At 31.6% G+C, this 63949-nt stretch overlaps 10 protein-coding genes across 14 annotated transcripts in view; 1 reads left to right on the top strand and 9 right to left on the bottom strand.

The window, feature by feature from the left end:
* Positions 1-74: 74 nt before the first annotated feature.
* On the bottom strand, positions 75-2762 carry LOC106777371 (2-oxoglutarate-Fe(II) type oxidoreductase). Of its 2 annotated transcripts, none has more exons than XM_014664952.2 (11): positions 2647-2762; positions 2376-2550; positions 2205-2279; positions 2058-2109; positions 1447-1568; positions 1185-1276; positions 962-1020; positions 788-823; positions 637-682; positions 403-482; positions 75-237 (listed from the first exon to the last, which is right to left on the bottom strand). In XM_014664952.2, exons 1-11 carry the CDS (start codon positions 2710-2712, stop codon positions 177-179), a joined length of 864 nt encoding a protein of 287 aa, XP_014520438.1. In that variant the 5' UTR covers positions 2713-2762; the 3' UTR covers positions 75-176. The 2 variants fall into 2 exon arrangements, with proteins under 2 accessions (XP_014520438.1, XP_014520437.1); XM_014664951.2 differs by having other exon boundaries at positions 767-823.
* A 3073-nt stretch (positions 2763-5835) lies between these two features.
* LOC106777810 (E3 ubiquitin-protein ligase HOS1) lies at positions 5836-12589 on the bottom strand. 2 transcript variants are annotated; one of them, XM_014665571.2, is made up of 10 exons: positions 12273-12589; positions 10899-11289; positions 10502-10636; positions 10227-10402; positions 9365-9766; positions 9099-9257; positions 8184-8672; positions 7295-7432; positions 6454-7166; positions 5836-6283 (listed from the first exon to the last, which is right to left on the bottom strand). In XM_014665571.2, the coding sequence occupies exons 1-10, from the start codon at positions 12384-12386 to the stop codon at positions 6109-6111; spliced, it is 2892 nt and encodes a 963-aa protein (XP_014521057.1). In that variant the 5' UTR covers positions 12387-12589; the 3' UTR covers positions 5836-6108. The 2 variants fall into 2 exon arrangements, with proteins under 2 accessions (XP_014521057.1, XP_022631758.1); XM_022776037.1 differs by lacking the exon at positions 5836-6283 and having other exon boundaries at positions 6595-6734; positions 6815-7166.
* A 2138-nt stretch (positions 12590-14727) lies between these two features.
* Positions 14728-16779, bottom strand: LOC106776417 (homeobox-leucine zipper protein HAT4). Its single transcript, XM_014663871.2, has 4 exons — positions 16346-16779; positions 15740-16029; positions 15537-15616; positions 14728-15434 (listed from the first exon to the last, which is right to left on the bottom strand). Exons 1-4 carry the CDS (start codon positions 16509-16511, stop codon positions 15098-15100), a joined length of 873 nt encoding a protein of 290 aa, XP_014519357.1. The 5' UTR covers positions 16512-16779; the 3' UTR covers positions 14728-15097.
* Positions 16780-26129: 9350 nt separating this feature from the next.
* Positions 26130-30609, bottom strand: LOC106778007 (palmitoyl-protein thioesterase 1). The gene is made up of 12 exons (XM_014665882.2): positions 30404-30609; positions 29866-29950; positions 29673-29724; positions 29576-29596; positions 29436-29489; positions 29023-29073; positions 28279-28341; positions 27651-27716; positions 27527-27565; positions 27135-27257; positions 26937-27029; positions 26130-26736 (listed from the first exon to the last, which is right to left on the bottom strand). The coding sequence occupies exons 1-12, from the start codon at positions 30489-30491 to the stop codon at positions 26410-26412; spliced, it is 1062 nt and encodes a 353-aa protein (XP_014521368.1). The 5' UTR covers positions 30492-30609; the 3' UTR covers positions 26130-26409.
* A 2218-nt stretch (positions 30610-32827) lies between these two features.
* LOC106777300 (LEAF RUST 10 DISEASE-RESISTANCE LOCUS RECEPTOR-LIKE PROTEIN KINASE-like 1.2) lies at positions 32828-34725 on the bottom strand. Its single transcript, XM_014664872.2, has 2 exons — positions 33270-34725; positions 32828-33130 (listed from the first exon to the last, which is right to left on the bottom strand). Exons 1-2 carry the CDS (start codon positions 33898-33900, stop codon positions 33015-33017), a joined length of 747 nt encoding a protein of 248 aa, XP_014520358.1. The 5' UTR covers positions 33901-34725; the 3' UTR covers positions 32828-33014.
* A 125-nt stretch (positions 34726-34850) lies between these two features.
* On the bottom strand, positions 34851-38999 carry LOC106776321 (deSI-like protein At4g17486). The gene is made up of 5 exons (XM_014663735.2): positions 38845-38999; positions 38465-38693; positions 36971-37258; positions 36601-36681; positions 34851-35324 (listed from the first exon to the last, which is right to left on the bottom strand). The coding sequence occupies exons 2-5, from the start codon at positions 38625-38627 to the stop codon at positions 35179-35181; spliced, it is 678 nt and encodes a 225-aa protein (XP_014519221.1). The 5' UTR covers positions 38628-38693; positions 38845-38999; the 3' UTR covers positions 34851-35178.
* A 966-nt stretch (positions 39000-39965) lies between these two features.
* On the bottom strand, positions 39966-43831 carry LOC106777406 (nudix hydrolase 8). Of its 3 annotated transcripts, none has more exons than XM_022775740.1 (11): positions 43489-43831; positions 43264-43388; positions 42822-43102; positions 42531-42596; positions 42272-42409; positions 41948-42025; positions 41815-41865; positions 41662-41696; positions 41286-41394; positions 40837-40978; positions 39966-39994 (listed from the first exon to the last, which is right to left on the bottom strand). In XM_022775740.1, the coding sequence occupies exons 1-11, from the start codon at positions 43533-43535 to the stop codon at positions 39981-39983; spliced, it is 1086 nt and encodes a 361-aa protein (XP_022631461.1). In that variant the 5' UTR covers positions 43536-43831; the 3' UTR covers positions 39966-39980. The 3 variants fall into 3 exon arrangements, with proteins under 3 accessions (XP_022631461.1, XP_022631462.1, XP_014520477.1); XM_022775741.1 differs by lacking the exon at positions 39966-39994 and adding an exon at positions 40397-40545; XM_014664991.2 differs by lacking the exon at positions 39966-39994 and having other exon boundaries at positions 40618-40978; positions 43489-43828.
* Positions 43832-47256: 3425 nt separating this feature from the next.
* On the bottom strand, positions 47257-48710 carry LOC106776921 (ethylene-responsive transcription factor 6). The gene has a single exon (XM_014664396.2). It carries the CDS (start codon positions 48342-48344, stop codon positions 47427-47429), a length of 918 nt encoding a protein of 305 aa, XP_014519882.1. The 5' UTR covers positions 48345-48710; the 3' UTR covers positions 47257-47426.
* Positions 48711-59079: 10369 nt separating this feature from the next.
* LOC106776965 (ethylene-responsive transcription factor 2-like) lies at positions 59080-60631 on the top strand. Its single transcript, XM_014664448.2, is given in 2 exon segments — positions 59080-60229; positions 60232-60631. Coding segments are annotated over 2 exon segments (807 nt in total). The 5' UTR covers positions 59080-59469; the 3' UTR covers positions 60279-60631.
* Positions 60632-63625: 2994 nt separating this feature from the next.
* LOC106776611 (G-type lectin S-receptor-like serine/threonine-protein kinase LECRK2) overlaps positions 63626-63949 on the bottom strand; it is a 2358-nt gene continuing 2034 nt past the window's right edge. Inside the window, exon 2 of the mRNA XM_014664094.1 lies at positions 63626-63942. Within this exon, the coding sequence (XP_014519580.1) occupies positions 63626-63942 (317 nt within the window). The remainder of the gene's footprint in view (positions 63943-63949) is intronic.

The following is a 63949-nucleotide window of genomic DNA, read 5'->3' on the forward strand; positions in this document are numbered from 1 at the left end:
AATGATGGTTATATCTTCTCTTTTTTCACTTTAATAATTATAAATATATTTTTTAAAATTAGTACTACTAAATGTATAAAACAACTCCCATTTTACATAGTTATCACAATCATACACAACAACTTCTCATTATTAATCGGTCTTTTGCCAATAACATCTTTCTTTTGAGATAAATTTCAGACTGGTGTGATTGCAAGACGTTCATCCATGTAGTCTCCACTGCGGATTGGAGAGAATCTGCAGTGAAACACAGAAAAAGTTTCTATCAACCAGGAACTAAAATTTAAGAAAAATGTATGAAACTAGAAACAAAAACTAAAATAATGTTGTTAGGTCATGTTTATGTTCTATGAATTGTTACGAGATATTCGAATCAGAGTAAGAGAACGAACTTATTTCTACCTTGGAGGGGACGATTGGCTACAACAAGTTTCGATGCATTCAACAACGCAGTCAGGATGAGGGTCTAAGAAAAAAGCTATCTACCAAAAACAAGTTTCAAACATATTAGCAAATCATGTTAATTAAGTGAAAAAATTCACCATAAACATGGTCAAAATTTACTAAACATAACCACAAAAATTGCAAATTTTTGGTGTGAATAAAAAACACAGTAGTTTCTGATTAGTGGATTACTGAGTAGCGTTCTTTGCCAGTTCGTTTAACCCGGTGCAGTGTTGACCTATAAAATTAATGGCAGATAATTGAAATTTATAAATATTATTTGTAAAACAAACAAGATAAGATTGATGGGTAATGAGATTACTGGTATAAACAATTTGTCCACCTCTCCATCAAGTCCCCGATGTTCACAATAAATGCCCTGAACATGCAACTCAAATCATGAACACTATAATTGTACATTTAGTGTAAATAGATAACACATTTGACCGAGATTCAAACTGTTTTCCAAGTATCAATAAATTGTGCAGAAACTTATCATATATCTTCATGAACTCACCCCTCCATGTAAGACACATCCTCCCAGACTTGTGGTTCCTTTGATTTGTCCCGACAGATCTGAAAACAGTATAATGAAATGCTCAAGTCCTTGAATATAAGAATTGATTTTGATATATAAATTAAAAATCTACAAATAGTAGAAATTAATTAGTGGATGAAATAGTAACAATAAATATGAATAAGTGTAAAGGATTATTAGGAAAAGGGACAGTGAGAAGAACCTGTAGTCCAGGGACTCCGTCAGTGATGAGAAGGGTGAGTGCCCCAACATCTGAATGTGCAGAACATATCTCTTCATGATCTCCCGTTTCACCTACCAACAATATCAACAAGTGTAACCATTTATGTTAATAGCTAAGATAGATAAATAAAGCACTACCAAATGCGCAGGTTCTTTGAAGCAAATTAACAAACATGTGTGATGCTATATGATCAGAGTAACCGGAAGAAGTTGGGAAAGAGAATTGTAGGTTAAAAATGAACCTGGATAGCGCAGAAGGCGAAGAAAAGCTGATGGCTTATCAATGGCACCAATCTTTTCAAAGAAATGTTGATCCAAATTCAAGGACAGCGCAATTAGAGAAAACAGCTTTTTTCCAGCTTCACTGTGTCACAGGAAAACAACATTAATAACTTCTAAAATACACATGCAGAGAGGATTCTTTAATATAATTCTAAGTCCAATTAAATACACATCAGAATTTCTAATTAGAAGACTAAATTTTTTGTTCTTCTTACTTTTTTCCAATCAATAAGCACTGTTATATATATATATATATATATATATATATATATATATATATATATATATATATATATATATATATATATATATATATATATTGAGAACTGTAATATTTCATGTAAATGCAAATGCTAATAATAATAATAATAATAAAATACATCAATTAAAATGCTACAGTTCAGAGAAAAGTAATAGTATTCTGATTAGATTACATGCAAAAGGGGGTAAAAAGCTGAAAAAAAAAAACAAAAAATGCTGCTATTTTTATTTCCTTGGTCATTAACAATATTCATGATATATATATATATATATATATATATATATGACTGCTAAAGCAAAAGACACTAACAAGAGTTTCCAGTAGAATGATTCCATTGATGATCTCCAATTTGCAAGTGATTCTGAGGTGTCCTTGCAAGAAGAAATATCTCAAATAAAGCTGACGTAGAAGTTAGAAACCAGAAATATATGTAAAACGAAAACAGCAGAAGTAAACCTTCAGAAGGCCATTGATTAAGCTTAGCATTTGTATCTGCAATAGGACCAATATAATAGCTTTCTTTCGAATCACCTGATCATGATGCATCAGAATATATTAGTTTACTGTCTTTGTAACTAGAAAATGAAAGATTCCTCTTTGTAAAGGAAAGGAAGAATATATATATACCATGGAGGCCTAAGGCAGGATCGAGAGGAGTGTAACCTCTGAATTCCTTGCGAGCCAACTTCATTTTGTGATCCATTGGAAGTGAGAAGAAGCTTCTACTCTGATCAAAAGCTTTGCCCAGTTCATTCTCCACTCCGTGGTTAACAAGGTAAAAGAAGCCATACTCAATGCACGCCTATTACGTTATATTAACACACTTCAAAACCATCACCAATTAATGCAATCGTAATTATGAACATTATTTGATGATTAATTAAGAGAAAGTAAGAACCTGACGAATAGCAATGGCAGTGGAAAGAGAATCACGTGAAGAGAGATCAATTACAGGGAGCTTCATGTTTCCTTCTTAGTTCTAACAATCTCAACTTCTTCAGTCTTACCAAATTAATGTGTATGTAGTTCCCTCCAATCATTATCTTTTAATATTAATGTCAATATTATTATATTGAATATGTTTCCTATTCCTTACGAAATAAGATCACGATTCCGGATTGCCTCCAATTTTCTTAATATTAATAGCAATGCGTGTCATATGGGGTTTGTTTCCTTACGAAGGAGTTTTTGGCTTTACTTAATATTGCCGATAAAAACTAAAAGTTAAAAATTTACATAACCTTATTCATTTATTTTATATATATTGAAATTGTCTTATATTTTATATAGAATTTTCAACAACAACATTGATGAGATAAATTGATTTTCACCTATTTATTATACATCTAATAGGTTTTGAGGTTTTTCAAGCTCCAACTTTTCAAATCCAGATTATATTTTGGAGTCGAGTTATTCTCAATACCTACACAATTTGTCTTCAAAGCTGTCTAATTCTCTTAGCAGTTTTCATGAACATCGTCCGATTCTTCCTTTAAATGAATTATATCCAGTCAGATACCTGTCAAAGGTCCTTTGATGTTCAAGTCAGCATAGAACAGTAATAAATGCGCAATGAATGCAGAGAAAAGAACCCCTTACCTCTTATCTTTGACCTGTATTTATAATTGTTTGACATGGATTTATGATTAACGATTTTTTAATCACCACTCACTACATTAATCATTAATTACCTTAATATTCATATGATTAAATCTCATGCCGACCGTATCGACCGAACATCCTTCATTTCTAGTGAGGATTGACGGACTGTTACTGTACGGACTCAGAACTCAGAATAATCGTCAACTTAGGTTATCATGACTTGGCATGTCTTCTGAGCCGACCGATCCTCCCTAACACCCAATACACTTCCTAATTATCCTATTACATGGATAAAAAGATGTAATTAAATTATAATATTTATTTTATATTGTATTTTCAGTTTGTCTTCTATACCTATCTTGTCATATTTGTCTTTCTTTCACTTTCTTGACTTTTACACCATGATCAAAATATCATCAGCAATATTATCATAATAATTTCTTTACAAGAACATACGAATAAATCGCACACAAGAAACGTTTTATTTTTTTATATTTATTTTTTAAACGTTGCTTGTGTATCTGTCTTGTTTTATCTAAACGCTATGAAAACCGAGATATGCGGGATTGAGCACCATTATTTCCCTATTATTAACTAAGATTTCTATTCTTAGTATACGCAGTATTTTTTTATTTCTACGTTAATAATACTTTAATATAATTATAACAGAAGAGGAAATAATGACCACTACTTCATAAAAATAATTTATCTATCTTCTACAAATAAAAATATGTTAATATATATTGTTAGAAATTAAACCATATATCTTCTGCTTTAACGCAAAATAAATTAATTTATTAAAATAAAATAATGGGGTAAAAAAATTAAAACATAAAGATGCTAAAGCAATATAAAATGCAAACACACACACATGTTTTCCTAGTTATTATGTATTACCATTAACCAACCCACGTCGGGACCCAAATATAAATTTTATATAAAAATATATAGGAGTCACAAATTTAACAATCATAATTTATTAAAGAAAACTATAAAAAAAAATCCAAATTATGATAGTAGGTGGATCGAGTTTGAGAGTTTAGTTACATATGGATGACAAAAGTATTAATATTTCCCTAGCAAGTACGAGTTAATAATAAAAATATTTTTTAAATTTTTATTTGGACTTGACAATAATTGAGTTTACCCCTGCAAATCTTTTCAGTTCAAAATAAGAAATGAGAGTTATGTAATTCTTTAAAAATTATTTGAGAAAAAATGATTTAATAAAAAAACAGCGAAGTTCTTAATTGTTTTAAAAAATAGGTTTGAAGGTTGATAATTTTGAGATTTTTATGAAGATGCTAATTATTAAGCAAATCCAAAACTTAGCATGCTAATTAATAATCTTCAAAATTATTATGAAATTTTAATTAACAAAAAGAATCCAAAACCCAACATGATAATCAATTTTTAAGTATTAAATGAATGAAAACTTTAATTATCAAAAAGTCCAAGATTTAACATGATATTTAATGTTTTTAAATAAATTTAAACGAATAAAAATTTAAAATAAAAAATAAAAAATCTAGTTATCGAATAAGTCAAAGACTCTTAACCATTGTGATTTTAATTTGTAATTTTGACTAAAAGTAAAGAAAATGGTATATGTGAAAATATGGAATGATAAATAGTAAAACCATTGTGAGTATACAAATTGAAACAAGGGCTAAAATAACATAAGTTCAGCCCAAATATTAAAGAATAGTGCAAGGATGGTAAAATGTAGGGGTGCATGTTATTAAGTCTGACATAAAAATAAGGAAAATGGGAGTGGGAATAGCAGAACAAATACTGAACACAGTCACAGACTAAAATATTTGCAGTCCAACGGCCCAAAATACACTAGAAAGTGAAAGTAGAGTAAATGAAAATTGTGGTACAAACAACAGATAGATTGTCAAAATGTTGTGGTGTATTGTGAAATCATACGGTGTACAAGAAATTTTCGAATGGATCAGCCCATATCCAAATTCGTATTCTATTGTTATTTTATTTTATCATTTTATTATTATTACTATTTTATATGTTTTTTTTATTGTATAGGTATTTTATTCATTTTTTAAAAAACCGGCAAGCTTCGCCTTCTACTTTATCCCTGCAGAACATCAACCAGATCTGTACTTTATGCGCAATTCTGATTTTCTAAACTTCTTCAAACCAATTCACTTCTTTTTCTTTTTAAATTAAACAATTTTTTTCAGCAATCTCTCTTTTCTTTTAATTCCAAAATCCTTAAATTCACACTTTTTACTCAAAACCTTCATAAACTAAACAAGCATAATATAAAAAAGTTTCCAAAAAATATCTCGATTTTTCTCCTTTAAACCCGAACTTAATAATCTATGAAATGTTAGATAAATAATAATAATAGATAGATAGATAGATACGTTAAATTTGCATGACTTTAAAATGAAAAATGAATAGGATTGAACCTAAATGATGTCATCGACACACACGTAAGGGTCGTCAACACGAAACGATATTATCTCAAATTCATTTTAACCGAACCACTCTCCCAAAATAGAAAATAAATAACGTGGATTAACATTGAAGGAATGGGATACAAAAAATGCACCTTTTGCATTAAAATATTCTTCATCGAATATTAACTGCACAACGGAAACCAGCATAAATTTATAAGTAAAAACCCGAGTTCCGAAAAAGTGAAGCTCTCATCTAAAAAACTCGCTAACATGCATTTTCTTGTTTCTTCCCAGAAAATTTAACCGAAACCTTTAACCAGAAAGTTTAGTTTTCATCTCCTGACCACTCTGCTTCGTCTTGTTGTTCGATTTAGAGGAGTTGCATAATAAGCCATGTCCATAGCTCTTCCCAGATTCACATCATATTCCTCATCACTCGCTTCATCAGATCTCCATCTAGGACCACCATTGATGTTTTCTTCAGTATTTAATTTCTTCTCCACGAGGCTAAAGATATAATAAAAGACACAATGGATTCAGTTTACGAAAATAGTACACCATTTTCGGTGAATATTAAAAAGCATTATATTAGCGCAAATATCTTCTTAGACACAAATTATTCAAAAAACGCAATATGACAAAAAATGTGAGAAAGAAATGGGTAACTAGATATTTACCCGTGAGAAACATCCATCGGATCATCAGTGGACCCCACGTTCCAACTTCTATCATCTTTATGTGATCGGACACTCCTGCCAGATACATTTGGGAGATCATTTGCAAATTCTTTAGGATAGCTAAGTGTGGATCTAGTAACAGGGTTAACTCCAGCCTTCCATGAGTACAAAGGACTACTGGTAGTTTGATTATGTCCAAAGCGTAGGTTTCTTTCAACTCCAGGAGAGACTTTATCTGACACATTGTCGTGGGAATTGCTTGGTGATGTCCTCTTAAATCCCTTGAGAGGTGAACCATTCATGAAATGGATCCTATTATTCGTTGGAGTATTATCAAATCTAAAATTTTTGGAAATTTTACCTTGATGACTTAGAACCCTCTCACTACTGGTAAAAAGCCCATCATGATGATGAGACGAGGAACCAAAATTACCAAGCTCAGGGCCAGTATTGGGGAAAGACATGCCTATTTTGGCCGAAGTTCCAAAAGTCGATGAACTCAACAAGCCAGTTGGATGGTCTCTATGCAACAAGAGGGAAGAATTTACAGATGAAGGAATCAATAAACTGGTGGACAAGGAATCCGGAATCTGAGGAATATCAAATTTGTCCGGAACTTCAACTTCTTCAGAAGAACTCACAGCACCCTCAGTCAAGTTTCCACTCCTCAGTTGCTGCTGCTCAACTTCTGGCAACAACTCCAAGCATCTATTCTGTTTTATTCAAAAGATCAAATGACAAAAAATCCAGTCTAAGAATGACATTTTCTCCGAACATGCATAAATAAAAAGTTTGCACCAGAGAACATTTTCTTAATAATTAAATAATTTAAATCACTTACAATCAAATTGCTTCTCCACTGAATAGCCTTTTCTAATTTTGGCAGAAACTCCTCACTTACAGAACCTTTTGAAATGCTGTCTTGCTCCACCTTTTCAAGTTTAATATGAACTTGATATGCCTCTGAGTATCTGTGGCGCTGAAACCCAGATAAATATATAAGGGGGAAATTCTTTCTCAGGTATGCTAAACTACGCTATAATACCTTTTAAGAAGCAAAATGAACTTCATACATATTTACAATGGAAATGATAATCGAGTAGAGAAGTGGGATATGTAGAAATTTCATATTGACATTGAGGCTAACAGAACTTTATGATTTATAGATCAAGCTTCAGAAACCAGATATCACATCTATACAAGAAAGAGGTAAAGGTCAGGCTACATCACTCATATCCATATTTTTTGCTGTGTTGTAGGTATGGATGAGCTGACCATATACAAGATTATAGACGAGGATTCTGTCAAGAAAATCCAGGCAGCAAGTTGCATGTTAAGCTAACACAATTCAAATTCAGCATAAGGATCGCATACACTTTTGGCATATGATTCTCTCTCAGCAGTGGATCAAAACAGGTCAAGGGAGTAGGAATTATATTTGCCCTTGGATGGGGGATTTGCCTAGCAAAGATAGGAAATTGGTTGATGCTAAAGATTGATGAAGGAGGAATTGTTTTGTTATAAAAGATTAAGCCATGTAAAATAGATACTCAATAGTGTTGTATCATATGCATGATATTTTACTGAACTCAACATTGGCTGGCAGAATAACACGTCAAGATTCCCAATGTAAAAACAGAAAAGACTGTAAGACAAATGCACTAACTAACAAGATCAATAAACCAGGAGCAGCAATGTTGGACAAGAAACCAGCTAATTAAATTAAGTACCTGAAAATAAAACACCACAAGTAGATTTCCAGTTGTCCTTATCGGGTCTTCAATAGCAAAATCAAAAAGACATTTATGTATGTAAACCTCTTCCTCAGAATTCCATGGCAATTCTATCATTCGATCCACCAAATTCCTCCTAATGCAGAGGCAACAAATCTCAGTCACCAAGACCTCCACCCAATTACTACATTGGCCTTTTAGTTTCTGAGAGGCATCCCCAGATGCTCTTTTATTGAAATTCTTTTCCTTCACTCTGGTGGAGAGAATTCTCTGGTGCATAAATGCTTCAGTCAGAAGCCCACACTCAACCCTCACCCGCACTGCAGTGACAGCATCCCTGAGTGAAGTCATATGTGGTCCACCATCACGCCCGGCCCACCTCAAAACCATGAGAGCTGTATCAGGGCTACCCCTTTCTAGCAGTACTTCGGCAATTTTAGGATGTGATGTTGGACCAGTTATTTCAGGAAGAAGACGACAAGCTTCCTAACAGAATAATAATATTATTAGCGTAAGTTCACTAAAAAAATCTAGAAGGAACAAGTGCCCTTCTATATCCAATACTAACATGATACAAAATACTTCCAGCAAAGTCCTAGCTTCCTTTTAACCTCCTATATGGAGAAGAGGAAACTCGCAGAGCCATTATCAAATTACACGTTTTACTTTTGAGTAAAAACAAGATAACATCCCTTATAAATAAAAGAGATGAAAGGAAGACCCAAATAAATCCTGATCACATTTTACAGCTCTAGAATCAAGGTCACGAATGAAATTCCAACGTGATTATTAATATATGGGCCCCATACATTTTCCTAATTATAATGCTATTCACATCATTAGTTAGCACTACAAGGCAAATCAGTAATGTAACATGGATACAAATAATTTCAATATTGGGTAAAATGTTACCTGTAAAGCCTCCTCTGTGTGATCATCCAAAAGATAAAAAGTCAAAGACTCAAGTAATGAGTGCCTACTAATACTAAATGTAGCTGCGAAATCCTCCAGTATGAATGTCCACTCTTCTTCAGGAATTGTCCAGTGACGATCATACAAATAATATAGAAACTACAGATGTTAAGGAATGGAAGAAGTATTGTTTTAAATAAGAACTCTAATTAGCAGAAACAAACATAGTTCTACACTAACAATAGAAGTTCCAGGTAAAAGGATACAATGGCCTGTTTAGCAATCACCATATCAGAGCCTCCATGTAAAAAGAGCAAGTCAGCAGCAGAACGTAGATTTTTGAATGGGTAGTAACCCAGCACCTGGTCAGTATTTGACCCCAAAAATGATGCACCATCCTTTTGCAAGGATGCAATTTCTAATCCTTCCACAGTTCCATTCATAAACCCCTCCTCCAGATCAAGATTATTCAATGCATCTTCAATAAATAGAGATCCATCATGTCCCGATGACTCCATAGATTGATTTATTGCATCAGGCCAGGATCGTCTTATTGCTTCTGATTTCCGCATCCGAACATCCGATGACCATGATGAATTATCAGTAAAACGTGATCTCACTCCCTCCAAAAATTCATGTCTTATACACCAAATAATAATATCCATATGCTGTGTAGAACAACATTTAAATTAATTAACAGAATTGACATTGTGATGAGATACTCTATTTTTAAGCAATATACAGATAGAAAGAGGCAGTATAAATCTAGTCAACCACTCTTTATAAGCAATATTAATAATAATGTAAGGCCAAATATCAGTCATTTCTACAAACATCCCTCTTACATACATCACAGTGAGCTGCAGCACAACAAGTTACCCATTGTGATCCACAATTTTAAAGATCGGGTATAGAACACCTTTCAACAAAAACAGGGGATATCATTTAAAGAACACAACACAAGAAACAAAAATAGCAATCCCATTTAAAAACTAGATAATAAGCACTTATCCCGATGACTTGACATCCCATCAGCCATGCAAGGAATGTGTAAAAGCTCAATTATTAAAGCTACGAGCACAACAGTTATACATAACTCCATTGAACCTAAATTCTAGCAAATTAAACCTGCTTTGTCTTTAAGATGCTCTCTTGAAGATGGTGCAAGTCATGAAGTTGTGCTGAAAGAGTACCCTTAAAAGATGAATCCAAAATGTCTAGCACATTTGATATGCCTTTCAAGTGTAATGAAAATTTCAGAAGTAAACTCAATCTCTCTTTCATGGCATAAACATCCATATTATCTAGTGAAAAATGTAAGGGACCACAAATTATACTATGGAAAAAGGTCATACTAATAATTGGCTTTAGAAATCAACAACAAAAACAAGGTTTAAGGATACAAATTCCCTGCAGTTCAGTAATGATGTTTTTGAACGTTCTCTTGCACCAGTCCTTCACTACCACTTCATCCAACAGAAACGCTATGACTGGATCACTGGAAACAGCAGTTTCATCCATACAGACATCTGTGATGTCTATAAAAGTTATGGTCAAGAAAATGCAAAAGTGGAGACAAGGGAACGCCACAGAACAGTGGGACAAATATGAAAAGGCGGAGGATAGAGGAGAAAAGTAAACTTAAATTTTCTTGGTATATAGGATTAATTGGAAAAAAAATGTATTTGTATCATTTCACCGTACTTACCAATTGATATCCATTTATATTTTAAATATTAATAAACGAATTACTAATAAAATTAAATATGCAAAGAAAAGGAGTAATGCAGAAAAGGATACAATGGCAAATTAAAGAAACCAAGTTATTCTCAAGTGCAACATCAAACAAAGAATAAAGGTGATGGACATCAGCATTTAGTTGTTTCTCCCCGTCTTCTATTTCCTGAAATCTCTCATCAAACCTTTTTGAAATAAGGCCAGCTTCAATGCACTCATAATAAAGTCGGAGATGCAGTTTAGCACCACTTTTAGATATGGGGACTCTACAAATTGGACAGATATCACACCGTTGACTACATTCCTCACATAAAGAGGCATGCCCACATGAATTCAAGACATGATGGACATAGCGACCACAACTTCTCAAGTCTCGAGTTGCCCGGCAGCGCTCAACTTTGGCTTCTTTGCACAAGTCAATCAGATCGATGGATGCCAAGTGTTCCAGTGTATCCTGAAATCAAACATCAAAAGTGATTTATTTTCTGATATTATCTCAATATGGTAGTTATATATTTCACAAATTTGAAACACTAACCTCTATATTGCACTAGTAACGTGAAAATTAACTCAATTAAAGCATAAATTCAATCTTGTAATTTTCCAGCTTCGGAAAAAGGCACAACAGGCACTCAGACTTAAACCAACCAAATGAAGCCTTTGAAATGAATAACCAGGATGCATGATTCTTAAAATCAAAATTATCAGGTTAACTCACTGGTCATCATCCCACCATAACAAGCTGTCATCTCACAAACCAAGAAGTAATCCATTTTTAAATTTTGCAGCTTAAATACAATTTTTCATTTCCCAGCATGTGAAAAGAAACGGTGAAATGCCATACAACCAAATCCATGAACATAATTAAGTAGGATGCACTACTCATTATCGTATCAAAACAAGCACTCAGGCCACAAACAATAACAATTCATCCCCTCTGGTCTTTTAAGGATGGAGAAGTAAAAACTTTATAAAATTAAGAATATGTAATTAAACGACAAATGTTCAATTATTTATTAGGTTTGGCTCCTAAATTACTACACTGTTGATCTCCATTCACAGTATACAGGTCAAGGTTGCCACCTGAGTCTAACTCAACAACTACGAATCTAAAAGCATTGCAAACAGAATAAAAAAAGCCCACTCCAACGTTAGCACGCCGACAGAAAGAGTAAAACTATAGCTGAAGCACATGATTTCAATGAAAGAAAATATAAACTGGTACGGCTAATTAGACTTGCAGAAACAGCAGCAATAGCAGAAGCCTTTCATAATTCAAACATTAACAAAACATGTGTACCAGTTGAAATGAGAAAGGAAAAGGTAGGAATACAAAACTCCCAGCCAAACAGCATGTTGGTGACAGACAGCTAGGGTTTACGAAGTAGTTCAGCAACAAGGAGCGCGGAAGTTAAAATTGAGAGAACTAGATCGTACCTGAACTAGTCGGCTACTGTAGTTCGGTTGCAGCGTCGGAGATGAAGATCTTACTGCGGCGGAGCCGCCGTTGGAACTCGACGAAACGGTGAGTCCGTTGAGCCGCCTGTCCATGTCTCAGAGATAACCAAACGGTGAACTCAGATAAATTTTGCAGAACACCGAAATGAGGTGCGAGATTACGAAACGGTGCGGATTTATTTCAGTGAAGGAAGGCGTCCATGCTCCCAACAGAACTACTCTGTGTCTCGTAGAGGGAAATACAGATTGGAATTGGAGGGTTTTTGAAACACTTTTTTTGTTTTTGTTTTTTCGTTCTAACATTTCATTTCATTTTATTGGGTTCGTATATGAGTCGGGTTACGGCCCAATTTAATCGGGGCATTAAAACCACATTTCAAATTCTATTTGGGCTTAAACGTCAGTTTCTTGGGAGTTACTCCCTCCACCTCCCCGTTTGCTCCCTACACCTCTACATATTTTTTAAATTTCCAAAATTATCCTTTTTATTTTAAAAAAAAAATCCTACACCCCCATATACTCTCCTTCTCCTTCCCTGTAATATTTCAACATCTCCACTTTATAATCTCTCCTCTTTTTACACAATTGTCTTCTCCTCTTTTCTTCTTTTCCTTCTTTTTTGTTTAATCACGTTTAAACACCTTGCAATAGCCACCATGTCACATATCTACACAAAGTAAGTGCATCACTCAAAAGCATGCGCCAACCACCACTCACCACTCATCGCTGCTCTCATTTGCTTCAGCCCTCAATTGCACGACAGCATCAAGTAACCATTGTTCTTATATACCCCTGTCAACAACAACAATAAGAAAAAAAAAGAAGAAACAAATAAATCCAATATCACGTAAAACGAGAAACAAAGAGATGGAAATTAAAGAAAAAATTATCAATTAACACTAACTCTTGGGTGGGAGCACTACAGGAGTAGAAGACGACAACTTAGTGAGTGCAGATTCGTAAGTAAACACACGAAGACCACCCTTTCAAGACTCTGGGCCAGCAAACGTCACCCAACATCGTTAACTGAACGATGCAGGTCCATAGCAACACCGATGTAGTCGCACGTATCATCCACAGCTTCATCCTCACGACGATGACGACACCACCATCAAATTCCTCAACTTGTTGTTACTCTCCCCTTTGAGACCCATCATCCCAAATCACCCTTGCTTTCTTCCTCTCAATCTTATCTCCCCCACCCAACAGGACCTCCTTCATAAATGCAGCCCTCAACCAAATCGTAGACGGATGTCAAGGTGCGTTGAAGCTTAAACGGATCTCCCATATCTGTTAATCCATAGGGTAAAATGGAGACGTGGAGGTGTAGGGTGCAATACGTGGGGTGGAGGGAGTAACCCCCAGTTTCTTCTCTTTTCTATCCATATTAATCTTCTCTGGACTCATATATATGGTTGTTTCTCTGAGCACCTCTACCTATTTTTTCCTACACCTTTACATTATTTTAAAATTTCAAAATTATCTTTTACAATTAAAAAATTTTTATATCCCATTTCTTGTCCTTTCAACCAATTTTAAAATTTATTAAAGAACTTTTTAAAAAATTTAAAATCTATTAAAAAAAAATAATCCTATTATTTTTATAATGTGTGGAATTGTAAGGAGAAACCGTCCATATATATTATTTTTCATGTAAGATTTAAGGACTTTCGTAGTTTCATCCCAATAATAAAACCTTACCCGAGCTCTCAATTTACTTTAAATTAGTTTAAAACATAAATTCATACTTATTTTAAGTTTGAAAAGGTTACAAATTAAAATTCATCACGTTTGTGTTATTTATACCTTTTAATACATTATAACTTAAATGTTAATCAAATATAATTTAAAATATAAAATTTTTAAAAAAATATTAACATATCTAAATTAAGATAATTATATTTATTCATTATTCATTTAAAATTGACGATAAATATATATCGAAATTAGAGCATAACAAGTGTTGAAATTTTGATTTCTTTTTGTAGTTGTGAAGATGTTTTGGTCATAGTTGTTTATGGGAGCTAGAGTTCTTACCGATACATTAGCTTTTACGAGAAAGTATTTAAATTTAACGAGTGGAGATGAACATGATGGAGTAAATGTTGGGAACGACACCTTTCAAGACATTTTGATTAACCAATTTAACCAGACAATAGCCTGATAGGCTTACGAGGTAGAGAGAGGGAAATTTTAATAAAAACAAGTATGTAGAACTTTGAAATTGAATTGGGACCCATATCCACCAAAATTTCTTGAACCATTGTCTGGTCATTCAGGGCAAACTCCTTTTAGAGGTCTTATTCCCATTTTATTTTGTCAAATTCGTACCAAAAACACGTAGTTAGCCCCCACTGTTTCCAGCATCATCCAAATCAATTCAGGATCTTTTCAACATGCAACAATTTTGACTTTATATGAGAACAAAATCTGCTTACACAAAAACAAAGCTATATTACATATAATTAATTAATTAATTAATTAATCACGACCATTGAACTTTACAACAAAGTCTCCTCCGATAATTGGAGGGAGTTTTTTTTTTTTTTTTTTTTTAACGCAGTAAGTATCAGAGACTAAAAAAAAACCTAACTAAACTAGCTAGACCAGGTCATGCCCCAAAAGAAAAGACGAAGGGTCAAACTGGTACAAAACATTTGAGACCCACAAAATCGGTTTTCCTAACCACCATATCTTAGACCACACTTTGAACGCAGAATTCATGGCTCCGATACTATTGCAACCGTTTCCCATACTCTTTTTTTTTTTTTTTAATTTTAATTTTGTCGTTTTCTTTCCGCGAGTCAAGATCTGGGACGGAGCGCATCGAAGGGCCTGTGTGAAATAGGAGCGGCAGAGGTGGCCCATGGGCCAATGGGGAAGGCCCGAGAGTGGGTCTGGGGCACGTGATGGTGACGCGCGGCGGCATCAACGGCAGCGGAAGGGGGAACAGCGACACGCTCGCAAGAGGGACACATGGTGAGGGTGGTGGGTGGAGTCATGTGCATGTAAAACTGTGGGGAAAGTTTCAGTGCTCTGAGCTCTTGCACTTCCTTCTGCAACCTTCTGTTTTCCTCCGTTAGATTCTCGCAGCATCTCTTCAAAAACTCGCAGTCCACCTCCGTTTGTTTCAGCTTCGTCCTGAAATTAGTTTTCCATTTATTTTACTTTATTTTTCTCGTGAAAAAGACCATACAACAACACAAACTAAAACACGAACAAATATTAATGAAATGAACCCACCTTGCTCTTCTGTTCTGGAACCACACCTCCACTTGTCTTGCTCGAAGACCCAACTGTTTCGCCAGTGCCAACTTTTGTTTCTGCACGCAACACAAGCACTCACGTTAGAGAGAAAATAAAAAACAAAAACAAACCAAACATAAACATCAAACACACACATTGGACATAACATGTACGAAATTGATCGGAATCTTGTCCCTTACCGGGTTAAGAGTGCTGTGTTCTTTGAAACTCTCTTCCAGAATAATGGATTGGTCTTTGGAGAGTCTGAGTTTCTTTCTACAATTTTCACCTTCTTCTTCGTCGCTGATTCCTCTGAAACAACCTCTCTCTGTGTCGTGCTCTTCTTCTCCGTTGGCTTCCCTCTCGCTACGCTTTTCGCTCACGCTAGAAACCGTGCTGTTTGGAGACGAGACACCCGCTTCCTCTTCGCAATCAACCGCAGAAGGTAACCGGTTCACGTCGATTCCGCGGAGGAACGAGCCAGCTTCACCTGCATGCCAAAAAAAAACACCGTTTAGGAAAAACAGAAATCGATAAAGAAGAAAGTTGAGATGTTTTGGAAAATTAGGAGGCTTTGAACGAGCATGGAAAAAAGTGAAAAGGAGTGCAGAATAGTAAAAGTTGTGGAAAATGTAAAAGAAGAAAAGTCAGAAAGTATTGGGCTAAGGTGTGTTTTGTTCTTTGAGAAAGAAGCAAACTACGTGGTTAGAGTAAAAGAGGAAAGAAAGCGTGCGAGGAAATTGGAGCAGATCTAGAAACAAACAAGAGACAGAGAATCGAAGGTTGGGGAATGGATTGATACACACCTGAAGAAGCGAAAGGGTCGTTCCAAGAGGGTTTGTGAAGGTTGTGGCTTGAAGGAGAAGAAGAATAAGTTGAAGTGGAGAGAAGATTGAGATGAAGAGGAGTTGGAGCGTTGTGAGGGAAGCTCAAGCTTAGACTCAAACCCAAATCCTCCTTTTCAGCCGTCATCTCAAATAACGTGATAAGGCTTGTGAGAGAAGATGATTGGATTTTGGTGAGAGATTGGGTGAAATGAATGAGGTATTGTGAGAGAGTTAATGGGTGAGTATGAAGTGGAGAAGATGTGTGTGTGGGAGGGATTATATAGAAAGGAGTGAAAATGGGTGGGAGTGGAGAGTTCAATCATGACTTTATGTCAGGAAGCTCCAATTATCTGAATCATGGCTTTTGCCCCACAAATAATACAACTTTCATTCTCTCTCCTTATTATTTCCTACCTCCATTTCTAACCTCTTTCTTTGCCTTTTCACCATTTCCTACACACAACCTTTCATGCACTTCAAATATAGATGCTACTATTCCACATAAACACTTCTTTTTTTATATTACTATCATCACCATAATCTAAACGTGTATAACCCAGCCTGCTTTATATTTTACGAAATACTGTTGATAGGTACAAAGTATTTCAACTATCAAACAAAAAAAGAAAATATCTCCCACTCATGATATAAATCTGATGAAATTTAAATCCTGTGTAAAATACTATTAAGAAAGAAAACAGAAACAGAAATTGAAAAAACAAATTTAAGGTTTAGTTCTGACTTTTGACAGCATAGGCAAGTTGTTCGAATTTAGAATATGGAAGTTATAAAAATGATTATTTGACATGGAGTGTAGTAATAGTAAAAAGGCATTATAGGTAGGGTTGACGCTGAGTACGTTGATGAGAGTTTGAAAGTGGGAATGGGAAGACACTTAATTGTAATTTGAATGTTAGGAGAAAGCGTTGAAGTTTAGAAGAGGATGAGAAGGAAGAAGAAAGAGAGGTGTCTGGGAGAAAAATAGAAGATAAAGGTATTATTATTATTCCTTGAGCCAGAAAACACAATGAAAGGCAGTGGGTTTGTTCCATTCTGATGTCTGTCTAATCAGAAATATTATTGAGCATTTAACGAGGTGGGGCAGGTCGCACCTGAATGAAATGGAAGTTCCCCTACATCAACGGCTGAGGTCAAACGTCGATGGTAGGGACCCCATCATCGCCCTTTGTTTTACGCTTTACCGCCATGACCTGTTGTCGAAATCAAGAAACACAGCAGATGGCCATGATTAGAAGGAAATTGATAATAAGGTTTTGATTATTTACCATGTCCCTGAGTGGGTCCCGATTCTTATTATTGCTTTCATTATGTAATGCAGTTGCAATGTATCATGTGATGGATGTGATTATTTAGAGGGGGGACAAGGATGAGTCGAGTTCACGTGGGAAAGAGGGTCTACGAAAATGAAGGAAGGTGTGGAACAAAAACCTGAGCTGCCCCAACTCACGTGGACCAACATGGCTTCCTCCATCACACGTGCTCCAACCACCGTTTCCACCTCCACACCTGGCCCCACTCCTCGGACAAATTCGTGGGTGTCGCCCTCTTTTGTCCCTTCACGCACCAACACCTTCCTCATCACAATCATTTGAACTCCTTCCTTTTCATTTTCCATTATTTAGTACTTACCACCACTCACCCATTTTCTTCACTGGACCACGCCACCTCCCAACTTTCCATCTTTCCCTATTCTATTCTATTTTCTTTTCTTTCTATTCCACCTTTCCTCCCACGATTCCATTCAATTCCTCTCACAACCACAAAATATGTTCTTCTTCTCATCTCCTCACCCTAAACATTTTATAAAAAATCCATATTTTCAATTTTCAATTTATGTAATAGCGTACTAGATTATATTCAAAGATACCGACTTATTCTACAAAGCTTCGCATCTTGAATACTGGCCAATTTGCTGGTTTTGACCCGCAAGTTTTGCGATATAGATTCTTTACACGCGTGCCATTAATAGGTCTATTAATAGGCATTAAGAAAATTCTTCTGCCGAATGATGAGCTGAACTCCAGGGATGACCATCAGGTCTAATATTACAACAAAACAACGATCGTTCATTAACATTACTAAGCTTCTGTTTTATCAATCTTCTAACAGATGATATCATGACTACGACAATGGTGATGGTAATTGTTTCACTCTTAAATGCTGATTAATTTTATGTTTTCATCGCATGATAAGGGATTAACTGCGAAAATAAAATATTTATTACAATGGTATATGTGTATGTGTAAGCATGCGAACCAAGTGGTTTTTCGTAAAATGTAATGATCATTGGAACAGGAAAATAAACTGTGTTGAACATGAATAGGATTTAAGCAAACTTATGGAGCTAAAGAGAAACTGATATATACTGTACAAAAGCCATATGTTAATCAATCATGTATTTAGTTTCATGCTAAAAATTAAAATTTTCACGTTTCATAAGTGATTTCTTCATCAGAAGGAGTTTATAAACGCAATCTAAATGGTCTCCAAAAGTACGTACAACGGCGTTTTGTGGAGAGATTTACTTGTTAAGATTATCTATAATTAATTATAATAATCATAAACACTAAAAATCAATTACATAATAATACTTAAATAATATTAAAATATTATAAAAAAATATTTTCAAATATCATTATTTTACTTACTTTTATGCTGTATCACAAGTTAGATGAATATGAAACACGATGATGAAATTGAGATAGTATACAAGATCTAGAACTACTAATATAGAAAAGGTGGATAATTAATTTCAATAAATAAACTTAATCTGTATACTTTAATTGAATTAGGAACACTTTTTATTTATTCATTAATATTAATAACAAGATTAAAATTTAGGTAGCAGTTTTTGGCGGAAACTGTGGTGGTTGTGGCAGTATGATAACAATGATGAATGATGTATTTCTTTCCTTAAAAAGAGATGGGAGAAGTTTATAAAAGAAGTCAAAAAGGGGTGAAGAACTTATTCTTGCACTAAATTCATTATTCAGTGAATGAAATATATAAAAGTTGAAGGGTGAAAAAGGTTGTGTCAATTAATCATGATTGAGCACCCAATAATAGAAACTCACTCTGTTAACGACAATAGAATTATGGGGCCAATGTTTTCCCATTGGGTCCGTTCGTCACGTGATGCGCGCGTGAACTCCGGACTCTGATTCTGTGATCTTCGTTTATTCATTCATCGCCACACTGTTTGTTTTCGACTTTGGATATATATGCGATGATGGATTAAACTACCAACTTGCCCTGCTTTGTCCTTTCCGTTCCATGGCTGCGCTTTTTTTTCAAGGATTTAATCAGTAAAATCTTTTGCTATTATATTATATTATAAGAGTTTTCAACGATTTATGTTGAATATTGAACACGAGATAAACATACAATATAGTCAATTTTTTTGAATAAAATTATTATAGAAAAAATTTAAAATAATTTGTTTATTTTTTTTGAACCAGTTTTTTGGTGCTAAATAAATAGTGGTCGTTGTGGTTATGGAAAATTTCTACACGCGCGCGTACAAACCAAAATTGATTAGACTTCACACCTCACTTAGTCATGTCTTCCTTCTTAAGAATCTCGTTTCGATTTTATCTGCCCCACCAATCGTATTACGCCTGTCAGTTACTTCTCTCACAGCCATGTCATGATAAATCATGACACTCCTATTAGCAACAGTTTCATTGGTATCATTCTTGCGCCAATCTATTTATTTTAAATATAAAAAAATATTCATATAATAAAATAATTTTATCTAATTTATTTTAAAACATAATCTCATAAAATTATGATCTATTTAATTTAAATTGTTATATTTACGACCATTTCAATTGAAAAAAATAAATAAATAAAGTACCGGTTCAATTTGTCAATGTGATAAATTTTATTTGCTTGAATTCCATTTTTTAACAATTATAATCAATATCACTATTTAAAAGTATCGTCTTTTTTCTATTATAAAGGTTGCTATATATAATTCATATAATCATCAATTATAATAATAATAATAAAGTATTATTATTAATAATATTCATCTTGTATACATTAGTGAATTTTAGATTTAAATGTAAATAGTGAAATAACTTAGATTGATCTTTTCCTTTCCTTCTATGTTATCATATTAAATTTGTTGTCTTGCCTAAATTAACAAAAGATAAAATCCTTAGTTAAAGGCCACTTGAACTTTGGAACCCCAAAATCTCTTGTTTAAATAATTAAAAAAAAATAATCCAACTTTACCATGCACAAAGAAAGTGCACTTTAACATCAACTTTAGTATCATGAAGCTGTCGGTGCACAACTTTAGATCTTTTACGCTATATAACTTGATTCCAACTTATGTGACAGTAAGAACTTATTTGCAAATCATGAAGAAGAAGCAACTAAAAAGTAAAGGGGTTATTCTCATCGCTCGAAATTGGAAACAATATGCACTATACAGTTTAACCTGCACTGTAACCCTGTATCCAAATAATATATAAAGTACAATACCAATTACTGAAACAGAAACTTTCATCAGAAAGAAAACAAAAGTTATCGACATAGGTATAACACTCAACTGTTTAATTGAAAATAACATTGTGAGTATTATAATATTATATTCATGTTCTGTCCTCTGTGTTCCTATCGCGACAAAAGAGATAAGAAAACAGGAAGAAAATGGAGATAGTATAATAACAACGAATCGAACCATTTTAATAACACTACAATTTTTGTCCAAAAGAGATGTAAATTGACTTAGGCCAACCAAATTACGATAGGGAGTGTCGACTTACATTATCATCGATATATATCTCTAAGGCCAGAAATTTGGGGTGGTTCATCTTATAAAAATATCGTAATCTAGTCAGCATCTTCAACGACAACGTACGAACACCAATTACAAGGTTTTTACAAGTATGGCTTGTTTATTTAATAGTTATATTCGTTGTCAAAGATGATCGTGCTTCAACAATTAATAGATTGCACCAACGACCACTCTATTCTCTCCCCGAAAATCAAAATATGACTTATCACGTCGTTTTTGTTTTCTTTGGAAATATGAGAGTGGAATAGCTTTAAAAGTGGACTAATGGTGTTTATTTTCTCCTCCTCCCTCGGAAACAAATGATGGTGCTATTTTGTTATTGTCTCCTTCTTCCACAGTAATCTTATCCCTAATCATTATATCGCATTTTCGTACCATAAATAATGTCACCATGATCAAGTTTAAATTCGAGGTTCAAATGTATCTCGTTTTTACAGTGTTTTTTTTTTTTAATGTTTTAATAATGCTAACAAAATTCCTCTTATTTCACTCGTTTCCTTTTCCATTGTTCCAAAATTTTATTTGTTTATTTTGATTAAAATTATGAGATAACTTTAATAATATTGCCCATCAAAATTATAATTAATGATAGAGCAAAAGCAAAAGGGTTTATGACGAAGAATTAAAAAATAAAACAAAGTTAACAGTGTTGCATGGTTGCAAAAGCAATGGTGTGCATGTCCTTCACCTTGGGTTGTGAGTAACCCACATGGATCCTACTTGTCTCACCAATTTCCATGTCCAACTGCTGCCGACGGACACCGAAGCGCACGTGTAGAATGTCTATCCCACGTGTACTTTTCTTTAAAATTATTCTGTCCAATTTCATCTTATACTATATATTAACTACGTATTAAACTAATATATAACACATAAAGCATATATTAGTAAAAAATGTCTTTAAAAAAGCATACATACTGATTAAATACTTAAATGAAACTATAATGAATAAGTGTTTGCTTGATCTGGTCCACGGTCAAACCTCACTTTCGATGTAATGATGATGATTATCGTAATTATTATTATACCTAATGGCGATTTTCCCTGAAGTTACCTTCCTCACACTTTCTTAACGAACACACCGAGTTTCCCATAGTCTTAGATTGTGTGATTCTCCACACGTGCATGTGCAAGACCACTTGAAGGAACATTTGCAGAGGCAACTTGGTTTATGTTACTATGATATTGTAATGCAAGCTAGTTAGCATTTTAAAGACGTGGCCATGTGAGCGGATGAGCTGGTAATCATGTGATTAACGGTTAAACGAATGATTTAATTGGTTGGGTTATATCGTTAATCCATGATTCACTTCATGTTGCCTTGCACGTGCATTGCTTTCTTTCTCGTACTCATTGCCATGTTCTCTGAAAAACCTTCACAGGAGCATGAATTGAAGGGTATGGTCGGAAAAAAGAAAGGGATTTTGTATATGTATTTGGTTAAAGCAGGATTTGATCCTTGCGAGTGGAAAAGCTTGCATTTAAAAATGGAGGAACAGCAGAGAATATTGTGTATTATGGGACATGATGGTGCAATGATTATTTATAAATTTGATGATCTTGATTTGTTTATTGGATGCAGCATCAAGGTTGGGTCGCATTAACCCAATCATTTCGTTTGGTGATTCTTCAAATGATGAAAGGTTCGAATGTGATTAATATATGTATATATTCCGTAGGAATGGGTTTTGTTTGCAGATGGAATTGGTGTTGAAATTGAAGTAGAGTAACGATTCTTCTTTCACGCCGAGGTATAAACATCTAGAAATTGGGTGGGATTTTAAGTCTAACTTAATCCCACAAAATTAGTTTGTAAGATGAGATTTGCACCCACCTATATATTACGAATTAGTCTTATTTCTAGTCGACACGAGACTTTCAACACGACAATATCCTTATTTACTTTTTACTATCTTATTTCTTGAAATAATACAAAAATTTATTTTTATGACCATTTTACACTTATAGTCTGTGTCAAATAAATATAAAAGTGTATCATGATACTATTAATCGTTAAAATATGATGGATTATCGGAACCCAAAATAATGGAAGGCCCACATGGAATTGGTTAAGAAAGATAGTTGGTGGCTTGTTGAGAGCATGAGAGGGCCACCCTGTTAGGTTTGAATAATGCGTAAGGTACTCTATTTGCAATGTGTCCCCTACTAGGGATGTTTTAATTTTTAGTAAAACGTGGTCTACTTGCATTACCATATTATACATACATGTTGGGGCTATTCTTGCTTGTTTGCTTTACTAGAAGCCTTTCTTCCAAGTTACTATTATTGGTGTTGGGAGAATATCTATGAATTTCCAAAAGCTTTTTATATTGGTGCTAGAGAAGATTTAAGAGTTGGAGATTTTTTTTTGTCGTCCTTCTACTATTATTATTTAAAGAGCTTCAAAAATTTGGATCCTTATGAAAAATAAGATTTTCATATACACATATTTTAGTTTATTTATACCTATGAAAGGACGACAAAGTGAAAGAATATAAACTTTCTTGATACAAGGAGTCTCTCACTTATATCACATTGGATTTGGTAAGCTAGTGTATAGTGTATTATATATGATTTAGATCGTTTCGAACTAGATAAAATTATATCATGTCAGTAAGAATATATCGATCAAAGCTATCGAAGATCAAACATAATTAAAAGATTTTAAGGTGTAAAAGATATTAACAGAATCCTAAATAATTAACAAAGATAATCACGTAAATGGTCAAAACTAGTAAAAACTCATAATTCACTGTAAATAGTATTATTTACGAAATAAATAATTACATGTTTATTACCATTTGATATACATGCATGACTTGAGTGTTATAGCTATTTTGCAAACACGTATCTCGGATTGAATGAAATATAAACCTGTACATGTATCAAAATTGTTAAAAATAGAAGATAACCACATTGAAATATCTAAAAACAGAAAAAAAAATTGAATTGATAAAATAAAAAACATAAAAGAAGACTTCTAGTAAAATCTTTAGAGAGTGATTTCGACTTAGTAAAAAAATATTTAATAAGTATTAAAATAGGACAATGATATTTTAACAACTCTTTTTTAACAATATTTTTATAACAGGATATGTGTCACCATTTTATTGGTCTGTTTGAATTTATTCTAAAAAAATATTTGAAACGGACCAATCACAAACTGGCACATATGCATTGTCAAAAAGAAGTTGTTAAAGAAACTTTTTCGAGGACCCTATTCTTAAACTTTCAAGTGAAAACAATTAAAAATCAAAATAAGAAACGTAATTTTGTCGTTTAAGATTATTTTAGAATTTTGTAAAGGATAGATGCTTTCTATTATAGCAATGAGTAGAGCACTTGTTGTTGTTGGGGGTAAAGAATAAAAACAGCACAGATTGAATGGAAAATATAAACCATAAAAAAATGGTTAAAATAAAATACCAATTTGTTTAACCTGAGAAGGTGAAAACCTATTTCATTCTTCTTCTTTTTTTCATTTCTTTCATTTTCATCACTGGTAAAAGTTGGGAACTGCACACAAATGTTAAATTCGAAATATTGGTAAAAAATATTACAACTAAATATTTGTCACCTTTACCTAACGTTCTTAGGTTGCAAAACAATAATAAAAAAAAAAATCTGAGGTGACATAAAATAAGTAAGAAAGTAGAAACCCTTCTAAAAATAATGGGTTATCAAATCAAATGAATCCCATCAAAACCTAAAATCACATTAATAAGTGGTTTAATGCCCTTTTATTATGACTAACAAATTGTAATTTATATGAATTTGGTTCAAATAAAGTAAAGCAAATTTTGAATTTACATGTATAATTCTTTACAAATATTTTTTGCTTTCAACTTTTAAAATTATGCATTTGTAATACAATTGTTTGTATAACTCACTCGTTTTCAACACGCTATTAAAGAACCTAAATGTTATTGCACGAACCATATACCCTTAATTTTAAAGAACATTTTGGTTACTTTTCAGATAGTATTTTTATTATGTGTTAGTGTTAGATTGAAATAATTAAATTATATTTAAAGATATATTTAGCTAAGATATGCTTCTCTTTTATGGTGTCTTCACGCACATGAATAATTATACTTTTTTATTAACTAGAACAATTTTTGGAAGTTTTATATATATGACACATAATTTATGACATGATTTTAACATATTTTCAATTTCCCAAATTCGACTCACGTTTGTTTTTGTCTTTCAAATTTAAAATTGACTTTTTTTTAAGTCCATGTAATATTTGAAAAAGTTTGTTTTAATTTCTGTATAAACACTTCCTATCTATACGTTTTTAGAACGAATACTTAAAAAAGCGTGCAGTATAACATTTGATAATCAAAATGCAAACTAAAATGGATTATTATATAAATAATTTGTAATGATTAGTCATATTATATAAATAACTTGTAATTATTAGTCATGTAAAAATATTTACCTACATTTGTTAAAGAAAGGACTAAAACTTTATAAATTATATAACGTATGTCATAGTAACTGCTTCGAAATTTTAGTGAAGCAAATAAATCATTTAAATTAATTTGGATATGATTTGGATTATGAATGAAAGGAGTTTTTGTTTAGACTTTTAAAGAAATTAAAGACCATAACTAAAACGTTGAATATGATTTTCTACAGTCAACACATTTCTTGCGTCACTTCTATTTATTTTGAAATATTTTTTACATTAAGTAATATCAGTTCCAAATTGAATGGGAGATTATACAAAAGAAATATGTTGGGTAAACAGAAAAACACCCCAAAATGGTTCTTAGATCGAGTGTTTGGATCCATGCTAATCAAATGATAAAAGACTATTATCATTAAACCAAAAATGATTTGGGCCCAATTTCTACTATTACCCACATTTGGGCCCAATTTCTATGCTTATTATCCACATATGGGCCCGACACTAAACATAATTATGAATTGTTTAATATATATAAGTATGTATTAAAAAATAAGGTAGAAGGAAGTGAAACAAAATTAGGTGTTAACACTACAAAAGATAGAAGCTAAGCCTTCCAAGTGAAGCATTTTGATCATCATCAACTAAACTAATGTCAATATATGATGTACTCTTATGCTATATCTATCTAATATGATGCAACTAGATTCTTTTGATCAGTCACAACCCAGCACACAAAACACAATTTTGTTCAATTGAATAGATTTAGTTTAACATTGAATTGCAATGCGATTGTTTCCATCATGTAGATTCATCTACATTAATGCCAATCAATTCACCAATGAAAGCCTTGAATGGTGCAGGCCACGAATATGACAATGATCCATCAAGTAATGGAGTGGTCGATGGTTTCTGAATAACTTTCTGATTAACTCCTCGCATTCTTAACCTTGCTTTATTGATGCCATGTTCTTGGTGGGATGTTTGATCCTTCAAATATGGCACTACATATTTTTTCATATCTGCTTCGGAGATTCCAAGATGCTTTCCTGGAACACTTACGAAGTGAAGTTTACCAGCTTCATCTAGAGTTCTTAAGCCTATCCAATCCTCAATGTAGAGTTGTGTCTGTGAAGCAGATTAATACCATAAAACAAAATCAATAGGTCTATTATAGTAAAAACCTTGCACCAAAGTTTGTACTTTAGTATTTTGCACAATTGCTGTTTTTTTTTACAAAGGTGTCACCTAATTATTTTTGCTTTTTTGATTAACTATCACTTCCAAGTACATGATATAAGAAAACAAGGTTGAATTAAGAATCATACTGATTGTGGAGGTAAAACCGGGTTGAAGTAGCCATCTGGGTAATATCCAAACCAGGAAGTTTCCTTTGGTATTAAAACAGTGTCGTGCTCAAACTGTTAACGTACAACACGGGAACATAATTATGTAACTTTTCCTCATGAAGTAAATTAGCTATATTCTACTCACTATGTCTACAAAAATAACTTTAGAGGACTTACCATGATAAGTACCAAATTCTGCAAGCTACTGAATCTTTCCTTGTAGGTGGAATTTCTCTTGTCTGGTATTTCATTGTTAAGCACTGGAAGAAATCTACAGTTCTCCAAATATTCAGGTATGGCCTGAAATCAAAATTTATACCAATTTCAAGGTTTTGAGCAATGTTAAAGCAAATGAACAGCTAAGATATGAAAAGGAATTACTGTTAGTAAAAACAACAAGAAGCACAGCAGTTTATTCCATCGCAGAAAAAACATATTTGAAATTGAAAACTAAACAAAGTAACTACCAAGGATGACTTTTTATTACTCAATTTGCATTTGTTAGATAAATAGATAAGTTATTTATTAGTTATCACAACTTATAAATTATTTAGCACAGTCTAACTCACATTCGGTAATTTAAGATAGCCACTAGGAGCCAAGTGTTCCTGCAATATTTTAAAATTGAAGTAAATCAGAGACAGTAGATATCTGATAAAAGACAGAATAAAAAATGGTGGAAATGAACAATACTTGAATATAGCTACTGTAAACCTCTCCCTTGATAAGTTGGTCCGCGAGAATACAAAAGATACCTGACTGTTGAAACAGCACCACTCAGAATCATTAGAACTAGGCAAAATAGAAGTTTAATATATATCGAATTTTTCTAATTTATTCTTTTGCACATATTAGCAGCATGACCAATACTTTTCAGAGACAAGACATCAAGTTAAATGTTGTAATATGATGTAAACAACCATAACACCGGGCATTATCTAAATAGTGAATCTAAAGTACGCTGTAAAAGGAAGAAGAAGCGCATTCCATTGTCAATTTAGTGGAAAAAATTAACTAAGCTAAAGTCAAGTATTCTATGATGACTAAGGTCTAGTTCAACAAAGGTCTATTTTCTTTTTTGCTTGAGTTTTACTCTTATCTTTTTTGTAATCATCTCTGCTATTGTCCAACAAGTTCAGTAAATAATACAAATACTAAGCATTGGATTCCAATTCTAACATTTACACTAACATTCTTTATATCTCTTCTTGATGTGATGTTAAGACAAAGGAAATTGATGACATAGCTCATGGTATTTCCAAAGTCAATAGAAGACAGAAATTGTAAAGGTATCGTGCTGGAAAATGACAATGATACTCACACCACATAGGGGAACTGAAGCAGTACCAGCATGAGGTCCTCCTAAAGAGACGAAGTTTTTCACCTGTTCCAAAAATAAGAAAGAAATAAGAAATCCCATGAATAAGTTAACAAGGAGGGAATTTATAGAGACTAAATATACAGAGAAGAAGAATACTGAGAGAAAGAGAGAGAGTAGAATACTCACAATTTCACAAATATGCAAGAAAGAAGAGAAGGACAATAAGAATGAACTAAATTGATACAATTGGAAAGAACATGAAAGCATTTCCATTTCTTATTATTTTGAAACAAAGAAAGATGAATAACGTATTGAAAATAAAAGAATAGCATTTCTATTTTTCTGTCATCATAATTAGAAACAATGAAAGATTAAGCTAAAACTACATAATAAAAAGCTCCAATTGTAAATGGAAAAATGCATATGCACATGTGTAACAAACCATGAATTTGTCAGAAATAATCTCTCTTCATATTCTTGGTACCAGTCCTTTTTTTTCTTTGAACTGAATCCCCCAATTTAAAATAGAGAAGCAGTAAAATCCTACAATTTGAGTTATTGCCTCTCAATTATGGACCAGACTTCCTAATTCATTGTTCCAGGAAACCGAATAATTCTCTAGTGTATTTCTGACTATAAACATGTGTAAGCACACTTAGCAGTGGAATATGCAGAAACACAGGTAAAGCAGTAAGTTACGAGAATTAAAAAAAGAATTGCACATCTAAACTCGTAGATTCTTACGGGAGGTCCTCCTTCACAATATTCCACAACACCTCGACCAATTAAATTTCCCTGTAAGATGAGAAATTAATAAAATGAACACAGAAGATCTAATATTATATATAAAGGAATGAAGAAGAAGATTGGATATTGGTCATCTGCCCCAACAGTATATTGATCACTCTATTCAACTTCAGTTTTTACCACAATCAAACATCGTTCTCTCGATATAATTTCACCACTTTGTTGACGTCATCAAAGATTTTTTTTATTTTTTTAAAATTTTGTGATGTAATAATGATCAAATACTTTCCAATATGATAGAGCAATAATCAGCACTCTACTGCAACAACAAAAGTCTCATCCCACTATGGTCCACTTTGCATGAACATAACAAGAGAAAAATGAAGAAAATCCCAACGCTCATGCTTTACCTGGGAAAGTCCAACAATGTTGTATCCATCCTTCAATTCTTTCATTTGCTTCACCTGTACATGTGGGAAGAGGAGTAGCAAGTTTAAATTCAAAAGCCTAGAAATGTGAAGTACCACCATAGCAGAAATCCTTTTATCACCTTCTCACAAACAATATCAGCCTGCAGCCACGGAAAACCTGATAAGTTAGAAAATAATCAATTCTTAAAATATCTCAATAACCTCCAATCCTATTACCTGTTCTTTCAAAGGCAGAAACCATGAATCCCATGATCCATTGCCAATCTCGCTGAAGAAATAGGGAAACTTTATTAGTAGCGAAATCAACATTACATTACAGTGCACTTTCAGAGGATAAAAAAAGGCCAGGGAAGATAGTGGAAAGAAATTCCTTTACAAGAAATTGATACAAAAAGTTATACAAACATACACGCAATATCCTTCAACTCCAGAAAAGCTGCTCAATTCCTCAGTGAATCTTTTCAATCCTCGATTAGAGCACTGATCCCCAATTCCTGCAATCAAGAACCAGTGTAGTCTATAATTCAACTAAAAGGCATGGCATACCAAAAATAGGATTCAAGCACAACCAGGTAAATCAGAGTTATAAAAAACTCCATAACACAATGCTGCATCCATCTAAAATGAATCAGGTTACTCTAATATTTTTTGGTCAAACGTAATCTAAGACAATTGATTAACTATAAATAGAGTAGAAAAAAGAGTGTAAAATGAAAATAGTTCCTTTTTTTTTAAATATCTACTGATTCGTTAGAATCTCCAGGCGAGCAAAAGGAAGAGACTTTCATCAACCCCATCAACCAAGGACATAACCTGAAACGAAAACCTCAATAATAAAAAAAAAAAAAACAATTGGACTGCCTAGTAAGTTCAATCACGACAAAAAGCAACAACACTATGTACTGGTTATATAAACAGATTGGAAAACTGAAAAGAAAAAAACTTACCGTGAATTACAATGAAGGGTATTGAGTGTGAGACGGAGAAGATGAAGGAGGTGAAGATGAAGAGAAAAGATATTGAAGGAAGAGCCATAACGGTAGGAACAGAACGAGTGAGCGATTCTGTGAGATTAAGGAAAGGAAGGTTTTCTGTTAGTGAAGGCTACCAGCAACTGCTAACTATACTTGTTGGGTTGGGATTGGTAGCGTGCAGCACGAGACAGGAAAGGGATTTAAATATCTTTATTTTAAAAATATTAATAGTTATATTTACGTTAACGATTTTAATAATATACGACAGAATCTTAAAATAATTAAAAATATTTAATTAACATGCATTCAGACTCAACTATTTTTATGGCTTTTTTCAATATAACTGATATTATGTTTCATTCTTTGTAATTAAAAGTTGCGATATTTCCTGAAAAAATATTTTAAAATTAAAGAAAACTATTATTTTAAACGTAATGATTTTAAGAGACTTTAGAATGAAGGCAATGAAACTTTTGTTTGAAATAATAGTCACAAAATATGCATATTTTAATGTTATAAAATAGTATTATTTGAAATAAAATAAACTAGTGAAATTTCATTCATTGAAAAAAGGAAAGTTGTTTTATGAGCTGTAACGGATAGAGAACTTTTTGTTGAGTTTCATAAATGACAAAGGAGGAATTAAGTGAGTAGCACATAAATAATTGATGCTGTTTACACTTATTTCTTTGACTTATGATGAAAAAATGGGGAGAAAATTTCAATGTGAATGGATTAAATGAACACAATACGATTTAGTACCAACCAGCAGATGTTTTATTTATCTGGGTGGTTGGTCTAGTTGGCAGATATGGCATTTAACAATAAATAAATAAAACACTCGTTGGAACCAGATTGATACATAAATCCTTAAATATATTAATTTAATAGTTTTATTTATTTATTTATTTAATCCATGAATGTTTTATAAAAGAATTTGTATTAACAAAACTTTTTGAAGATCAAGGTAACACAAATAATTTGTCCAAATAATGAAAGAGTATTTTCAGTGTTAAATTTTGATATGAAAATTTTGGGTCCAAAACTTTATGTATATTTAAAGCTGTTCCCATAACAAAGTATTTTTTGTTCGGGCCTTTTATAAAAGAGTTGCTAGGGCTTGGAATTGGGCTCCAAAGCCCATTATTCAACACGATTCCCATTACCTACCTCGGTGTATTTGTCTTATTGTTAGGGATTCACAAAGGTGTCCCCTACCCTAAGTATGTATAAATTGCCTTCTATTTTCATCATTCTCATTGAGTGTACTGTAATCTCCCTGCTTTCATTTCCTCATTAGTAATCAGATAAATGGTTAATTTGATTCTTGTACTCATAGAACATTGTCAATTTTATCAAGATCCAAACAAATTTATTTAGTCCTTGACTATATAAAAAGTCATCCAATTATCTCCTGTAACTAAGTTATGTGGAATAATTTTATCATTAAAATACAAGTTTAAGAACAAATTTTGATCTTAATTAAGTTAAGGTTTTGTTATTTAAGTAATCAAATTCAATGGTTAAATGTGTTTTTAATTCTTAATCTTGAACAGAAAATTAGAGTTCGTTCTTGTCTCAAAAATTAATATATTTTAGTCTTAAAACTAAAAACAAAATAACGGATATAGTTATTTTAATTCACGGTTAATTTTATTTTATGTATTTAAACAACTCAAAAATTAGTTTTAGAAACTGTTTAACACACAAAAAATTCAAATAAACAATTATAAGAAATGTATTTATTTATTTTTTAAAATTTGAAGATTAAACTTTATCAAAATTTAAGATATGAATTCTAACTTTATATCAAAGTTTACGAATTAAAGTCAAATTTAAATTTAATATTCGAAGATTAATTTGTACAATTTTAGAAGGGTTAAATATGTTTTTAGTCCCTATACTTTGGGGCGATTTTGGTTTTAGTCCCTCTTTCAAACTATAGTACAATTTAGTCCTTCAACTTTAGAAAACTATGGTTTTAGTCATTTTTTACCAAATTTTTTAAACTTTATTTGTTGTTTCAAGTACGTCACATTATAGCATTTGGATTGTTTACACTGTTTGACACATTTTTGCTTCAATGTTAACTGAGAAACGCGTTTGAAACAACAAATAAAGTTAAAAAAATTTGGTAAAAAGGACTAAAACCAGAGTTTTTTAAAGTTGAAGGACTAAATTGTACTATAGTTTGAAAGAGAGACTAAAACCAAAATCACTCCAAAATATAGGGACTAAAAACATATTTAACCCATTTTAGAATTAAGCAAGTGAATGAATTAGTAAACACAATGTCTCTCACCTACACAAGAATCAAATTGATGATAATATATGTAAGAAGAACAATCTTTTAATTCAGATCCAAACATGAAGTAAGAAGTATCGCGGAAGAAGTGGTAAGAGGACAAAAGGATGTCATTCAATATCGTATACACTGATTGTTTGGTTTCCTCTGACGTGAGATAAGAAGAAAATATATTCAATTGGGAAATGTAACAGGTACAGCTAGAAGAGAAATATAAGAAATATCATGTAACTACAGGAATAATGTTGAAAAGTCTATTACTGTCTGCCAGAAATCTGTCTAACTATACAATAACTGCCCTTCTTTCTGATGGTTATTCCTCGCGGCAACACGAATCTTTGTGCTTATAAGCAATAACATTGCCATCACAAAAACAAACATGCCGAACCCAATACCTGCACAACACAACAACAACATCGTTAAGAAAATCGAAAACTAAAAGAGTAATAATCTAAAGAAACAGAGATGTTAGAAATATTCATTCCAAATTTTCAAACAAGAAGCAAGAAAAAAGAATAGTTTAGTTTAGTTTACCTATGTTACGCGATGTGTGGGAACCTCTAGCACCGTTTGTTGTTTCCCTGTCTTGAGGTTCACGCATGCCCCATGTTAATCTAAGACCGAGTTTACTGTCCGAGAGATAAGGGCTATATGCAAAAGGAATGGCAACGGTTTTAACTCCTGCACATGAACCTGGCACTGGTAGTGCAGGGTCAACTGTGTAGACATGATAACTAGCAGCACTTAAACATGGAATCTCCACGAAAGGAGGTAGAAGGGTGGTTGAGCAATTGAGGTATGTATAATTTTTCAGAACATAAAAATAGTGGAAGGGAGTGAGGAAGAGATTGAGGTTTAGAAAGACATGATGCACACAATTTTTGGGGTCAAGGAGGTGAATGTCTTTGGTGTCATAGGAGATAGACTTCACTTCTAAATCTCCATAAGATGGAAAGTGGATGGTGGTGAGGTTATCTTTGCAAAGAAGCTCAAAACCAGGAAGGGACTCATCGTACTGGTGCTGACCTTTTATCTGATATGGATAGTGGATGTCAGGACCTGCATCTCCACACTTTGTTGATTGGAACCTTGCATGGGTCACCTCAAGAACAGAGCTTTGCAAGATGAGAACACAGATGAGAAAGAGAGTGATGAATCCACCCATCAGTTGGGACTGCAGAGGATGATGGGTCAAGTTTACCAAGAGAATAGAATATATGAGGCGTTTTATTTTTTTATGTTGATGATGAAGTACGTGGTTGGTGAGGACGAAGACCAAGATAAAGAAATGGATCTAGACTTTGTAAAGAAACCTCAGCCGCCTAGAAGAACTTTGCAAAAAGAATTAAAAGCATTGGTTTCTTGCAGGCTTCAACAAGCTTCAGATGGGGGTAATATAAGCAATTTGTAAAGGAGCAAACAGGTAGAATAAACTTTTCAAAAGTCACATCAAGTGTCCGAACTTCAATTGTTGACCAATTCAGCGCCTTGCAGCTAGGGGCTTCCCTCCCAAGTCGTACTTCTTCCACTATTATAACTAAATTTCTCTGGCTAATTTGCTTGACTTGGAGTAGTCATCTTTGTCAATTGTTTTGGACAGCATGCAATTTAGGAATGTTTATGTTAAGTCACTTAATAATGACTACCGTATAAACCAACCAATCGGCTGAAGATAATGGTTTGGTAAAAAATTATTTAAGAATCCAGGGCACCATCAACAGACTATTTTTAGCTTCCTAGGAGGAAGATGCAAGCAAGTAAACAATCCAAAGAAGTTGAATTCCGTCAACTCACCATTCACAGTAAAACCTAAATTGTGGTAATAATTTTGAATAAAATAATTGCTTAATAGAACTGATATATTGAGGGTTATGCTCATAATGGAGGCATCTGTAAGGCAGAAAATGGAAGAACTTTGAAGAAGAAAATATGGGGAAAACCAAGACTGGTGTAAAATTAATTTAAGCACTTAACAACGTGTTTCTTACGAATGAGCAAGTCGTATGTCTACATACTTACCAGGAATCTATCTTTATAGCAGTTGTCATTGTAAAAGAAAAATAGAGCATCCAGCTTTGCGTGAAGCTTTCAACTGATGCAGGTCCAAATCACTAATTGATCAAATTTTCATTCATATAAGGAGCAAACACAAGGTTTACATTAATTAGTCATTTTGTGCGTTACAAAAAGGATGGATTGGGAAAGGAATCACTCAATCAGATTTAACAGTATACCCGAACACTTTTGTCTGTACTCCTAACCAGTCTATTTTGACACGTACAGGACATTATACAACAGATTATAGTCTTTGTTCTACAAAGCATGCATTGTGAGTCTTAAATATTCCAGTAGAGAAACTCGTTGCACTAAAGCTAGGATCATACATAGGTACAAGCCAAGAGAACAAAGAAAGAATATAAAACAAAAGGTAAACCAACTAAAATCATAGGTGCTCCCGCGCCAGCCGAACTGGTTTTTCCTTTAGGAAAGCAACATCACCATTTGGTGCAGTTAGCAAATGATGATTGGGCTCATCCTCTTCACTCTCAATGGATGCGGAATGACCATCAGATCCTGATCCATCATCATCTGCAATGGCAGAAATTTAGATCCTTCCTCACATGATTTAGTTAAAATCAAGATATGGAACAAGGAACAAGGAACCAGACTCCATTATGCTACAAGATCCAATGAACAATACAAAAGCAGAACTTATATTATACAAAACACGACAAATTGTTGCTGGACATCTCTTCGAGATATTAAAGGAACTCAAAAGCAAATTCTTCAATAATTAATCAATGTGTTTTAAAATGTCAAACATGTGTCCATGGATATATTTTTGCAAGGGAAGAAATAAAGCCCCATTTACTTCTTGGTTGATGATGAAGTGCATACTTTCTTCAACCTTTTTTACACAAGTATTAAAATGGACTTCATATAAGAATGCATACTAGGGTTACATATAGTGATGGATTAAGAAAAGAAAATAGTGAGGACAAGAGATTAATCGATAATATTTTCGTCAAATAATGCTTTTACAAAATGCATAATATAATGATAAAAAAAATCCAATATATCTAAGCTCTTAAAAATTATAATTTCCCTCTACATACTTTCATATCTTGAGAATATTGTACGATTTTATCGTCAATATTATTAAAATATTGAGAGACTAGTCTCTGTGAAAAGGAAATATGCAAAATAGAGGTGAGGAATGATAATTTTTTCCCCAAGGAATAGCAGCAAGCAGCAACAATATTATTAAGCTATAAAATTAGCATCAATTTATTCTCTTTTATTTCTTTTCATTTCTACATTTATTTAAAAAAATATATCTCATGGGAGAAACGCCTATTCTTTTATTTGGGGCAAAAAAATTATTAAATATGTTCAAGTAAAAAAGTATCTTTTCGGGGCAATTGCTCTGCAGTCCTTAAGGTTCATCGGGCCATGCTTATGCTTTCTATGCGCCCATGTGTAACAGATACTCTTTCATGGATAGCCAATAAAACAAGATGAAATGAAACATAGGGTCTATTTGGACTAGTTTCTTCATAAGTACTTCTAGCAAAACAAAATTGAAATTACCTTCTTCATAAGCTAAAATTGAAATTTACTCCAAGGAGTTTTAAATTCACCAAATAAACGAATTATTCTCTTGAATTACCTCATCCAAACACAAGGTAAGCATAAACTAATTTGTAGAAACTTTGTCATATATTTTAATTAGAAAATAAGTTAATTTATGTTCTCCCATAACTTCTCCAAGTTTTTGTTTATAACTAATATATAAGCTAACTTTAGCTTTTAGAAACCCATAAAATGCGAATCAATTTGGACCATTATAATCCTAGCATCTTACCAGAAAATGTAAGACGTTCTGGATGATGTCTAACTGCGGCAGCCTGGAGGCTTTCTGGCAGAAGACAATTGCAGAAAGAACCTAAAAGATTAAACCACACATGATTAGATGAGAACAAAACTAGTCTCCATAATCAGAAGATTCATAAAACGAAACCCAATGTAAGCATGCTTGTTTCCCTTGTCCTCTTATAACCCATTTCAGCGGTAATGTGAAATTCACATCTGTGCAACCTGGACCGTATCTTCTTAAAACAAAAAAGGAAGAAGCAAATGGAAGGTGCTATACTAACGTATGCTACACATGTGCATTATTAATGCAAACCAAATTGTGATTTACAACAAGAATAAGCAAGCGGAAAGATGCTCACCTACACGAGCCATTCGATTTACCCATCCGGGGATAGGACTTCCTGTTAGATGCTGGCAAACTTCATCTGTAAAATGGTTGCAGTTTTTTGCAATAAGATGATAAGTGTCTCCATGATATTTTGCTGAAAGGCGCTCTATGAAAGATCGAAATTCTGAATTGGACATATCAGTGCTTCCCAACAACACTGATCGTCTGAAGATGAAGCCTGGGCAGCTTCTAGGCTCCACTTCAAACACACCACTACTTGGATACTCATGTGCTCCAAAGCCATATTCAATATCATGCACTGTTCATGAAAAAAATAAGCTTAAAGTTGTTGCAAGATGGTATTTAACAACTAAAATGGAACTGAATGAAAAATAAACCAGGACAAATATTCATGTACATCCAAGCTCCCTGTCCAGAATTTTTTCAGGGCCAGCTTACTGACTAAATTCAAAATGGAACAGGTAATCAAGTTTATTCACAGTATCAAAAGGCACATTTTAGATATAAGCAATAGTAGCTGTTCTAAACAACTGAAGCAATCAACATGAGCAGAAAAAAAAGGAAGGTAAAGTCACTTAGTCTTGTCCTCCTTTAAACTGTTAAATTACACATTTGTGAAACCATCGACTACTCTATACATAACGAAGTTACGCTTTTAGCATGATGACCTGGTCGAAATGGCACATAATCAATATCCAGTAGAAAGCTTAAATTTGCATGTCAAAATTCACCCTATGGTTCATAAATTCATCACCGGGGGACTTTAAGTACGTAAAAAAATCCCAAAATAGATCAATTACGGAAAACTAGGTGTGGAGGAGAGAGAGAGAAATGGTTGAAAAATACAGAATGAGTACAAAAGACATCAATTATTCAGTAAAAAATTTTAAGGAGCCAAACTAACGGCTAGTTGTACATCACCATGCGTTCCAAATCGTAGAATAATACACACAATGCAGGCTAATAACGTATTCTCTAACACCTGCCGCGTTTCAGGTACAATGCACACAGCAAAAGTCATTTATTATATAACAACTTCGTTTAAAATTACCCTTTATTTCCCCTCTTTTAATAAGCATACATTGTTAGCAATCATAAACTGTAAATTCATGATCGGAACATCGCCAAATTTTACGTTTCTTGCCGAAGGCCTAACAGAACCCTTCTCCTTAACTGTGAAGAAAGAAGAAGGGTCACCAATAAAGACTACGAAAGAAGCCCTCAATAAAGATCTCATGCTAAATAATATTTCTCAAACTTTAGTTTTCAACTGCGCCCAATGGTGACATGTAATCTCATACGGTGGGACAAGTTCTTCGCTGTAATAAACTGTATATTAAAGTAATTCCCTCATTCATTAGTGGTAACCTTCAACCCAGCTAAAATTTGCAATATCCGGCGGCGCCCCAGAATGAGCACAGACAAGAAAAATAACAGAAAAAAGATCCATATAAAGGAAGGAAAAAAGAACAGGAAAGGAAATATAAGGAAAACAGACACAAACCTTGTATACCCGAATGAAATATTCCAAGGCCAAGCATATAAAGATAATTGTTTATGGGAGTAAGATCATATACATTGAGATACACCGAAGTACGAACAGTATTATTCTCTCTACCCCGTTCTTGTTCCGAGCTTGAAGTTGTACTCAACGGAAACCACCGCATTGTGGCCGCGTCCTCACCCCTTCTTCAATTACAAATCACAACCCCATCCCCTTCCCCGTTAAAAACCTGCAGAAGCATCAATTAATCAAAACAAAGAGATTCAATTCAATGTTCCCCGAAATTCTACAGATTTGGAATATGCAATGAAAAAACGAACATTGAAGGTGTGAAGAGCAGGATCGCTGAAAAGAAACCCAGAAAGGGAAGAGAAACTTACGTAGAAGTGGGGATTGAAATATTGAAGAGGAATTGGGAGTAAAAGTTGGATATGGAAATTTTGGTGCTTGAAATTAGGTTGATTTTGGGTTTAGTGGCTTCGCCGTCATTATTTGAGTTCACACTGCAACTGTATTATTCTCATAACAACAATCACAGTTCGGTTTGTCTGAATTTATTACTGTGGATAATAAGATTTATAATTATTAACTTTTTTTATTTTTTTTCAGACTTAGCCCAATAGTCAACAATTAGATTCTTCTGTCGTCAGATCGTTAACAAATATAATGGAATTCAATGTTCACTAATCCTTTACTTATTCATCATCTTTATATAATTATAATTTTATAATAAATAAGTACTTCTATATATAAAAAATGTACTTTTAATTTAAAAAAGAGGCACTTGCTCTATGATATGTTGTTAGTTTTTATATAAAAAAAAAAAAAAGTGAGTGGCTTCAACCATAACAATAATTGTCATTTTTACATGCTAGATCACAATGCTAATAGTTTAAAATAGGATAAAGATATTTTGACATCCAAATTTTAACAAATTTTTTATACCGGACACGTGTCATAAGTCAATTGGTCCATATACTTCAATTTTTTTAAACATTAAACACACTGACCAATTGACTTATGACACGTGTTCGGTGTCAAAAATTTGTTAAAATTTAGATGTCAAAATATCATTATCCATTTAATAATAATGTTCTAAATTGAATTAAAAGAAGGAATAATTATGTATTTAGGATGGTACATGTATGTATGATACCCGCTTCTTTAAAAAGGTTTCCTCATTACTTATTTATTGTAAAATTAAATAAATGTTATTTGTTATTAAAATATAAAAGTAAATAAAAAATTGATTGTTACATAGTTTTATTGAATGAAAAATGCAAGGCATGGAGCACCATTTTGGTTAGGAAATAATTGAAGGTTAATAATGTAGTCTTGAATTTTCTTTGTTTTCACATGATGTTGTCGTTCTCTGGTTGGGAGAAGAAGCCAACCCTCTCCAAGTTCTTCGCCATCTTGACTCCAAATTCAGTGGCAATGTCATGGCAGAACATCATGCTAAACCTTACAACTTATTCCATTTCAATTTACAAATACAGACACGTTGCAGTCCAAGTCATGGAATAATCTCTGTAATAAATTAAAGTTTTCTTGTAATACTAAATAAGTTGATGATGAAAACGATGGAAAAAATAAATCAATATTAATTACGTTAACAGAAAACTCACGTCAAAAATATAAAACAAATCACATGCAACTATCATCTCCTTTCACATCCAAGGTCTGATACGTCATATACATTACGTATTTTTTTGTCTAACATAATTTACTAGTTTTATTCACTACGTCAACAAAATATACTTTATAATAAGAGAATTTATAATAATAGAATTTTAAAACTTTACACTTTTTTATTCTTATACTATGTATCATATAAACGTAAAAGTATGTCATGATACTATTGTAATTGTAAAGAATATATTATAAAGAAAATTGATTATTTAGCACACTTTAAATAAACGTTAAACGTAAAAGTGTGTCATGATATCATTACTATACGATAAGTATATGATAAGGGTTTCTTTGAGAATTTCTTGGTTTTGGGGAGAAGGGAATGTTGCAGAATGGATCAAGAATCATTTTGCTTGGCTCAAGTTGGAACGCACACAATCAAATTTCCACTGCAAAGGCGTGATGAACAAGTGTGAGAGTTACGCATGCTACATTCCAACGTTGCTCTTGAAGCCATCATGTATGTAAAATCTCAGTTTCATTACTTAACAAATTGGGTATGATCATCTATAGTGTATGGTTATATCAGGTATCAACTTGTTGCTCAAATTTGAGAAGAATTATAGTAGTATAGTGTATTAGCTGCGTTAAAAGAGCACTTGCTCATGGTTTTTAGATTTGAGTGAGACAGTTGATATCTTCCATGTTGATGACATTATAGTACAGGGAAGATGACTTGCCATCAAATTTGGAAACCATGTGATGTGCAGATAGTCCACTGTAACGTTTCTCAACACAAGCAATACAGATATTTATGATCTTCTTGAACATTGAATCTTCTTGGAGAAGTGGTTGCTCTACAAACTCAACCAGAGGCATCCACTGCATAAAACATCACGTCAATTATTCTTAATCAGCAAAACAATCATGATTCATCAGAAACAAAAAACCATGATTGAGACAGGAATCAGTTTGTGTATCCCATCTTAGATCCAATTTCTAGAATTAGATTAATAATGTCAGTATTACAATATTTTTTCTGCATGCGTGAAAAAATAGTATAACAAACAAGTGTCTCTAATGTATAGAAACAGTGTTATACTATTCACTTTCTATAGAAAAGAAAGGTTACTCGATCTTAATTGGTTGTTATTATTTCTGTCATCGTCAATGAATAAGATTATCTAACCTTGGCCGCTTCAATTTCAGGATCATCAACAGTGATCTCAGCTGACAGGGGTCTTAACATGCAGATGAAGAACAAATCTGACTTCTCAAATGCCACCTTGTGTGCGTGTCTGGAATTGATGATGCAACCAATCAAACATTGTTGGTTATGAAAATTACAAGAAAACTACCACAACCATACCATTAAAAACCTTGTAGCACATTTTATTAACAACGTTTTGAGTATTGTTAACGAACTTCTACCAGTTTATATATATCACATTGTACTCAATTGGTTAAATATTTGTGGGAATGTAAGATTCAATATAACTCAGAATCATTCGAAGCCATTTAAACTTTCAAAATTACATAAAAGTGAGTGTGGATAATGCTCTTACCTGAATGCTATGACTTCAATGAACTCGGTACAAATCTGCAACATGAGCAAAAGGCAGTAAAACAAAGCACTGACTTTAAGTAACGATGCTATATCATGCAGCATGAACAAATTCAATATGAAGTAACACCAGAGGAACATCTCATATTCTCACCCCAGTTTCTTCCTTCACTTCTCTTACGGCTCCTTCGTATATCTCCTCTGACTGCCAAAAGTTAAGACTGGTAAAGATTTTTGAGTTGGAATATAAAATGTAAAGAAACTTGGCTGAAGTGAAACTGAACTACCTGTAGAACAAATCCCGTTGGTATCTTCCAAAGACCACGATTTGCAGGAGCACAGTACTTCTCTTGGACTACAAGGACCTTCGAAAATTTATAAGATGAAATCATATTAATGCAAGTGCTTAAATGAATTAACTTAACTATAAGTTTGAAATCATATAACAGAAACGCAAAAAACTAAGTAGAGCATGAATAAGATGATCATTTTTGGTTTAGAAATGCAGAATAAGGAGATCATTTTGCGGGGAAGAGAAGGAAAAAATCAACTAAAGTTTGTTTTCTATGTTTTGGATTCAGTATCATCGTACATGACTTTGATGTTAGTACCTCATTTCTGTGATTGATGACAAATCCCCCAACTCCTACATGATGTGATGCATTGAATGGAAGCATGCAAGGTCCTTCAGGAATCCAGTATGTTAACATCACATATCCTGGTTCTGCATGGTGGTATCCAAAGCCTTCCTGAGAGCAGGAGTCATAGGTTCAACAATTCTTCTATAATTAATAGCACAGTAAGAACTGAATATATGACAAAACACAATTAGTTATCTGTTTTATGTAATCAATCATGAAGTTATGTTACCTTAATAGCTATTGGAACTAGGTCAGATTTCTCTAAAGGCAATCTAAGCCAAATCCCCTTCTTTCCCTGCAATCATCAGATAACCCTCTGTCAATACTTCATGAGGCAACAAATGGTATCACAAACAAAATAAAACTGAAAACATCTATGCCTTTCATTCCCCAATTACATTATATATAAACTTCTGCCGTTGTTATAGTACAAGAAGCTAATTTCAGAGGAATCGGCAACAGTATCAGGTGTTAACATTTTCTCTGCTAGATGTTCCAGGAACATGGACAGAGATTTTACCATCTTTTTCCAATGAGAAAGAGAAAAACGCAGAATAGCTTCGAAGTTATTGGGGTCGTCTGGTAACCCATCTGAATCAACTACAATCCCTTCATACACATCATCAAACGCATCAAGTACTCTCAGATTTCTGTAACCCAAGCTAGAAGTTGAGCCATTTATGCCATTCATACGATGGAAACTCGTTTCTGCCGCAAGATCATCTCGACCAACTGAACTGATAACAGCTCTATGAGCCATGTAAATGTTATTCAAGGCTTCATAGTTCCTCAGAAATAACCCTGACATTGAAGATAACCGAGTAAAAAACCCAGCACCAATTGAGTAACTCAAATTATACCAACCATGCATGTTTCAATCCGTACACATACAGGAAAAGAAAATGCAAAAACTGAAGAACCAACAGAAAGAAAAGCCTGAATGAGGCTTTATTTGGTGTTACCTCCGAAACAGTTGAGCTGTCTAGAGAATCTAACGCTGCTGAAATTAGAGAGCAAAGAGGAATAGGCTGTTGTTCTTCCAGCATTTACAGTCTCAGAAATGCAAGCCGAATTGGAAGAGAATGAACTGAGCTCCATCGATATCAAAAGTCAGAAACTTGATAAGAAGTGAAAATTAAAGGTGAATATATACATATATTAGAATCTCAGTCTAAATTGCAAACTACTTTAGTCCTCTAGCAGGTGTCGAAGTATGACCAAAAGAGCATGACATTGAAGTGATTTACGGTGCTTGGTAGTGTTCTGTGACTTGAATCCCATGTTTGAGTTAAGAAGCTTGATAAAGACAAAGTGATTCATCATGCTGGAATATGCTAGTAGCCACCGCCACGCAAATTGTTAGAACAATGTTAAATTGATGATGTCGGTTTAAAATATTGTATCCTGAAAGGCTAAAGTGACATGAAAAATTGGCCGACCCAGAAAATGAAATTTATCATTTTGCAAGAAATGAAGGGAAGGAGGGAAACGAGTCATCAAATAAAAGATGACAGTGAAGTCACTTTCTTTTGGAAGGACAGCGACAAGAACTTTTAAAGTCTGTTCTTTTATATATTTGGTAAAAACGTTGTTGGAAGGTCTAGTCATGGACCAATTGCACTTTCAATAACCATTTTTGTTGCTCAACTAGAATATGAAATTTTAATGTCATTTTCAGCTAAAGTAAAACATTTTAATTAGTAATATTCAAAAATAAATTTTAAACCTAATTCAATTTCATAAAAAAAATTATATTAGTTTTAATTTTAATTAACGTGAGTTTTCATCAAAAGAAAAAATTACAACTGAAGAGGAAAGAGATAAAAGTTATGCTTTTACCTTATTAGTAAGATCTTTGACTGTAAAAATAAATGTTATTATAAGAAATAGAGAAATATTGAGTTGAATAGTATATTTATGTGACACAAAACGAAAAATAATATTATGAATAAAAAATATCTATTTTGTCTCATTTTTTTTAACATCGTAATATTATAATAACATGTGGCGACAACATTCTTATCACGATGATGTGATTGTTTGCTATTTTTGTCATTTTGTTTGGTTATCGCCCATAATTTATAATTTTTGAATTTTAAATTCTAAGAATTTAAATTTTTAATTTTGTAATGATATAAAGTTAATAAATATACATATTGAATAATAATTTTAATAATATAATATGTTTCTTGCTACACCAATTTTAAAATATATCATTGTTTTATATTTCACTCTAAATAAACATATATAATACTACTAAAACACAATACAAGATTATACAAGATTGCATAATTAAATGATATTAACTAAAGAGTAATGCTATGTTGTTATGAATGGATTTGGGGGAGTGGATTTGAGGGTAATTTTGTTGTTTTTTTGAGTAGATTTGTAGGTAATTGAGAGTGGATTTGAAGGTAAAGTTTGTGAGAATTAGTGTATGATTTGATTGATGTGATAGAATTAAAAAATTTGTTTAATTGGTAGAAATGAAAGATTATCAAAATGCCCCTAAGTATTAAAGTAATATAAAATGATAATGGTTAATATTATATTTAATTATAAAAATGTTTATAAAAATAAAAAATTAATATTATTATTAACATGAAAATAAATTGCATTATTTTTATTATTATTATAATATGTTTATTATTATTACTATTATTATTGTTTATTATTATTATTATATTATTATTATTATTATTTTTATATTTATTATAATTATTTTATTATGTCTGCATCATTTGTTTCTAATCCCTTTCATCTTTCATATTGAATCTTTATATTCAAATAAATAAAATCAGTAACACAGTTACAAAAATTGAAAAAGGGCAAGGTGGACATTTGATATAAATTTTTTCAAATCTTTGTATATAAGCGAGGATTGAAAAAGTGGTTTATCCCGCAATTCTTCGCTTTCCATTCTTTGCCAATCCTTTAAAACGAATATAAAATAAATTGATAATTCGTCTTCGCCAATCCATGGTAACAGTAATTTCCTTTAAAGCAAACAGGCCATAAATGTTTGCATGTGTGTATATACACAAAGTTAGAATAACTTAACTATAAATTTTGAGTTCAAATCAATTCTTTACATCATATACTCCATAAAAAAAAAGCCCACACTGATCCTTATTTTATATCTAAATAAAATATTATGAATTAAAAAATAATTAGGTTAAATATGTTTTTAATCTCTTAACTTTTAGTGAAAATTGGATTTAGTCCCTCTTCAAAACTTTGGCCTAACTTAGTTCTCCAACTTTAAAAATATATGAATTTAGTTCTTTTAACTAAATTTGGTCATGTTTATTTGATGTTTCAAGCACGTTTTATGATAGCATTTAGGTTGTTTATACTGTTTGACACATTTTTGCTTCAATGTTAACTGAGAAATGCGTTTGAAATCTCAAATAAAGTTAACAAAATTTGGTTAAAAGAACTAAATTCATACATTTCTAAAGTTGGGAGACTAAATTAGATCAAACTTTTGAAGAGGGACTAATTCTAATTTTCACTGAAAGTTAAGAGACCACAAACATATTTAACCCAAAATAATTTTATTTAAATCACTGTTTATTGTGTTAAAACTACAAACAATTCTTTTAATTTTTTAATTAATTCTTTGACCCACACTTAATATGTGCTGAAAAGGATAATTAAAGTTATGTGACAATGGATTGGAATCCTAATTGATCATGTCACTTTCAGTCCTTTACTGAATATAATGATGATACCAAACAGTTGAAAAAAAAGTGCCACGACTTGATATAAAACTTAATCAGATTTTAAGTTTGACTATTTTAGGTGAATGCAATAGTGTTAAATATTCTTAAGAAAAATTATCACATGCAGTGATCTAATTAGACTCTAGAATCTCTCATAAAAATATTTAGAATATATAAAAAATAAAATCCAATATTTGCATACTTTAATAAGTGATTCAATATGCCACATATATGAGTTTTATTTCATTATTTAGTTTAATTCAATATTTGCTTAAGTGATTTGGATTTTTTTAACTGTATTTTTACAAAATTGAAATTAATGGTTTGCAGTAACTTTCCCACAAAATAGAAAATTTTTCCCGTAGTAATAATAATTATAAATTCTTTTTAACTAACAGAATTTGAGTTTTAAATATGGGCGTAAAATAAGCATGGTTTATATGTTGTGGCTTCAGCAAGCCTCCTTTATACCAAACTATTTTGAGGGGTTAAAGCATGAAAGGATGACCAAGTTCAGGTAATCGTTGAATCTGATGAGTGGATAACATAAAATATTCCGACCATCATGCTTATTTACTTATTTATTTTTCAGAAGTCATCTCAGCTTCAATTTTGAATATAAACCTTCAAAAAATAACGAAAATATGTAACTTTTTTTTTTTAATTATTAAAAAGGTAAGGTATAAAGTCAAAAGTAGGAAAGAGTCTTCAGTTGAAAAAGAACTCTGTAGAGTTTTGTTTTCTTTCTTTAATTGACATGTGCTGTATTATCAAATAAGTCCAATTTTTTTATATAATTTTTAAGCTCAGTATCATAAAATTTAAAAAAATATATACTATCTTAAACATAATTAATATATATTCTTCTTTTTGTATCTATTATTTTTTGTTGAGCCGTGCAAAAGATAAACAAAAATGGTAACAATCGCAGTTGTGTTAGATTGTGTTTCCATAATGGCAAGCGCGAAAGCACTGTTCTAAGATCCGAAGCCCCTCTCATGGAATTTCTCATTTTCTGACTACGTTACCTTCCATTGTTAAGCATGTCTATTGACGAAATTTTGATAATATTTTTTTATAATATTTTTGATAATAAAATATGTGTTTTATTAATTTATTTGAATTTACGTTTAAAAAAATATTTAAAATGAATTAATTGTAAAAAAAAAATAGTTAAAAAATATTGTTAAAAAGAATTTATTTTCCCTTTGGGTTGTCTGCACGTCATCGTGTCATGTATAGTGTTGTTTTGTTTAGCATATTAACTGGAAATGTTTTTACTTACAGGAATAATGTGAGAATGAAGAGGCACAAACAATGATTCAATTTAAACAAACGAATAAACAAATGATCTCGATTTTCGAGAAGGAAAAACGAATAAAAAAAAGGTGATTTCAATTTCACACAACCATAAGCTGTGGATAACCCAACGCCGGATGAGGAGATAGCGGCGACAGAGGCGGCACGGCGAAGATTCCGTTAGCATCGGAACCCCAGAAGCCTGGCCAGCTAGACGGCGTTAAGGGAGCATCCTTAATACAGGTGACGTCGAAATCTTCTACCTTTTCCCTCTTAACGACTTCCACCACCGGCTCTTCCTCTTCCCTTTGGCGTTTGCGGCTATCGGCGCCGGCTTCGAGGGGAAAGTTGAGGATGGCTTTGGAACCGCGAAACCTGAATGCAGCTCGGTCGTAGGCTTTGGCGGCTTCCAGAGCCGTTTCGAACGTCCCCAGCCACACCCTGGAGCCACGCTTGTTGGGGTCGCGGATCTCCGCCGCGAACTTCCCCCACGGTCTCTGTCGAACTCCTCTGTAGTGCTTTTTCTCTTCTGCAGCCGGCTGCACCACCTTTCCCGCAACCTCACCCTCTCCGAACTGGATCCACTCTGTCTTTTGCGGGAGAGAGATTTGCAGCGACGGTTTTCGATTTGACTGAGGTTTCTTGCGGTCATGCGTGTTCGAAAACGTGAAATCCGAGGTTGATGTTTGAGGGTGTGGATTCGGAGTCTGGTGATCGATTATTTGGGGTTTGGACTCGATTTCGAAACGAGGGAACTGGTGTTCCGTGGAAGTAGTTGGGAAGTCGAAAAAGTCAGAGAAAAATTGGTCCATTGTTGCAGATGAGTGAGAAGTTGAAGATTGGGAACAGAGGGAGCTTGATTGAGATGAGGTGGGGTTTGGTTCATCAAATAGAAAAGAGAAGTTATTTTTGGTGAGATCAGAAGAGGGTGTGATTGGAAGAGGAGAGAGTTCTCCGAGAAGATGCAGTTTTATTTGATTGAGAGCAGAAAGTTGAAGAGCGTTTGGGTTTGCCATCATTTAGAAATGGTTTCTTACGAGGAAGAAGATGAAGAAGGAGCGTGCTTGAGATGTTCAAGAAGCTTAAGGAAGATTTTGAGTGTATCAGAGATAGTGGAAAATGAAGATATATAGCCATGAAAGATGTTCAAGTTTCAACGGAGGTGCCTGCAATGATTGTTGCACGAACCTTCCACTAACTTACCTTCTCAATTATTATAATCATCTCTCTCTACTGTATCCATTTTTTAAAATTGGGTCGGATACTTGAATTTGATCCGACAGGTTTTTCTTAAGACTAACACTCTGCTTAAACATGACCCGAAAATTTGACTCCGTTCCCCAATTACCCGACCCTGTTTGCTTCAAACCTAATCCTGTCTCAACCTTGCCCTAGTCAACTGCATGTTCTTTGACTTTGGAGGGATGATTATACCCATTCTTTGCTTCTGCTGTCACTTGTCAGAGGGTCCTCTTTGTCTGTCCGTTGAATACAGTTTAGAAAAAACTAATTACTAAATGAGATAACTTGCATTGTGGATAGAACATAATTATTTGCTTTAATAGCTAATTTTGTACTTAGTTTTGTTGACAAATCTCAATTTAATCTCTCGTTTTAAAAGTGTTTGAAATGGGTTTTCACTTTCAAAATTTTGAGTCAAATTAGTCCCTTTTGTTAAACAGAAACAAATGATCTTAAGGGTTTAATGATTTAGCATAAGAGATATTATTTTATAGATATATCTATAAAATAATATCTCTTCTGCCAAATCATCAAGCCCTTAACGTTGTTTGTTTTTGTTTGACGAAAGGGACTAATTTGACTCAAAATTTTGAAAGTAAAGACCCATTTCAATTACTTTTAAAACGAGAGATTAAATTAAGATTTGTCAACAAAACTGAGGACAAAATTGGCTATTAAACCTAATTATTTCTATTGATATGTTTTACTACTTCGTTTAGTATAGTTTTAAAATAATGTTAACTGATTCGGGTTGTTTTTGTTTTGTCTTAAATCGTGCATTCCAAAAGACATAAAAGCTAGAGTGTTGGCAAGGTTAAAGGAAGATACTGAAAGTGCAAGCAAAGTTTATCTGTATATTTTTAGTAAAATGTTTAATTCTAGAAGGCCTAAAAGGTATCCTTCGTTTGTGTTAAGCCTCTGAGCTGTTTACTAACAACTGAATCGTGTTGATTTATATGTTTGAAAATCCTTAAAGATTATGTTAGATTATTTAAACTAAAATAATTGAGTTTTTTGAAGTTGAGTTAGACTTAAAACCAGCTTTTAAGATATATTATAATTTAGCCTTATCTCTAGTTAACGTGAATTTCCAAGAGATACATCGTAATTAAAACATTCAATCACATTTTTTCAATTAAAGTCATTTTTAGTGTCGGATATATAGTTTTTCTAATTCTATGACACTTTGATTCTAAGTAATGTAAGATTGTATATGCTAAAAGTACTCATACACTTAAATCAGTATCACGATAAGCTTTAAAATTTGCGATAAATGCAATTATATAATCATGACCTGGTAAATATATGTTTTATTGGTAAATTTAATTATGTGTCATACTTATTAAAGTTTTTAAATGTTTGAGAGAGTTCGGCCATCTTCGATGTCTACCCAAACAATCATACATTACAAGTTTGTATGAGCTTTTTTTTTTTTTTCATCATCTCTAGTTTTTAAGAAAGTATATTTTTTCTCTGAGTTCTCTAAATTAAAAGAACTTATTTTGAGATACCACAGAAAATCATTTTGTTTAGATTTGCATCAGTCAACCCTAATATGCAGTTATGTAACCCATCAAGAGATTAATCTCTCTATTCAGTTCCGTATTAATTTCATTTTCTAAATCTTGCTTACTAAAATGTTTGCACGTAAACATCAAAGATGAAGATAAGAAAGAGATTTAAGGAGAAAATTTTTTAAAAGCCCTGAATGATTTAAACAATGCTATTTTAAGAAACTTGAAACGTTAGTACCTTGATAAAAAAAAAAAAAAAAGCAGTATAATACAATTTTTAAATAAAATATGAACAATTCATAGAATAGTTTAATGAATGATTCGGTCATACATAGAATGGATAGAAGAACTTCTAGAATGGTCATGGCTGATTTGGATGTCCTGTTGCTTTCTCCTATTTTTTATTTTATGTTTAAACTTTGGCCTCCTCAGAACCCTAATCATTCTAGTTTGACTTCATCCATATCATGATAAAGTCCGATGAAACGGTCTCATACTATATTGCACAGTGTTTGTAAATGTTCTAAACCCTGTCGTTTTGTTTATAATATTAACTTTAGAAGATCTTTGTTCAGTTTTCAACATTGTTCCCATTGTCTATTGGGCTAGCCCAAAATGAATGTGCAGATCTAGTGTTCATAACCCAATTTTGTAACGCATGAAGACATTTCTAACTCAGATGACTCAGTCTTCTTCGGTTTCCCAAAGTGGAAAAAATTTCAAGTTATAAAACACACGTTCTTTTGATGTCGTACGAGTAGCATCTAGAATAGTTAAACAAAAACATTACAATGAAAGTAGGTCGTGCCGACAACAGGTGAAGTTTTATTCAGTTTTTCTATACAGAATCTCATCCGATTATAAGTCTGCTGAATGATATAATTCAATTTTTCTATACAGAATCTTATTCGATTATAAGTTGTTTGAATGATAGAGAGGTAAGGTTAATAATTGTATATTGGAGATATTATTTGTTTTGAAATTGTTTTTTATAATTTTACCTTTAAAATGTGTATGAAAAATTGTATTTAAACTTTTTTAAGTTTTGGAATATAATCTCAATTGATGTTTAAGGAAAATAATGGAAAAAGTAATTAATCATTTTCAATGAAAAGAGTAAAAGATATATGATTTTATTATTGATCTCCCGATAAATATAAAAATTGTAACATTATTATAATTAATATATATATATATATATATATATTTACTTTATGAAATATATGTTAATTGTCATGGTCATTTTTATAGACAGTTAATAAGTATAATGGGTCGTCTTATGCTTTTTTAAATATATGGTATTAATAATTGATTATCGAGTTTAATTGTTTAAAAATATATCGCATTAATGGTTAATAAATAGTTTTGGCTACCACAAGCTATATAAATATAGTAAAAACTTGATTTATCTTAATAAAGTAGACATATCTTTATGAAACGTGACTTGAGCGTGAGAATATTTTTTGCAGGTCAACAATCTATCAAAGTGGATTATATTATCAAAATGCGTTAGACGATTGAAAGAAAGCAAAACAAAAAAGACGACCGTTATGATTTTATTCATTAAAAACACATTGAAAGATAAAAAAAAATAGTTAAACTAAGTCTTAACTTTTTAAACAACGCGGAATTAGTGAACCTAATAAAAATTAAATTAAATAATTGGATATCCAAAAGCTGAAAAGAAAGAAATCGAATTATAATTGCATTGTATTACAGATTTACGTAAATGGCATATTGGATGTGGTATGAAGGTTATTAATTTATTATAAGTATTGATGAATTGTGGATGTTATAATTTGAAGAGATGATTAATTTGACCGTTACATAGAAAAGTCATATTTAGCATTGAATGAGTTGTATTATTATATGGTGGATAAGGTTTTGTTTTCTACTTTATTTTGATATGGGCATTAAAGTGCTTGACAATATAGATTATTGATTATAGATATGTGGACAAGATTTTCAACTTGTTTGATGGAACCATGATAAGAGTAAATTATTATAATCACGGTGAATGTGTGAAACAATAATTAGAAACATTTCTATCATTTTTTTAACATGTGATAAATAATCTATAAACAATATTTATATTCTTATATTGAAATTCTTTTATTATGTACACTAAATAACATCTTTGAAAGTTGAAGAAAACTTAATAGCAAATTTTTTATTGTATAATGTTGGTTTGAAATTTGATGCTCTTAGTGTCAGTATAAAGTCTTAAAGAGGTAGATTTGACCCTGTGGTGAGCCATAAATGGTTTTAGTTCATTCTAAAACAAATAAATAACGTTTTCTAAAAATTTTATCATATTAATTAACTTGTTATTTATTTAATATATAAATATATAATAATCATTTTAATAATTTATTTTTTAAATATACTTATTTTGTTAAATATATAATAATCATTTTAATAATTTTTTTATTTAAATATACTTATTTTAAAACATTAAATAATTTAATTTTTTTAGTTAAAATAACTCAGAAAATTAAATTAGATCAAAGTTTATTAACTTTTATTTAATATTAAAAAAATCAAAAAACATAATTAATTCATGAATATTTTATTGACAAAATTTTTAACATCGATAAATTATCCATAATTTTTTATTCACTAATAGGTTTTTACGATAATCGAGGAATTTTATCTCTCAATAATTTTGATTTTTTTATTGAGATTAAGTAAACAACAAATATTAAAAAAGAAAAGAAAAGTGAAATTTTAAATTAAAAACAATACAATTCTTTGTATAAATTAGACTTATATATTATTGTAATATTATATCTTTCTAATAAATATTCTTCAAACTTTAATCAAAACTTATTTCAAATATAAATATTACCTTTCCTTGTCTTTAGCATCTCTGGGAATCTAGCACAATTCATTTAAGTCTGATAATTTATTTATTTATTTTTATTAATCTTGGATTTGTTTTATTTTTTCGAAAAGTACATTTCCTGAGAAAATGAAATATTAATTACATGGATGAAATAATTGATTTCTTATACCTGATGAATTACTGAGATTGAAAATATATTAGTGTAAATGAATGATGAAGTCAACATAACTGTTATAAACCAACCACCCTTTCAGGAGGTTTCATCCAAATGTTTGACCTTCATAAGTGTTATAAACAATGTTTTTGGACTTTTACTTTTACTGCACTTTTTCTATCTGGAGAAAAACTATTAAAAATATATATGATAGAAATGTGATCAATATTTATTAAGAAATATATTTTAAAAATATAAATTTAACTTAAATTCAATGTATCACATTTCAAACTTTGGTATGGGAACAAGTCCATTTAAGACTAATCGCATTCACATTGTTTTATTTTAAAAAATTAAAAAATACACCTTTTTATAACATAAGAAAAAAAATTGTGGGTTATCTGGTAAAAAAATGTTTGTGGCATTTTATTAAATTAAATACATAAGAAAAATAGGTTCAGTGTCTGCTTTCATAAAAATAGATGGCTTGCTCTCTTCTCTATATATTAAAATTTTCCATATATAACAAGTTGTTTATATTTTTTTTTATATTTAAAATGATCTGTGGTTGATTAATGATATGAAAATATGCTATGCCTAAAAATTAAAGTGAATAAATTAATCCTATATATACATTATTTCTTTGATGTTTTTGTATGTAGGGATTCAACTCGAGAGTTTACTCAAATCATTACATTCAATCGACTGATTTGAGTTAAATCCTTGATCATTATTTTTTAAAATACACAATGTTGAATGACATTTTATATTTACTTATTTTTAATTGAGATGAACACCCACCACCTTTCTTTGGAGCATAAATGATTATGATTCCATTAATTAAAAATAAATAAAATTACGGATATCATGTAATTTTTTAAATGTTTGAAGTTTCTTTAAACTAAATACATCGATATAAAAGATCATGCAATGCATAATCAATAACGTTTCACATTACCTCGGAAAATACATGCATATCACTATTTTTTAAAATTTAAATAAAATAATTAAAAAAATTAAAAATTATATGTATATTTTATTTTAAGTCATAAAATTAGACAAGTATGTTTAATAGAGAGATCAAGTAATTATATTTAGAGACAAGATATATCATTATAAAAAATATATATCTCATTTAATTAAAGATTACAATTGTCAAATAAAACGATGACATTAAAATATGATTTTAGAAAAAAAAAATGTATTTTCCTTTTTCTAAATAATTGAATAAATTTAGTGCCTATATTACTTAATAATATAAATATTATGTATGCAAAAGTTGAATACATTGAATCATTGGAGAAGAAAAATGTTTTATATTTCGTCAATCATAGTTGGGTAACGTATGAAGAAGGACTAGAAAAAATTCATTTGTACAATTTACGGCGTGAATTTTCTATTTCTTATTTTTTTTTTGTCTAAAATTTAAAATTCCAATTTCAACTGTTGAAGAGTTTTTGTCCTTGGTAGGGCCTCTCTCATGTTATATTCCAAACTGGTTCAACACAGATTCCAGCCCACTAAATCTATATTCTTATATAATTTTTTTAATCTATAAATTATATATGATCTTATTTATTTATATTAAATTTTATTAAAACTGAAACTTATGAATATATATAAAAAAATATTTTTATATTTTCAAAACTGTATATTTAATCATTTTATTTATAACTCGATATATTGAAGTTTAAAAGTGTAAATATAATGAGTAATACTTTTTAATTATTTATCATCAAAAGTTACAAAGATTATTATAAATAGATTAAATATGTCTATTGGTTATTTAATTATATAATTAGTTTATCTAGTTAATTTTAGACTAATTTAAGAACGGTGTGATTTTTTTTTAATTTTATAAATTTATTTCAAGTTTTAAAAATATTTTTTTAATTAATAATTAAGAAAAAATGTCTTAAATAAATAAATAACTTAAATGTTATTTTAAAATACTTTTGAACTTTAAATTTAATTATAAAAAACTAAATCCACATGTTTTGACTTGATCGATTAAATTGAGTTAAAATTTTGAAAAAAAATCTAATTATAAATTTTAATTAGATTTAAGGACGACAACATATTTATTTCATTATAAATTAATGTCGCTAAATAAAAATATTGGAAAACTCTGAAAGATTGTGGGATTCACGTGTTAGGAATGGGCACGTGGACACAAAACAGTTTCGTGTATTAACAAAGTAATGAGAATTTTCTAGTCAAAATCAAACTTCGAACGTTGTTATGGTCATCGGTCAGCTTCAAAATTCAAAGGTTGGGCACTCCGATTTTTAAATTTAAACCATTTGGTACACAGATTCTTTTTTTCATTCCAACGGAAAATAAATACAAAAGTAGTAAATATATTTAATAGTTTAAGTTAATTATTTAGAAAATAATGATTCAAATTCATATTGAGAATACAATTTTTTTTATCAATTAATTAAATTTGCCTTTCATTGTGTGTGACATTATCATTTTAATACTAAATATAATTAGTAAAATTAATTTCTTATTTGCAAAAAAAGTTGTTGAGAGAGGTCAGACAAAAATAATATTTATTTTTGTTGGACATGCTGGTTGTTTATAATAATAACACTTATACAACATTCTAAAGTCAAAGTTTTTTGTTTTCTTTTTTAATAATTATAATATTGTAAAATGTCATTTTCAATTTTGTACTACATTTTAATTTTTCATTTCACATACTTTAAGATTCATCGTATTGTCAAGTTTTAAATTAAATTTATCGTTTAAAATCTAAATACTCACAATATCCAAAATAAACTTTAAAACACGCCTTTAAATACCACGCAAGGTTAAAAAATATGTCTAAATTTGTTATACAAATTAATAACTTGGTTTAGATAAAATATTTGATTTCAAATTTTATATAATCTTGTTAGCTATAACTTAAACTTAGTTAATAACTACTGATATTTGTAATTATCCATAAGTTAATTTAGTAGTTATGGGATCAAATGCACAACATCTAAAATTTTAGATATATATACACATGCAACTTTAAAATATTCGACAGAATGTTTGAATTTTAAATTTAATAGATAAATTATTTCACAAATACAGATAAAAAATTAAAATGATAAAATAGTTATCCGTTTAGTAATAATCTACGTGTAATTTACTTTTAATAAAAATATTAGTTAACAGTTACATTTAAAGAATAAATTAAATATAATACATTGCAATATCATCCTTATATGTACACGATTTATACAGAAATTTAATGAAAAAAATTATGAAATGACACTTTTAAAGAATAGTTAGGTCTTCTGCCTACAAAATATATTACATTTTTTCTCCAACTTAACATATGGATTACCTTTAATAAAAAAAATATTATATGGCACTTCTAAGGATGAATGTGGTCTTTTTCAAATACTTGATAGTCAGAAAGTAAAAATCAATTTGTGAGAAACGAAAGCAGAAGATGCATATAAGACATTATTAAAATTTAAATTTCGTTGTTTAAAAAACAAAGGAAAAAAAATGTGAAGTTGTTTTAATCAGAATAAAAATTAAATTATTAATAAAAGTTCTATTGTGATCTGATAGCAGTTTGGGCTTAAATATGTTTTCACTTCCTATGGGGCGATTTTGATTTTAGTCTTTTTTCAAACTAAGGTACAATTTAGTCCTTCAACTTTAGGAAATTCTCTGGTTTTAGTCATTTTTATTAAATTTTTTTTAACTTTATTTGTTGTTTCAAATGCGTTTATTAGTTAACATTGAAGCAAAAATGTGTCAAACAGTGTAAACAATCCAAATACTATAATGAAACATGCTTGAAACGCGTTTATCAGTTAACATTGAAGCAAAAATGTGTCAAACAGTGTAAACAATCCAACAAATAAAGTAAAAAAAAAAATTGATAAAAATGACTAAAACCAGAATTCTAAAGTTGAAGGACTAAATTATACTTTAATTTGAAAGAGAAACTAAAACTAAAATCGTCCTAAAATATAGGGACTAAAAACATATTTAATCCTTTCTTCACACTTGAATATGTTGAATTGTATTGTTATACAATAAATTATAATTTTAATGTATAAAAGATTGTGTCATCTTATAATATTCACGATATGCCTCTTATTGCCAGTTAAATTAAAAAAAAAAACTAAACTATTTTAGCTCCAATATTAAATCAATTCGAGGCCTCAACTCATTTTTAATGGAGTCCACCACGAAATCACTTAGTAAAAATTATGTTTATTTTTTATTATAAAATATTAATTGATCATAGATATCATTCTGAATCAATAAATATGTAAAACTAAGGACATTACTATGATGTTTTTATTTATTTATTTTAATTATCGAAATACTTTTTCATTTTTTGCCGTTGAATAAAAAGCAAAAAAAAAAATTATATTAAAAAAACTGCTAGTTTTTTTTTTTTTTTTTAAAGTTACACCTTTCTAATAGTTTTTTCACTAACAAAATTATGAGCATCAAGGTTGAGGCGTAAATTTTTAAAAGAAAAAAATGCAGAAATTAAAATGAATTATTCGGAGTTATTATTCTTCATGCTGATACATATAAATCAATGTATCAATTTAGATTACCCATTCAATCAAATCCTTAAACTTTATATATTATTTTATTAATTATTTTTATAGTGGCGTGGTAGTTGTAGCAACCAACAATCGAACATATGAACTAAGGAGTAACATTTCAAGATGATTTATTAATGACTGACCGAGACGTATTTTAAACAGAGTAATTATTTATTTAATTACAATTAAAATATAAAAAGCACGCGACAACAAAATAAAATTAGTATATAACTTCTGTTTTGATAAAGTTTTCGTTAAGTATTTTTAAAAAATGAAAATTTGAAATGAATTAAGCTTATCTCATAAGGTAAATTTATTTTATTTATAAGTTAAAACAAGCTTTTTAAGAAGTTAAATTATAAGAGTTTACAAAAATTAGAATGTACAAACCAATTTTAATTTATAACATTATTCTGGTATGCTTAATAGTTTTACAAACATAATAATCAAAATTAATCACAGTTTAAATATAATTTTTTTTCTCCAATCTTTTCAATGGTAAAAGTTTCAAAATAAACAATGCATCAATACAACAATTCTAATTATGTTATCTAAACTTTATGGAAACAAAAGTTTCTTTAATCCTAGACCCAATTAATTAATTACCACAATAAGTTCATCTGAGGAGTTGAATTAGGAGCAGTTTAAATATACCTTGTTTTTCTTCTATCATTTGAGATTTGAGGAGAACAAAATCCTGAAAAGGTTATTATAGACTTGAGAAAATACTCCAATGTGAATGCTGACATGGGATAAATTTAATTAAAAGGAATTATTTAACTTAAGTAAAATTAAATATGGTAAAGATTTGTTTAATATATAATCGAAAGGCCATTATCTGATTAATGTAGAATATAGAGTGGTAGCATCTTTTTATAAAGGGGATGGAAATGATGAAATGTGAAAAAGTTAGGGTTTGTGAATTGATGTTGTGTGATGAGCACCAGCTTCCTGGAAGCAACACTGATAAAAAAAAAAAAAGTGAAGTTACAGTGAGATGGAAAATTAAAGGAGGGTGGGGTCGTCATTTGGCAAGTAGATTAATTAATGGGAGGTTATTGACCTTGCAAGAAACTTATATCCACCAATAACATCCATTGCAATTTCAAACCTCACCAAACATGTCCATATCCACTGCATCATTTCCTCTCAGTCTACTTCCACTTTCGCCATTCTTTCTTTTCTGCTTCTGCTTTTTCTCTTCCAAAATTAATCCTTTTGCTTTTCATTTTCCCCTCTCAGTGCAAACAAAATTAGGGTTTTCAATAATTTACTCCTCGTAAAAATAAACCTAAAAATAGATTTAATTAGTTTGTGCGTGAATTTAGTGGCAGAGAAGACGACAAAAACAGCAGAAACAGACAAGAAACAAGTTGTGTGGGCGTGCAAGTCGAATGACATCATAGACAAAATATTTTATTACGAAATACGGGGAATAATGCACGTGATAAATCTCAAGCAACTTGCACCTGAACCTTGCGATTCATACATGGGAACCTTCGGAGAAGCCAAGGCTGACAACATTCGTAAATCCAAAAGAATTTAACTTAAACCCGAAACCGTACACCAATTGAAAATTAAAATATTTCTAAACGCCATTGATATTAAGCTCAAGTTTATCATCCAAGTTCATGTACCTTCCCTTTTATAAAGACCCTCATCTACTTTCTCTTTCAACTTTCAATATTCAATTCACAACCTAATACCATCCATCCCTCAACAACACAATCCACGATCCTTCTCTCAACACCACACAAACGATAAAAAAACACAGATTGCCTAAGACACTGCAACAAAGACATTTCGGTTACAAAAATGTACGAAGAAACTACCTACGAGTCCGATTTGGCTCTTTTGGATTCCATTCGCCGCCACTTACTCGGGGACTCCGAGGATCTCAAATTCGGACCCCCGATTGTTAACTCGGGCAACACTTCCCTTTACTCTCGGAGCTCCAGTTTCGGTAGGTTGTACCCGTGTTTGAGTAACGACTGGGGAGAACTTCCTCTCAAGGAAGATGATTCGGAGGACATGGTGCTCTACGGTGTTCTTCGCGATGCCGTCAACGTAGGGTGGGTCCCCTCTCTCAACGCGGACTCACCGGACAGTTTTTCTTCGGGTTTCATCCCGGAAGTGAGTGTGAAACCCGAACCGGATGTATTTCAGGCACCGGAACCTGTTTTCACTCCCCCGGTGATTCCCAAGGATGCACCGGCGGTTGTTCCGGCGAAGGGGAAGCACTACCGCGGCGTGAGGCAGCGGCCGTGGGGAAAATTCGCGGCGGAGATCCGCGACCCGGCTAAAAACGGGGCTAGGGTTTGGCTCGGAACGTTTGAGACGGCTGAGGACGCCGCGCTGGCTTACGACCGAGCCGCGTACAGAATGCGCGGGTCTCGGGCTTTGTTGAATTTCCCGCTTCGGATTAATTCGGGCGAGCCCGAACCGGTTCGGGTGACGTCGAAGCGAACGTCGCCGGAGCCTTCGTCTTCGTCGGAGAGTGGATCGTCGGCTAAGAGGCGGAAGAAAGTGGTGGGGTCGACTGTGACGGCTCCTAGTGGATTGAGAACAGGGCAAGTGGGAAGTCAAGTGGCTCAGTGCACACGTGCGGAACAGTTGTTGGTTAACTAATGCGTTATGGTGACGTGGATTTCAGTGCTCTTTTTGTAAATTCCGGTTTGTAGTTATCTGATTCTGAGAAGATGCGTGTGGCAGTGGCAGAAAGAAGCTCTTATTAAAAAAAAATTAAAACAATAACCCAAAAAGGAAAGGAAAGTGGCACAGTGCAAAACATGCATTGTTGCCTCAATTCATTCGAGTGGCAGCCATAAAAGCTAAACCAGAAAAAATAAAAAATAAAAAAACAGAGCTGGAAAATGAAATTAGTGGTGGAGGTTTTGTTGGGTTTGTGAATACAGTCCCAATATTTGTCATTTTTTGGTTCAATATTTATGAAATTTGTGAATTGGGTTGCATCTTACTTTATTCCTCCACATTCTGTCCCAAATAAATCAACTATAAAGGCTTTTAGACAATCCAAAAGCAATCAAAATAAATAAATAAGAACAATATGATATTTTATCAACCATTTTTGTATTATAATAATTTTATTCATTTTTAAACTCGTGTGTTTTACTTCTCAAAATTAACTTTTCTGTTGAATCATATGATTTTTAATGTGAAGTATTTGATTTAATTTTTTATTAAGCCAATTAGCATGCGTCAACTGAATATAATATGCTCCAAATGGATAAGTCTTAGAAATGAACTTATAAATTAGACGAGATTTTTTTTTTCAGAATATCCATCCATAACTATATCTTCACATGACATAAAGCATACAAATATGCTGACAAAAACTAAAAATATTAATTAATTATTCACGTGATTTAGCGTGATCCTTAATTTCACCAGCGATAATAATTTCTATTTCTAGCTTTTCTTACGGTTGGCACCTGATTCGATTTATTTAACGATTTGTAAGTTTAACCTACTTTAAATTTACATTTAAGTAATTATTTATTTTTTAGGTTTTGGTGTATAATTTACTTTGGTTTTTATATTTTTTTAACTTAATTAAGTTCAATATATGTTAAATAGAGTTAATATAGTTTAATGCTATTTATAAGGTGGGATGTCAAAACTTGAAAGGTTAGAAGTAACTGCAGAGTTTAATGAGGATTGGAAGGGGCAATTTTTATAGGCACCCCCTATTTTGATAAGTACGTACGCCTATTTATTTCTTCCCACTCTAATATTAATACAACTCTTTACTTACTCAACCACCAAATCTCAACTCTCTAACTTTGCAGTATTTACAACTTTCCTTTTTTTAAGTCAATTTCCATCATTAATTACCCTATTTAATATTATATACATAAGTTAAATTATATTAGGTTAAATATGTTTTTAATGCCTATATTTTGGGCGATTTTGGTTTTAGTCCATCTTTCAAAGTACAATTTACTTTTTCAACCTTAAAAAATTCTGGTTTTAGTCTTTTTTACCAAATTATTTTAACTTCATTTGTTGTTTCAAACGCGTTTCTAAGTTAACATTGAAGCAAAAATGTGTCAAACAGTGTAAACAATCCAAATGTTATAATGAAACGTGCTTGAAACAACAAATAAAGTTAAAAAAATTTGATAAAAAGGACTAAAACTAGAATTTGTTAAAGTTGAAGGACTAAATTGTACCTTAGTTTGAAAAAGGAACTAAAACCAAAATTGTCCCAAAATATAAGAACTAAAAACATATTTAATACAATTATGTTTACAGAAAAAACTTCAATCCTTACCCTTTTATGATATTGGAATATTCTCGCTGTGGAGAATTTCTAGCTGCTTATGTCATTCATTGCATGAAAATGGAGGACATTGGGGGTTCTAAGCACTGTGGTCTTTTTCAGAAGATGAAGAAATCAATTGTAATTATTTATTAAAATTAATGATTTATAAATAAATAAATCTATAATTTGTCATATATATGTAAGTTGCCCTCAACACTAAAAACACCAGGTGATTTTTGAGACATGCAAGCGGATTGTCTCAAAGTTGTAGTCATAAAAAACCCTTAATAATAGATACTTGAATAAATACGATAATTGCAAAGATAGTATAAAAAATTATAAATAACATACTTCATTCAAGTGTTTCTTATTATTCTTGCTGAGAGTCTCAACAACGTCGTAGAAAAAACAGATACAAAAATACAAATTAATTATCTATATAGCGCTATTTGAAGCATCCCATTCAAAATCCTACACAAAATAACTCTAATTTACAACAATACGTATAAAATAAACTCTAATAATTTTATATCAGACTAGACATTAAAATTGAACTTAATTTGAAAATATTATTTTATTTTCAAAATTATTAAGTAAAATTTCTCACTGCTTGGTAGAAAATTTTCTCTTTTCATACCTATGATTTTAAATATTAAAGAAAATCACTTTCCGGACGGGTAGATTTAATTTGACTTCTTTTGATTTTCTTTCCTTTTTAATATAAAAAAAAAAATCAATCTTACTTACATTTTGACAATTCGAATCAAATATTGTATGTTACTCACAACTAAAAAAGTTGAATAGAATTAGTCAGATAAATACGTAAATAAGAGAATAGAATTAATAACAATGCTCTTAGTGTGTTTCAATGTGATTTATATTTTTCTGAAAACAATACTTTTAAGTGAAAAACATTTACTCATAAAACATTCTTATTAAATCTTATTTTATTTTATTTTAAATACGCATTAATTTGTCTTATATTCTTTAAAATAATTCTCGCTTATATTGAATATCTTTACTAAAAATTATACAAGAATTAAGTTTTTAATTTTAAAACCTATTAGGTTAAACTTTTCTTCTACGATATACATATTAAATTTGAATTATTTTCAAGACTTCTTCTCCCCTTAAAGAAACAGTGAGTTTCTGAGTTTTTAATTTTCAATGCGTGTATGTGTCAAATTTAAAAATTCAAAACGTCTACGCAATGCAGGGTTAGGAGGAGAAGTAAAACAATTTCAAAGGTAAAACAACTCAAATTTGTTTATTACATTCTACACCAGACAAACTAATTCTTCTTTAAGATTCCCACACGTTATGTTTATTAAGGGATTAAATTCAACTGAGATTTAAGAAAGTGTTTATCAATCATAGTCAAGTTACGAAAAATCAACCCACAACAAACCTAGTCAAGAAACAAACAGTACATATGTTAATTTTATGACGATGATGGATTTAGACTGCTATATTTTCATCAAAAATAATGAAAATTGGGATTTCCTTACAGGTATTTGAAGGTAGAATATAGGCAACTTTACGATGTTTAGTAGATAAGAGAAAGTAGTAAAACGAAAATCAAGTTGACAGAGTAAAACTATACCAGAGATAAAATGAAAAGTAGTGTTATTTGGTTAAAAAAATACGAACAAAGATACACAAAAAATGCATGAAAAAATAGTAATATCAACGCATCACAGATGGTGGGTTAGGGACTTCAACTAAGCCTTCGAGCATTTGCATGACAATCCCCATTGTTGGTCTCATTTGAGGTTCCTCATGAATGCACCATATTGCAATTTCCACCCATTTTTGTAGCCTCACATAGTCAGATAAGGCCTCTTCATCATTCTCCACAAGAACATCTATTCTCCCTTCCACAAAGCAATCACAAGCCCAATCTGTCAGCACTGCCTTCTCTTCTTCCCCAGCCTCCATCATTAACACACTTCTTCTGCTGCAAATTATTTCCAACAGCATTACCCCAAAGCTGTAAACATCCACTTTAAC

The sequence above is a fragment of the Vigna radiata genome, chromosome 11 (assembly GCF_000741045.1).
Source record: "Vigna radiata var. radiata cultivar VC1973A chromosome 11, Vradiata_ver6, whole genome shotgun sequence".
In the NCBI taxonomy this organism is placed as follows: Eukaryota; Viridiplantae; Streptophyta; class Magnoliopsida; order Fabales; family Fabaceae; genus Vigna; species Vigna radiata.

Excerpts from the sequence above, each read along its gene's own strand:
- LOC106776321 (XM_014663735.2), bottom strand. The coding sequence starts at position 38,627 with ATGCGGTGGTTTCCGTTGAGTACAACTTCAAGCTCGGAACAAGAACGG. Across the intron at positions 36,682-36,970 it reads AAATCGAATGGCTCGTGTAG|GTTCTTTCTGCAATTGTCTT; the intron begins GTGAGCATCTTT and ends TTAATCTTTTAG. Across the intron at positions 35,325-36,600 it reads AGAACGTCTTACATTTTCTG|ATGATGATGGATCAGGATCT; the intron begins GTAAGATGCTAG and ends CTGCCATTGCAG.
- LOC106777810 (XM_014665571.2), bottom strand. The coding sequence starts at position 12,386 with ATGGACAGGCGGCTCAACGGACTCACCGTTTCGTCGAGTTCCAACGGC. Across the intron at positions 8,673-9,098 it reads ACACAGAGGAGGCTTTACAG|GAAGCTTGTCGTCTTCTTCC; the intron begins GTAACATTTTAC and ends TTATTCTGTTAG. Across the intron at positions 7,433-8,183 it reads TTGTGGTGTTTTATTTTCAG|CGCCACAGATACTCAGAGGC; the intron begins GTACTTAATTTA and ends TCTGGGTTTCAG.
- LOC106777371 (XM_014664951.2), bottom strand. The coding sequence starts at position 2,712 with ATGAAGCTCCCTGTAATTGATCTCTCTTCACGTGATTCTCTTTCCACT. Across the intron at positions 2,280-2,375 it reads TCCTGCCTTAGGCCTCCATG|GTGATTCGAAAGAAAGCTAT; the intron begins GTATATATATAT and ends CATCATGATCAG. Across the intron at positions 1,569-2,057 it reads TCATTCTACTGGAAACTCTT|TGAAGCTGGAAAAAAGCTGT; the intron begins GTTAGTGTCTTT and ends CCTGTGACACAG.
- LOC106776417 (XM_014663871.2), bottom strand. The coding sequence starts at position 16,511 with ATGACGGCTGAAAAGGAGGATTTGGGTTTGAGTCTAAGCTTGAGCTTC. Across the intron at positions 16,030-16,345 it reads CGACCCTTTCGCTTCTTCAG|GTGAAGCTGGCTCGTTCCTC; the intron begins GTGTGTATCAAT and ends TTTGGCATGCAG. Across the intron at positions 15,617-15,739 it reads AACACAGCACTCTTAACCCG|AAACAAAAGTTGGCACTGGC; the intron begins GTAAGGGACAAG and ends TGTTGCGTGCAG.
- LOC106777406 (XM_014664991.2), bottom strand. The coding sequence starts at position 43,535 with ATGTCATGCTCTTTTGGTCATACTTCGACACCTGCTAGAGGACTAAA. Across the intron at positions 43,103-43,263 it reads ACAGCTCAACTGTTTCGGAG|GGTTATTTCTGAGGAACTAT; the intron begins GTAACACCAAAT and ends CTTCAATGTCAG. Across the intron at positions 42,597-42,821 it reads TTTCTCATTGGAAAAAGATG|GGAAAGAAGGGGATTTGGCT; the intron begins GTAAAATCTCTG and ends TGATGATTGCAG.
- LOC106776921 (XM_014664396.2), bottom strand. The coding sequence starts at position 48,344 with ATGATGGCAAACCCAAACGCTCTTCAACTTTCTGCTCTCAATCAAATA.
- LOC106778007 (XM_014665882.2), bottom strand. The coding sequence starts at position 30,491 with ATGGCTCTTCCTTCAATATCTTTTCTCTTCATCTTCACCTCCTTCATC. Across the intron at positions 29,490-29,575 it reads CTGATATTGTTTGTGAGAAG|GTGAAGCAAATGAAAGAATT; the intron begins GTGATAAAAGGA and ends CCACATGTACAG. Across the intron at positions 29,074-29,435 it reads ACATTGTTGGACTTTCCCAG|GGAAATTTAATTGGTCGAGG; the intron begins GTAAAGCATGAG and ends CTCATCTTACAG.
- LOC106777300 (XM_014664872.2), bottom strand. The coding sequence starts at position 33,900 with ATGGGTGGATTCATCACTCTCTTTCTCATCTGTGTTCTCATCTTGCAA. Across the intron at positions 33,131-33,269 it reads CCACACATCGCGTAACATAG|GTATTGGGTTCGGCATGTTT; the intron begins GTAAACTAAACT and ends TGTGTTGTGCAG.